This window comes from Opisthocomus hoazin, chromosome 3 (genome assembly GCF_030867145.1).
Source record: "Opisthocomus hoazin isolate bOpiHoa1 chromosome 3, bOpiHoa1.hap1, whole genome shotgun sequence".
In the NCBI taxonomy this organism is placed as follows: Eukaryota; Metazoa; Chordata; class Aves; order Opisthocomiformes; family Opisthocomidae; genus Opisthocomus; species Opisthocomus hoazin.
The window spans coordinates 107834934-107905542 of record NC_134416.1 but is presented as its reverse complement, the minus strand read 5'-3'; the positions used below and the strand labels follow the sequence as shown (position 1 = coordinate 107905542).

Below are 70609 nucleotides of genomic sequence, written 5' to 3'. Positions count from 1 at the left end.
GAGAAACAGGCAGACAGGAAAAAAGGTTAAGAGAAAAGGGATAGAGAGTGATGCAAGGAAGTGCAAAACAGACCAGAAGCTGGAATAGGGAAGGATCGTGATGGCAAGAGAAGATGTTAAACGAGGAGAGCAGATAAAAACTTCTACTTGAGAGGTGGGAAGGAGGAGAAAGCTAAAGAAAAGGCATGAGCAACTGAAAGCAAGCTAAAACGAGGAGGAAAATCACAGCATATTTAATCAGTTATCACTTGAAAGAAACTGATGGCTTCTGGTCTGATTTAGCACATATTCTGTAACGTCCTCAAAGTTCCCAACCAGAAGCGAGGCCCATTCTGTTAGGCACTAGATAGCAGTAAGGACTCATTTTAACACTTTTGCCCCACTGGACTTTTTTGCATGAAATCAACTTCTTTCCACAAGTATCTTCTTTCTGAACATAAATTATAGCTCTAAGTTTACACTTACATTTTCCTTTTCTGAAGATTCATTTTTTTCATCTCAGAAAGGTGGTTAAAAGCATTTACTTTCTTCTAGATTATTTGTTCACTCTCCAACTCTTGTTTTATGGACCCGCCCTCTTATATTAGAAAGTTGTTCTTCTGATCAGTACTGGAATGAGTGATCTCTCTACACAGAAACATAGCGAACCTATCTTGCATCTTTTCTTTCTACAATGGTATCAAGAAGCTGCTGTCAGTATGGGTTCAGTCTGCTTCAGTCCTATAAATTTTGTCTCCATTGCCTGTGGTAGAAGATCAATTTTTTCTTCCTTATTCAGACTAAAAGACTTTTGGAAATCACCAGAAGATTTGTTTGAATGTGGTCTGTCTCAGATACAAAGGTAACATTTTAGAGCTGACTTCAGGACAGAAGACTAAAGGGATAGATCTGAATGATGAAATGAAATTTGGAAGTACTTGGAACATTTCAAGACAACAAACCAAAACCAAATACTTTAAGTTCTGATTGGAATGTACCCAAAACTAGCAAAATGTTTCAGGCAGGAGAAAAGGGTGATAAAGCCTTTGGGAAGTTCCAGCAAAAGCTGAGATTTGATTAAGGCTAATCTTGAAGTTCCCCCACCCACATATGTCACCTGATATTCAAAAATATGCACAGAAAACAGAAACTGTATGGAAGATTTTAGTTTCATTTGCCTTTCCTGGCCTTACTTACAGGACCAAGATGAAATGACAAAGGTTCATCTCACTGGTTCCCTTAGAAAGTAGGAATCTCTTCTGGAAGGCTGCAGCGTAAAGAAAGATGCGTTTCTTAAATGGCTGCCCTTTAAAAGATGAAGCGGCAAAACCTGTTGGTGTTTTACTTAATTTCTGCTTAAAACCCTACAATCACTCAAAAGTGTGGATGTGCAGTTACGCTGTGCAAACATCTCATGAAATATTTTCCTGGCTGCAAGGGTCTTACGATCAGCATAAGCGGATGAAGAAGGCTAAGAGGGAGGAAAGAGCATCATCCCCATTTTCCTGAGGTGCAATTTTTATCATAGTCTTTGGATATGTTTACCCTTTAGACTTCAATAGGTAGACAGATATCAAAGGTAGCTTTACATGAAGACTTCCACTTTCGCAACGTAAATTAGACATTTCAAAGTCTTCAAGTGCTCCAGCTGAGCTGCTGTTGTCTCTGAACTGATCGATACGAAGCTCTGCACTCTAGACCTGCTGAAATGCAGGAAATAACACCAAGTTTTCCGAATCTCGAATCCAGTATCTTCGCTACCACCCTTCCTGCCATCCAATAATAAAGATGGGGTATAAGAACTGGAAAGAGAGCTAAGATCATGGAATTAATCTTCATTTTTAGCTTACAGAAAATATATTTTTAATTAACTGAGTTTAACTCTTTTAGCAAAAGAAAAAATAATGGAAAGCAAAATATTTGTGATACTCTAGAATATTGTGAGTCATCGCAGACCGCAGGAAGAAAAAAATACACAAAATGATGTATGGAAGTAGATATAAAACCAAATACAAAACTCTCCGGATCTCCATCTTAGATCCCTAATGACTGAAAGGAAGGGATGGGCGTAAGAGATTTGATGTGCAAAGAAACTGCAACGTTTAGATACAGTTTGAATATGTAGGTTTGCTAGAGCTGGATAAGCAAAAGATGGCACATAGCAGTGAGACTGAGCTGGAGATGTTTGTGTGGTCTTGATGACGGAGATTGCGGAGAAGATTCTTGGGAGAAAAGCTTGCAGTCTGCGTTGTCTTTAAAGCTGATGGCTAGACACCAGGAGATAATACTGAAACAGGGTATTCACTAGGATGGCAGGGGAAAGGTCCAGGGAAAAAACTGTGAAAGGCTAAGGCGAGCAGGGGAGAGCTACAATAGCTGCATTTTTGTGTGAGATCCCTTAGCAGTAAGTGATATAAGGAAGAAAGAAGTAGAATCATTGAGTCTGCGACGAACTGAGGTTGGACAAGATCTCCGGAGGTCACTTAGTCCAAGCTTCTGCTCAAAACAGGGAGCATGTCACCGTCAGATCAGGTTGCCCAGGCCTTGCCCGGTTGGGTTTTGTTGCACACAGTCTCCCTCGGCACCTGTTCGAGTGCTTACCCACCCTCCCTGCGACCAGGCGTGAAACTCTACAGGACCATGTTGGGTGTTGGAGAATGGTACAACCATTTAGTTTCAAAAGGATGATTTCAGCATTAGGATAAAGTGCCAGAAGTCGTCAGTGAATGAGGTTTCAGGACAGGCAGGTCAAAAGCAATTTTCTTAAGTCCTTGAAGCATGGCACAGAAAGAGTCGAGACTTTTATAAAAAAAACTCCTGTGAGCTCTAGAGATAGGAAAACTGAAGTTTTATTTACATCAGTAGATAGACAGCTAGTTCTTACGTGATTCTGCAGATGTTATCTTTTTCGGTGGCTGACCTGCCCATATTTCTAACCCAGATTTATGTCCCCCTCTGTCTGAAAATTTCATGGCTTAATGGCACCTTTCCTAACATTTAAAATATTCTGGGGAATGAGAGCCAGAATTAAAAAGCAGGATTTAATTCAGGCAGAATGCCTTCAACAGTGGGCCTTCTCTTTAGAGGTTCTTTTTGGCTTTCACAATACCAGATGAAATGCCTCATGGTGCGCAACCATCGCCTAAAACCAAAGTCAATAAAAATGCTGTTGGTTTTGGTGGAAGCAGAATTAGGCTGACACTTTGCGGTTTTGAAAAATTCTGCTCATAGATGACAATTGAAACTACTCAGTACATTAACTGTGATGGAAAAAATGCATAAGTAACAAATATTTGAGACTGAGAGTTACATCTCACAATCTAGTAATGCCGTGTACTTGTGAAGGTGCTGGACCAACGCAGTTTTCTCACCTCTGTGCCACGCACAGAGTGACACCCTGCCCGAGCCAAGGCAGAACTTTATCGTCTTGGGGGGCCACAAAATAACGAAACAACAGCTTGAATGTCACAAGCACACAACAGGCATGCAAAGCACGTAGCAGACTTCCAGCTAAACAGCAACCCGGACGTTTATCCAGCTGGTAAGAAAAACTTATAGTAGAAGTAGTACATTTCGGGTCCTAGGGAGAGACTTGCACCTTGTGTAAGTTCTCGATTACCTGCTGAAGCGCGTTGCAGTTCCCCGCAGGTTTGTGCATCCAGGCTTCACCGCTCAGGTGTCGGTAAAATAGGAGTAGTTGTGTTTTGAGGTCAAACTCCAGCCAAGCTGGTGTTAGGATGCAGCTAAGGTGGGTACCTCAGGAACTGGATAGCTTTGTTCTGGTTCTTAATCTAGAGGTAACTTCAAGGCCTGTCTTTCGTTTCCAAGAAGCGTAGTGCTCCTGACTTTGCTGCTGCCCACATAACTGTCACCGTTTCTCCTGCATTTTTGCTGAAATAGCAACCTTTTCTCTGGTCAGCCACCAAACTAACATCATGACAGCGTGACTGAAAGTTCATTAGAAAGAGATCTTCAAGAGATCTTCTTGTCTTAAAGCCAGGAAGAGCCCAATGCTACTTTAAACATGGCTCTGTTCTGAAGTCACCATGGGAGAATTCCACCTTCTGTAGGAACAGCTGACATCATCACTTGCATTGGTGACCAGAAAAGGGGTTCTCCCATGATTTTATCTCTATCCATTTTGTAGTCGTGGACAGCTAAAGGAGGCAATATTTGAATCAGTTTCAGTGCGAAAAAATTCAGTCTTTTGCAGCAAGAACTTCCACAGCTTGACTCAGTGTATACAGGAGCATTTCCTTTGTTTCACATTATATTCCACTCGGCATGAAAGCAGTGAGTGTGCATAGAAAATATTAAGGGACATAATTTGGTATTCTGGAGAAAAATTTCAAGGAGGAGAAAAGCCATTGTGAGCTCTAGAGATCAGGGTGAATTTACGCTATCATATTACACATGAAAACAAGGACATTTATGATGGGAAATACTGAAGGTGACAGATGAGAAGCCCCATTACTGGAAGCACTTTACAGAGTAGAACTGCCCTTGAGATGTGAAGTCTGGCTGAATTCATAAAGCTGAACAATACCTTTGGTGAGCTCAAGGAGCTGTATAGAAAAGATCCTTACTTTGAGTCAAAGTCGGAGAACACCAGAACCGTTGTGCCTGGTCAGAGGGAACATCCTTTTTGCCCTTTCCCAGTGGTGGCTGACAGCAGAAGCCTAGCAGGGAATTAAAAGGTAAAGATAAAGTGAAACTTTTCCAGAATCTTCCTCTGGCCTTCAGTAATGTGTAGCTCATGGACTTCCACTGCCAAAGGCTTTCCTGTTCAGTGATCCTTTATGGATTTTTCCAGTTGCTTACTGAGCCCGTACACCACCTTCGTACACACACTCTTTTGCAACAAGGATTTCCACCATTTAGCTCAATGCATAAAGGAGCATTTCCTTTGTCCCAGCCTGCTCTGTGCAAGTTTTACCCGATGCCCCTTAGCTCTTGTATTGGAGGAGAGACCAGGGACAGCCATTGCCCATTCACTTTCCCTATGGCACCTACTTCAACAGATCTCTGAACACACCCTTTGGTAGCTACCTCTTCTCCCTGATGGAGTCTTCTGCGTCTGTATCTTACACAGCAGCATGTTCCACACTCGTGTAGGTAATAGATGTACCTGTGAATTATTCTTAAGCTCCAAAGCTTCCAGATGAACAGGTAGTCTGGAAGGAAGGCTTACTGACTTGAGATGTGTTTTCCCCATAGAAAATTCTGATTAATTTTAAATAGTATATTATTTTCATGGAAAACTATGAATTTGGTGGTAAAGGCATTCAAGTTTTAACAATACTCATTCTCATCTCTCTTCATCCCATTTCTTCCCATAAGCTGCTTTAGAAAGTGGATATTTTGGTTTACTTGACAGCCCAACTTTATTTTTATACTGGAAACCAGTTTAGCCAGAAAAAAGTCAGCCACCCCACTGGAAAAAACGTCCAAACCCAAACTTCTCTGCATGATTGCTTTCATTCTCAGTGGCTGAAGCCAAGATTCTTGGAGGTCAGAAATGAAGGTAAAAGGCAGGCTTTCATAAAAAGGGAAGCAAGCAGTCAGTTATAACTAGCGTTTGACCCCCCCAGCCTTCATGTTTTATTCTTCTGCAGTTTGGTCTCTAGAGAACAAAAGATAGTAAGGCTTGGAGCTGCGATTTGGGAGCAGGAAGGGGACGGGGAGGAATGGTGAGAGGAGTGAGGGACAAAGGTTGAGGGGAAGGATAAAAGGGGAATTGGATAAATATGTACTGCAAAAACCGGGTAATCTTGCTTCCACACACGCAGAAAACCTGTGCTTCGGCTGTTGGATTGAGTAATGATTCATCACTGCAACAGAATAAAGAAAACATCTATATTTCCTTCCTCATTCTGGCTTCACCACATGGGCAGAGGAAATCAGCTTCTTGATTTTAAGATGTAGCATCAAAGTTTTCAGTAGAGAATCAAGTATGCGTCGAAGGTGCCAGACTAATAGCACAGAGACCGAAATCCTCTGTGTAACCACAGAAAGGCTCACGGAGGCAGCAGCAATGTAGACTTTCCCAACATCGATATACACCAATCCTTCCTCCCTTCCTGCCTTCCTCCCTTCTTCCTCCCTTCCTCCCTCTCCTCCCTTTCCTCCTTCCCCTCCTTCCTTCCATCCACCCACAGCACTAGAAATGGTTGAGACCTCTCCCATGTCAGCAGCTTGTCAGGGAACTTTCAGCCTTAGGGGCGAGGGATGCAGCTCTGTTGCATTCAGTGCATGTTGCACTAGATGGACCGGAGCTGGCTGGCTGTCACCTTTTGGTTTCCAACAGGACGTAAACTACATCGGGAGTTTTTGAAGACAGAGACACACAGCAGTTTGATTTGACTCAGCAAAATCAACCCCTGTTATGAAAGGTCTATTTCAAATTTCATTTAGGGTCAGAGAGGCACGGAATGTGCAGCATGGACAGGATGTCATAGCTCCTGTCCCCTGGGAGTCGGCGCTTTGCCTTGCTCTGTTTCCTGGCGAACTGCAGAAAACATTATTTCCTCTCACTTCTGTTCTGAAATAATCCCCACTGTCAGAGTCAATAAACCAAAAGAGGTCTCTGTCTTTCAGAGAGCATCGGGCTGCTACTTAGGTTGTCCACCAAAACGTCAAATGGAAATACTTTTCTTCTGTATGACCACTCCTATGGATGTCAGTTATGTAAAGGTGGAGGAGGCTTCAGCGAGGAGAGGACAAAAGAGCCAGTGGAACAACTGCTGTCTCTTTCTTTGCTGTGTGAACTTTTTTTCCCTTGAGCTTCTTGGGATTGATATTTCAGCCAGCATAAGCTATTGCCACCTGGAGTAGCGCCGGCTCTGCTGCTCAGCACACAGAGCACAACTACGTCTTGGGCAAGTCACAGCAGCAACTACCTACCCCAGGGGACATGTACCCCAACACCTACAACATCCATCAGCCCTCCTCCTTCCCACATCCTTGCTGCTAAAGGCTGTTCTTTCAGAAGACACAATACACAAAGCGACGTGTGGAAGTGTTAATTTGTTCATCTCATGTTGCTTCTCTGCTTCCCATACTGAAGAGGCCAACACACTTGATTAATACAGATGCTAACCTTTTGCAGATACATCCGTCATAATCCTGCTGACCCCAAGATGTGGAGTGAAGGAGAATCTGGTGAAGGTGTTGAGATTCATGTGTTGCATTCATGCAGTTCTTCAGGTCTAGCAAATCTGCAGGGTTTTTTTAGCTCTGCCTTTTCAGGCACCCTATCTCTGGAACCACTTCCAGAAAAAGGGATCTTGTGGTCCGGCTGCCCCAGCTCAGTTTTTGAAGCAGTTTTGTTCTGGTAGCTTTTGTCTTTGTTGTTTCTTTCCTACTGTGATATTTTATGTTCAGCCCTGCAGACAACCGGGTGCCGTTAAGCCACAGCCGTCCTATTGTTCCCTGGTGCTTCCAATTTGCATGGAAAATTATTCATGTTAATAACTCTCCATTGTTCATCTCTTATCTTCCTAAGTCACGTCAGAGAGCTACACAATACAAGCCCTGCTGTCAACAGGCTTCTGTATCCTTTATGGCATGAAGTGATTTGCCTTTGGTGAAATCAGATTAATTCAAGGCTTTTAGGGACTTCAGTAAAATCAGCCAGAATTCTTGAGATTGTCTTAATTTCCCCTCAGGCCACGTTGTCCACCTTTGCCTCTGATAGCAGTCTTTGACCCAAAGCTGAGCCTTGTCTCGTTTCAGAGGGACAGCATTCATCGTTCCGCGCAGCGATGGGAGGCGTTCAGCTCACACTGCCAGGGAATGAGACTTTCTCAGCTGAGGTCGAGTTAAGGTATTGATTACAGATATCACTTGAATTCAGCAAACAATATTTGGCTGCCCTTGTGTTTGCTGCAAAGGGGTTTCCCTGTTCCTACAGACAGACAGCATAATTGCTGGTCGCGTGAAGATACTGAGGCTTATAAGTTCATGATAATTTTTCTCCATTTGTATACATAAGACAATGCTCTGGGAAAAAAAATGGTTTTTAACAGTTAGGTTCATGAACATGTTTTCCTAATCTTCAAAAACTGCTGACATGCTCACATTACAAGAAAAAAGTTAATGTGTGATGCGTATAACCCCAGCTACAGAAGTAACACCAATACAAGATGCAATGTCTTATACATAGCTGCAGAAAACTGTAACATGTTTTTAGACTGTAAGGGAGTGCTTTAAAAAACATCAAAGCATCTTTTCAGTTGCTGTTTAAAACCACTCTTGTTTCTCAGTTTTTAAGCACTATCACTCAGCACTGGTTTTTTGCTTCCTAATGTTGATTTGCTTTCAGCTGAGCTTTTGTTTCACAAACTTTGTGAAACACACCTGCTTAAACACTTTGGCAACATGGAGCAAATCTGAAAATGGCTCAGTATCTATTATTTCATAACTGAAACCCAGTCAGGTTTCTTTTGTATTTGAGTATTATATTGTAAGCCACACAGGAAACCTACCTTCATTTCTATAGTGACTTATTCTAGAATATTTGGTCAGATATTATCAACTATACTATATATTAAAATTACTCAGTGTTGGCACCACTCCCAAATACAAACCCATCTACATGCATTATAGCTCTATTCAGATATTAAAAGAGTATAAAATGAGTTTCATTTTCTGCCAGACGACAAATAAAGTAACCATCAAAGCAGGTGAAATAATAATCAAATGAACAAAGACACTGTGAAATTTCCTGAAATGCCTTATCTCTATATTTACAAAAGGATTAGGTCAAGTGAACCTTTTACGACAAATGGTGTTCCTGTTCCTGCTGAAATCAATGCCAAAGCTTCACTGGCAGCATAAGCTTCTCCTCTTGGGCATTAAAAATACAGCCCCCGACTGTGCCTTCGTGGACTTCAGGGTAAATTTGCATTAACCCTACCCAACGCTAAGTAGGGCTCGAGTATTGCGTTGCCTCCAGGTGGGTTTGACTCCTCCTGAACAAAGTACAATTGTTCACAGTGCAGAGACAGAAGTATTCTTGCTCACAGAACCGGGTTCAAAGACAGGAGTTAAGGAAACAAAACTGAGTAAGCAGAACGTTCAGCCTGTGTCATCAGCATTGCCAGATGGATTGCAGTGGAAATATACTGCTTTTTCACAGGTAGTGCTCTGGCAAACTACACAATTTTCTCAGGTTAAGGGGGAAGCTTAGATATAAGGAAGATGAAGAAATATCTGATCTCCTTGCTCCCCACCCTTCTCCCCTTTCCAATTTCCCCCACCATTTGCATAATGGTGTTTTTCAGAAATCTTTTCACAGGATTCCCCAAACCCCAGAAGGCTCATCAAAAAGCCTTAGTTTGAAGGAAGGTCCTTTTTTGGATTAGTAACTGGACAGAGGATGAAAAGCAAAGGTGGGAGCTACTGATCATTTTTCACAATTAAAGGAAGTCGCAAGAGGAAGGCAGGGGAAGGAGACCGTGCCAGGTCCTGCATTGTCCAACACATTCACAAATGGGCTGGAAGAGATGGTGAACAGCCAAGGTGGCCGATGATACAAAGTTGTTTCCAGTAGTCAAAAACAAAAGCTACCTGAGAAAGTAGCACAGGGATCTCGCATTATCAACTGCCTGGGTGGTAAAATGGCAGAGAAAATACAATGCTGATAAATACAAAACAGTGCATATTGGAGAAATAAAGCCCTCATAAATGCAAACAGTTCTGAATGAGCAGTTGTCACTCAAGAAAAAGATCTTGGAGTCACTTTAAGTGTGAACATAAAAACACCAGCTTAACATTCAGACCAGGGACTGGGTGTGCCCTTGGCTCACAGACCTGACCTGCTGGTTGCCAGAAACTGGAAGATATAAAAGGGGAAGAAGCCCTCTTTACTCACCCTGTTTCTCATAGGTGTCCACCACTTGCCACTGTGGAGAAGAGACGCAGAGCTACGTGGATCTTTGCTATGACCTAGAACAGCTGCTCTTACACCTTTGTGTTAAATGAACGTTCTGAGATAGTAGCTCTAACCTGGAGTCACAAAGGAAAGTGAAACTGTAGAGAAGTGTACAGCCTGAGAACCAAAGTCTCAAGCCCCCAGCGTAATAAAGTCCCAGACAAAGGACCAAAGGGTCAGAACAAACAAAACAGCCTCAGAAGAGACCACAAGGAGACCCTTTAACCCTTGACAGGTTAGAAGCTTCCTGGGTGTTGCTGGTGCTTTAGCACAGGGGATGACCAAGACTCCAAAATACCACAAGAAAACATCACAGAAACGCTTGAAGAGCTCAGAGACAGATCTGAGCAACACGTCCTGCAACTGCAGGTGTCTGGAAGGTGCAGGAAGAGTCAGACATCAGCGCAGGGAACAGAGTGCACACAGGGAAGACAGCATCAGCAGTTCCAGTAGTTCTTCCCTTGGAAAGAGACAGTGGTTGAAAAGAAGATCGATGAGCTGTCAACCCAAAAGCAAATGGGACCCATCACAGACTAGTAATTCTTACCTTCTGTGTCAGAACTTTACTGGTGGCTGTGCCTGTTGTTCTGGACAAGGCATATGGGACATTATAATGTCTGGAGATGTCTTTATTTTAATGACCCTGCATTTACACCATGTGCAGTGGAGTACAGGGTTACATATGAATGCCAGATGTTAATCTGTGCTTAACTGGGCCACATCAGTGGAATAGTTTGTCAGCAGTTGATGCTTTGCTCAGCAGACGCAGTGCTCAGCGGGAGGTGTCAGAAGAACGGGGATTTGCAGAAGTGCAGGGAGACGGATGTAGGGGGAAACAGCAGAATTTGAAGTCCTGGCACTGTTACTGCTTCCTGAGCTTGACATGATTCACATCCCCAGAGGTACTAAACAGTACCTGAGAGTAGCTGCAATCATACTGATCCAGGGTGTCTCGGGTGGCCATATACTTAAAAAGAAAACATATTTTTTATTATAACTTGCAGAAAGCAGGCAGGCAAGGCTCACTGAGTCTGCTGCTTAACCTGAGAACAGCGTAGTGGTTTACCCCTGTACACCCGAAGAGGGAGGTTTCTTGCCTTGAAGCGTGCTCTGCGCCCTGCTTCCCACCCACTGAAGTGTCCTGGACCTGCAGAATCCCAAATGCCCTGGAGATGTACTGCCAGGCTTCCTAGGTAACCAGGTCGCTTGGTGGCAGCTTTGGAGGGTCTCTGTTGCCATGGTCAGATAACTGCAACAGGCCAAGACAGCCACACCAAGTGAAAACTCTGCAAGGAAAATCGAATAACTAACTCTGGATGATAATACTGCTGTGTCAAGAGCGAGCCACCAGGGCAAGCAACAGTGCAAGGGCCTCGAGTAACTGAATGTTCTTGGAGAATGTAGTGAATACACTGGAAATGTAAGCGTTTGGACTGTGCTTTTCATAAGTGGTGTTTCAGGGCTACTATCTTAGACTTTGGCCGAGAAAACAAAATATGGAATAGAGAACTGTAGCTTTAGCTGTTTTCAATTTTCCAGACACAGGAAATCTTGAGACGTATCCCATTAAGCAGAAGCTATTGGGAAAACGTCATCCAAACAAAGATCTCGGCCCCGTGTTTTGGCTGGAGGCAGGCTGTGGTTACTGCACACCACAGCCCACGCTGAGCATCACGTGATGGTGGAGGGATGGGGAGCTACCTCCTGGCACCGACCACAGCTGCTGCTGCAGCCGATTCGGAGACTCCTGCTGACTTTGGTGGGTCAGACCCTCATCGCTCTCAGCTGATGGCTGGACATCTCGATGGTCTTCACCAAGTTTCAGCAGGAACTTCAAAACTGGCCTCCTTCTACTCTAAAGAGTTTTCATGGGCTGTATAAGAGAAGTCCAAGGAATATTATGGTCTGTTGGGCTCCTCCATAGGGGTGCTGTGAAGGCTGTGTTCCCCTAGGACGATATGTATAGGAACTGGAAGCAGAGGTTAGATTATTGTAATGTTATTTTGCCGTTTGCGGACACTTTGACGTGTGCCCAGAGAAATGAATACATATCCAGCTTATCAAGGGAACCCATTTGGATATTTTCACTCACACTCAGCAATGGACTATTCTTAGTAACTAATAACATACATGTGCCTTGCAGCATGCTTTTTGATAGCCTTGTTTCTGTTCTTTAGGGACCTAATATTTTACCATATCTCCAAAGAATCCTGGATGAAAAGAAAATATCTTACTCTTTTTATAGCATGGCAGTTTCTCACAGTGAAAAATAAATAGAGCTGCTGCTAGGAGCAATTTCTTTCTTATAGAAGCATTGGAGGTTAAAGTGTCAGGTTGACCTGGTAAATATGTGCAAGTCAAAGCAGTATAAATTAAGGGTTAGAACTGACTGCTATAAATGTTAAAGAAATCACATATTTTTTAACCACCTAGTGAAATTAGAATTTTCAAGGCCTATTATTTTTTCTATCTCTACTTTCTAAATGTTTAAGCCAAGCACCCCACAGCAATCCCAGTATCTGCCCTTCGATTGAAATCCATCGTGAGTTTTTTATGGTGGATTCAGTTTTTTTTTAAAGCCTGAAGTACATGCAAACAAAAGTAGCTGCTGGCAGGTTTAGAGACGCAGAAGTGCAGTAATTTGGTACAGGGTTGCCATGGCAGCTAACCTACATCTAAATTATCCTACACGCTTTCTTCAGCCGCTCTCCAGCGCTGTTCCTCCTGTCTGAATTGTCAGTTCCCTTTTTTCTGAGACCTGCTTTCTGCGAAGCCCTCCTTTGTGCCGCTTTGGCCTCGTCTGCTGGCTCAGCGCTTTCATCCTGGCGTACCCCACGTTCCGTTGATGCCATCCATTACTGGAAGGGGAAGCGAGAGGAGTAGGAGGCAGAAGGAGATGACGGTCTTGCAGCTACTCTGCCTGTTGAGAGCATCTTCTTGAAAGCTGATTTTTGCTGAAGTAAACCACAGTGGCAACTCCCTTCGGTTTCAGGACTTAAAGCTTGCTGCGACATCATTGATTTTGATGAAGTTACTGCAGATTCACAGCGACATAATAAAAGCCAACTTTGGCCCGAAGACAGTGAATTTATCAAATGACGAATGTATTCTGCTCTGTGGATACATGGCAGTAAATCAGGGTGCTATCTCTTCTACCCAGAAAACAGGCTTTGAAATGCTTTAGCAATGTTTATTACCAGGTATAAATACTAAAAGAAAGGGCAATGAGTCCTCCATTTATGAATTTTAAGGTTTCGTTATTTATTTCTGGGGAAACACTTCCTTTCTGTCAAATCACTCTATTTCAGAGGAAAACCTTTCCACTGGCTATTTCTGCCCAGTCATCCTTCTCATCTCCCTTCTTGCCGCCTCTGAGAACTCAGCTGTGATGCCGGTTCAGGGGAACCCAGCCCAGCTCTTATCAGCTCCTGACAGACCATGGATAGCCGACGTGCCTTCTGCCTATGGCTGCATGGGAGCTCAGGGCTTACAGAAAGTGAGATCAGAAGATAAGAAGTAGCGAGTATTTACTCACTTCTTTTTAACATAGTAAACTCAATGTACTGTCAAAGCAGAAGTTTATTTCTAATTTTTTTAAGAAGGTTAAGTTTCGGTATCAGTTTGGTTGGTTGTTAGTGTTCAGGCAATTGCCTAGAAGACGATCGCTGCTGCTGAAGTCTTGGTGTTGTCAAATACTCTTGCGTGCAAAGTCAAGAAGCGGGGATTACTCAGTTTCTCATCCTCATATCACAAAGAAGCAGAAAAATCCCCGGATCTGTAGGATTACAGGCCATGCCCAAGTGATGTCTCTTTCCAGGGATACTGAAAGCTATGAGATTCTGCGAGAGTTTTTTGCTCTTATTTTCTGAGTTCATTTATTCGGTCCAGTCATCTCAGGATTGCTTGCTTTTTCAAATGGATTTTCAAAATATTAAAAACAGTGTAGATGCTAAGCACAAGGAGTAAGATCTTGAGAAGTGACAATGAATAAACACTTTATGATGATTTGGGCTTGCTGCAGACCTGCCCCCGTAAATGCATTATGTGGTAGTTTAATAAACAGCAGCTGAAGAACGAAAACAATCAGTTTTTGGAATAACTGGCAAGAGAGACAGGTCTGGCAGCACTGTCCAGTTCCCCCCTCTAGGCATGCGGGGAGGAAAAGGAGATACTGTACATCATCGTAAAGGTTTAAGAGAGAAGCAGATTTCCTCCCACTGCTTTTTAATCCCGGTACGTTACACTCCCCCACTCTAAGTTTTGCTCTTTCGCTGTAAAAAGCTGCGTGCATGCAATAAAATTCTAATAAGGGAAAGCACCGCAGGCTGAAGTAGGCATCCTGAAGGGAGCCACCAAACTTGAAAATAAAACAGAGAATCACGCTTCCCATTCAGAAGAATGGGAATGTGGGACACTTCCCATTCAAAAGAAGTGTCAGATGACTGAGCTGTATGTACACCTGTATTCCGTCTGTATTGTCCAACGTAACAGAACGATTATGTGTGAATTGCCCATGCACAGTGCTTTTCAGGGCTCTTTGCAAAGATCGGAAATATTGCTATTTGCATTTTACAGAGGGAGAAAAAGAGTTATGGGGAACTGAACTGACGAGCCCAGACTTCCAGCATATTGACCACCAGGCCTTCCAGTTGCCATGGACCTCTCGGCACCAGACAGATCCCTGCAGTTATCAGGTATATTATTTATTGTTTATCCCCTCGTCTCACAAAAAGAAACCACTTGCGGAGCTGCTGACAAGGAATTCTTTCATTTCGGGGGCAGAATGTGTTGAGTAGTTGTTATGGCAAGCTGTGATTCGTACCTTTTGGACCTCAGTCGTATCTTGCACGGCGTGAGAACAAAGTAAATTACATTCTGGAGAGCTTTGCCGATGAAATATTAAAGCCGTTATCTGTGATAAAGCTCACTGCTGTGCTTCTGGGCAGTACAGAGGGGAGAAGTGCAGTACATCGCCAGGCAGCTCTCCTTTCTGGCTTTACAGAGACACCGCTCCGGCGCCGCGGCCCTGCCGTCCCCGGCCGCTCCGATCCCCGCCCCGATCGCCATCCCGGCCCCGCCGCCCGCTCGTCCCCTCAGGAGCGGGGCGAGGCCGGGCCGCCAGGTGGGGCATGGCGGCGGCGCAGGGGCCGCTGGGAGGTGTAGTTCCGGCGGACGGGCGGTGGCGCGGGGGCCGCTGGGAGTTGTAGTTCCGGCGGGCTGGCAGCACGCGGGCGGCGTGGCGGCGCGGACTACAAGCCCCAGGGGGACCCGCGTCCGGCGCCCCCGGGGCTGTAACCATGCTGCGGGGGGGGGAGGTAGTTCCTGGTGGCGCGGCCCCGCGGCTCGCCGCGGAAACCCGCCCCCAGGAGAAAGCCCCGGCCGGGGCGGGGGGAGATGCGCCTCGCCCTTCCCGACAGCGGCAAGCCGCGGCTGTCCTTAATTAGCAATTAGCTCTTCCCCAGTCCCCCCCTCCCGCATCCCCGGCAAGCACTGCCCCATGCGCGCCGGCCCGCCGCCGGCAGCTCCCCCCGCGGTGCCGGTCGCTTAAGCCATGGGGAATGGGATGAACAAGGTAACGCCGCTCGTCGCCGCTCCGCCGTGTCCCCCCCCCCCCCCCCCCCGGCTTCCCTCACAGGGGGGTGTCGGTCTCTCACCCCCCCCCCCCCCCGCCTTCCCTCACGGGGGTGGCGGGCGCTGCCCGGGCCGGGGGGGTCGGTCCCTCACACCCCCCCCCTCCACCCTTCCCTCACAGGGGGGTGGCGGGCGCTGCCCGGGCCGGGAGTGTCGGTCTCTCACACCCCTCCATCCCGCCTTCCCTCACAGGGGTGGCGGGCGCTGCCCGGGCCGGGGGGGTCGGTCACTCACACCCCCCCCTCCACCCTTCCCTCACAGGGGTGGCGGGCGCGGCCCGGGCCGGGGTGGGGGGGACGGGGAAGCGGCGGGTCCCGGTGGAGATGGCAGCGAGGGGGGGAGGCGGATCTGCTCAGCGAGGGGTGCTGGCCGCTTTCGGGGGCGGTGGGGGCTCGTCGTGAGCGCCGTTTCCCCTGGCGTGTGGCGGTGGTGGTCAAGGGGCGGCTGTGACTTTTCTCGGTGTCTCCAGCTCTGCTTCAGACCCAGGTTTGAAGGCGCGGTGGTAACCGGCCTTTTATACACAGCTTGCTGTGAGGAACAGCGGTTGAGTCATCTCTGCTGTCTGACGTCCTGCTTCGGGAGTAGCTGCGCCGCGAGTGTGGCCTCGACGACGCGGAGGAGAGCTCACAGAGTCACAGCATGGTGGGGGTTGGCAGGGCCCTCTGTGGGTCACCCAGCCCAACCCCCTGCCCAAGCAGGGTCACCCAGAGCAGGCTGCACAGCACCGCGTCCAGGCGGGGCTGGAATATCTCCAGAGAAGGAGACTCCACAGCCTCCCTGGGCAGCCTGGGCCAGGGCTCCGTCACCCTCAGAGGGAAGAAGTTCTTCCTCGGGTTCAGCTGGAGCTTCCTCTGCTCCAGTTTGTGCCCGTTGCCCCTTGTCCTGTCACTGGGCACCACTGGAAAGAGTCTGGCCCCGTCCTCCTGACCCCCACCCTGCAGATATTTATAAACATTTATTAGGTCCCCTCTCAGCCTTCTCTTCTTCAGGCTGAACAAGCCCAGCTCCCTCAGCCTTTCCTCATAGGAGAGATGCTCCAGCTGGAAACAGCTGTTTGCAGGTTGTCCAGGTCTGACGTCCTTTCCCCTGGAAGTCAGGTTGATGAACGCCCAGAGTTCTTGTTGTGCCACCTGGGAGCTGAAGCCTTTTCATCCTAACGATGGAGATGCTGAAACAGAAACTTGAGGCAGGGGAAAGACCCGGCCGGTTAGTCCAACCGAGTTAGTGGGTGGGAGGTAGAACCTCCCTTGGTCCTTCTCTCCATGTTTCTTTCAAAATCTGGGAATAACATTGTGATGTGTAGCCACTCCTTGCAGCCTTGCAGGTACCTCCTGGGAATGGCCAGTTAGGAGGAAGCACATCTGGGGAGACTTCTTTCAGACTTCTGGTGTGTTTGTAATATTTTTCTGGGAATGTTTGAAACCGTCAAAATGTTCAGAGGGGCAGGATATGGGACGCTGAAGTTGCAGTATTGGGGGAGGGGGAAGGACAGTTCTCGACCCTTTGAAGCTTAGCACTGTGTGTCTGGATTACATCTCGCTAAGGTACTGCATGGGCAGGAATTGGAAATCTGTGACTCCGGGCAACTTGGTCATTTTAATTCCGTTAAGCGTTGCCCTGACACGTGCCAACCAGAGCTTTCGGGACAAGCACAGCACTGCTTTGATTTTTCTCCTCCCTTATTGTGGCTGCATCCAAGAGGATGAAATGTTCAGCAGCTTGGGAGGCTCTGGCTCCTTTCAGGAGGCTACAGTCACGTTGGGTACTGGCCGTCGGGGTTCATTTCTGTAGGGATCCTGGATGGAGGTCTGGTACTTGCCACCTTCAGAATGTGCCCCTGGATTGTCTGTTCCTTTTGAGCCTGTGAGTCGGCGAACGCTGGAGGAGCAAGGGGAGGCGTGGAGTCAGCGACACGGACGTTGGGGGGGTATTTGCTTGACTCAGTGTAGCCTATCGATACAAATTGCCTTCGTTTCCAGCTGAAGTGTCTTTTCTGTGGTAGAGCTGTGTGCAGACAGCAGGAGAAAATAAGCAGCTTACCCGATGGTGGATTATTTCGTTTGGTGGAATCTCTTTGTACTGATGCCAGGGGAAGAGGATTAGTGGTGACCTGCCATGGGTACGGTAAGGAAAAGCTCCAGAGATTGCTACAGCTGCTGTGGCTGCTCTTGGGTGCTGAGCCTTTCTCGGTGGCATGGTCCCCTCCTATTTTTCTGTCACATGATATTGATGTCTTTGGGGGCAAATAGCGGTCGCACCTGACTTTATGTGGCCGTTAGTGCTGATCAAAGGCTGGAGGCCTGGCATTCTTTTTAGGTGGGGTTTGTCTTTTGTTGCCAGTTTACTTTCTAAAATTAGCTGTGCTTATTTTTTTCTTTAAGCCCACCCAAGCCTCCTGACTTTTCCCAAATTAAACTGAAAGCGTTGGCTCATAAATACCCTTCTTATTCTGCTCAGAGAAGGAGAATTGGCTGATGAGCATGCATTGACTTAGCTACTATTAATTTTCAGTGATTTACTTTTTTTTTAGATCTTTCAAGTACAGGATGAGTAATAGGGTCTGACTTAGGAAATTGTCTGGGTGGCCTGATTTGTCTTCACGCTTAAAGTCTTAACTTTGACTTGTATTCAAAGTTCAAGGTGAAGTCTGTGGTTGAAAATTACCAAGATGTTTTCCAGGAGCTGAGATGGTGACGAGAGATTGTAGTAGTTAGATCTGGTCATCTGTGAACAGGATATGCTTAGCGAAGAGTTTTTCCTGGGTTTTTGTTCGTCCTGTTACAGTTAGCAGACCGTTATTCATGCAGACTCTTCTGAAGGGGCAAGTTGAGTGTTATCTCCACAAAAGAGACAGATCAGCCCTGTTCCGTTGTAGGAGTTGACTCGTAAGAAATGTAAATCAGCGTGGATAGTTACAACCGGTGCAACCAGTTCCATGGAACCGGTGGCGAATCCCTCTCCCTGACCCGTGCCGCTGGACGAGGTGGGCTTGTCTGCTCCTCCTACGGCGCCTGATGAGCCCGATGAACTTCCCCGGCGCGCTCACCAGTCCCGGCGCACGTCGCAGCAGCGTTGGGCGAGGAGTTAGAGGCTTTGTTATAAGCGTGTGTCTCTGTAGGGAACAGCGGCAAAGGAGCCCTTTAAGCCATTTTCCAGAGAGGGCTGATGAGAAGCGTGAGCAACTGGAGGAACTGTCGCCCATTGCAGGGCTCTGCCTTTGTGCAAGGTGGAGAACGCGAGCCGCTCTCTTGCGAGGTACGAATGAAGACGGGCGTTGGTGTCCTTGTCGCTTGGTTGCGCGTTCTTCTACATCCGTTATTCAGTCCGCGGTCATTTTCTCAATGTTTCGGATGATATGAAGAGCCTACTGTTTTTATTCATAAAGCAGTGGTTGAAAGGTTCACAAAAACAACCACCTTATTTTTCTTCTCTTCTGACTCCCACCCTGCTGTCTCACACGCCCCTAGCAGCCATCGGCCTTCATTTTGTGCGGCCCGGAGTTGCAGTTGCTGAAGGCAGTGTGAGATGACACAGCTGAAAGTTCCCAGCCATGTCTAGCGCCGAAGTATTAGTCAGCACGGCATGAAGATTCACTTCTTTCCAGGTAGCTTTCACCCATAGTAGTGTTTCTTGCTTCTAGAATGACTAGGACAAGAGGGGTAACATCTGTCCTTCGTTGCACGGTGTCCTAATTTCCTATCTGGCATGCAGTGTTGCTTCATGATGCACAAGTGCAAACTTCTGGATTTTTTCTCCTTTGCCAACAACAATCTAAGAAGCCTCATTTTTGCAACCCCCCAGCACTTCTTGATATCTTTAATTTATAATGTCTAACCTTAATGACTCTGACTGAAAGTTAAGCTTTTATCCTCTCTCAAGAGCACATGTTTGATGCAGAAAGAATATCCTGGAGTCTAAAATGCTGTAGTCTACAGTAGTGGTGGTGTGATTTGAGATTTGTGCTGCAGATAGGGAATATCAGACAGCTATTTAAAAATATCACAAAGGCTTTTTTCACTTTTTTCAATTTTTTAAGCTTAAGTAGAGGGAGCTGTCTGGAGGGGATCTGGTTAGCGAAATTTGTTCATAACTGGATGTTCTTTTGCGTTATGGCACGTTTTTTGTTTGCAGAACTTGGCCCTTAGCGATGGTCCTTGGGCGCTTCGCTCTCTGGAGCAGCTGCCGGCTTCTGATTCCTAGCTTGGGGCGGCGGCCTTCGAGCTGCACCTCCAGCAGAGTCATCAAGGGCGTTTAAAATGGTGAATCGGTCCGTGAAACCAGGAGACTTGTGCAGGCGGGAAGGGACAGCGGAATGTTGTAAGGGTTCTTTTCCCTGCTCGGTACCCTGGCACTGGAAGCTGCCCTGCTGTTTTTTATTGTCTTCGTGGGAATGTCAAATTTGTACAAACGAAGAGGGAAGGAAAGGGGAGAAAGCTGCCTGAGCTTATCCGTGCAAAACTTACTGCCTGTTTGTGCCAGACTGAAGAACCATTTTCTTGTCAAGCAGCCCTTAATCACAGAATCACAGAATAGTAGGGGTTGGAAGGGACCTCTGTGGGTCACCCAGCCCAACCCCCTGCCCAAGCAGGGTCACCCAGAGCAGGCTGCACAGGACCTTGTCCAGGCGGGTCTGGAATATCTCCAGAGAAGGAGACTCCACAACCTCCCTGGGCAGCCTGGGCCAGGGCTCCGTCACCCTCAGAGGGAAGAAGTTCTTCCTCATGTTCAGACGGAACTTCCTCTTCTTCAGTTTGTGCCCGTTGCCCCTTGTCCTGTCACTGGGCACCACTAGAAAGAGTCTGGCCCCGTCCTCCTGACACCCACCCTGCAGATATTTGTAGGCATTTATAAGGTCCCCTCGCAGCCTTCTCTTCTTCAGGCTGAACAAGCCCAGCTCCCTCAGCCTTTCCTCATAGGAGAGATGTTCCAGACCCCTCATCATCCTCGTAGCCCTCCGCTGGACTCTCTCCAGTAGCTCCTCATCTTCCTTGAACTGGGGAGCCCAGAACTGGACACAGTACTCCAGATGGGGCCTCACCAGGGCAGTGTAGAGGGGAAGGAGAACCTCCCTCGTCCTGCTGGCCACACTCTTCTTGATGCACCCCAGGATCCCATTGGCTTTCTTGGCAGCCAGGGCACACTGCTGGCAATAATCTGTAAGCAGTTTGGGGTACAGCGAGGGTCCTGGAGAAGCGATCTTTCAGCGCTGGTGGCAGAATTGAGCCCGGTGGTTAGAGCTGACAGGACGCGGCAGGGAGAGAGAGATCGCCCCGCGGAGCTGCGAAGAGGGATGCCTGCACGAGCCGAAGCTGCAGGGCGCGAGAAGTGCTGCGGCCTTTCTGTTCTCTGCGAGGCTGGGTAAACAGCAGCGAACACACGGCTTTTATCGGACGAGAGCCCGCCCTGGAGCTGAGGCAGGTCAGAAGCTATTTTGTAAGCCCTTCTGCCGGCCTGCTAAACTTTAAGTAGTAAGCTGCCTTTCAGCAGGGCGGCTGTGGCGAGGCGGAGGGCGATAATCCCCGGTGAAAAGTCCTGCGTGGCTTTTGGAACTTCGCGGCTGCGGACGAAGCGAGGTGGGTGGAGATTTCCCTTTAAATAGCTGTGCCCGAGAGACTGTTGCTGCTGTTGTGGTGACGCTTGGGTGTTGCTAAGGCTTTAGGAAGTCGGCGCTGATATATCTGTACTGGCGGGATGTTCGGCATGCACGGAAGAAAAAACGGATCGGGTGGTTTCGCCAGCACGGTTCTGGTCCCTTCAAGGGGTGTGGGCGTGGGTCAGAGGCTTCAGGTGGCAGAGAACAGAATTCCTGGCCAGCAAACGTGTGTTTGGTCTGCCTGGGGGTTTTGCACGTCGTTGCTGCTGTTCCCAAGTTGGGAGGGTTATGAGAGGGTGGGAGGGGTAGCGCTGCGGTGTCCCCGGCCTCTCGGTGCTGCGTCCCCGGGCTGCGCAGGCTGACCTTCAGGCACCCCGTGTAAAGCAAGCCCTGTAACCGAGACCTGGGCAGGCTGCTGGGAGCGCTGGGGTGAGTGGGAAGATCTGGGAGAGAAACGCGCAACTGGAGGACTTCCATCAGTTCCCTTTCCGTGTGAACCTTCCTTTCAGCCTGGAGAAGAGAAGGCTGCGAGGGGACCTAATAAATGCTTATAAATATCTGCAGGGTGGGTGTCAGGAGGACGGGGCCAGACTCTTTCCAGTGGTGCCCAGTGACAGGACAAGGGGCAACGGGCACAAACTGGAGCAGAGGAAGCTCCAGCTGAACCCGAGGAAGAACTTCTTCCCTCTGAGGGTGCCGGAGCCCTGGCCCAGGCTGCCCAGGGAGGCTGTGGAGTCTCCTTCTCTGGAGATATTCCAGCCCCACCTGGACGCGGTGCTGTGTAGCCTGCTCTGGGTGACCCTGCTTGGGCAGGGGGTTGGGCTGGGTGACCCACAGAGGTCCCTGCCAACCCCCACCATTCTGTGATGATTCTGTGATTCTGTGGACGCGCTGCTCGTTGTTGGCGGCGAGCTCCTCTGCGGTGCCGCAGCCCTGGCGCGCGCGGCTCTGCGCTGCACGAGCCTGGCAGGACGCCCTTTTGCCGCGCTTTGTCCAGCTGGCTTGGCAACTTCAGGCAAATCACCTGCTCTGTACGAAGTTTCATCATGAGTGAGGCGAGGGGAACGCTCATCCTGCTGCGGGGGGCAGGGGGAGGGGTGCCCTGCGAGGCCTGCTGCGTGTTGGGAAACCGCTTTTGCTGGCCTTGGAGAGCCTCCATGGTGGGAGAGCCCGCGTGACGAACACCACCGGCTGCTGGCGAAGGCTCTGCAGGCGCAGTGCACCTCCAGCTCTGTAGTTTGAGGGGGCTGCAGAGAGGCACAAAGCGCTGGCAGCGCTTTTTACGTTGCTCTTGACAATAGTCTGCCCAAGTAGTATGTTCCATCCTGTATGCAAATTGAACTTTGTCAAATTGTCTTACCACAAGATATCTATATTTGATACTATATTTCTTTCTCACAGATTCTGCCTGGCTTGTTCATTGGCAACTTTAAAGGTAAGATTAGTTTTTATCGTTATCTCTAGGATTACTTAGCAGGGGTCTTAAGGTGTGGTTTCACAGGCCTGCGGGATTCTCTGACATCTCTGCAGCTTCTTTAACCCCATCTTGCTTGGTTTCTGGATTCACCTGGTAGCACGTAGAGAAGAACTCGCTTGCTCTCTCATCCGTGCGCGGTGCTGCAAGCACTTTAAGAAGAACGAACGCTGTCTCCTCGCAGCATGCTTCAGCTGGATTTCCTAAACGTTGGCCTGCCTGAAACAATTGCTGTGCTTGGCAGGCAAGCCTGTGAGCCGGGCAGATTCTTTGCAAGGCTTATTTCAAGCCCTCCTTATAAGTAAAGGCTTAGTATGTGCCTCCCGCTCATTGCTTTCATTATTTTGGTTATCTAGAGCAGCTGCTGAAGAGTTCTGTTGTCACTGCTGGCGAGACCGGTAGGTCTGCAGATTGCTGTCTGACCACTGAGACTCGTGCTGTCCGTGTCGCAGATGTAAGGATGTAAGATTGTCTGGATTTTTTTTTCTTTTTGCATGAGGCTTATTTTTTTTTTGTGTACAGAAAGACAGAACTATATTTAGAAAACAGAGGAAACTTCATGTGGGCAGCCAAATAAATGACCTGTTCTCAAAGCACTCTGTTAGCAGCAGTTCCAGCTGACTGTCCCTACTCAGAAGTAAACCGGTTGTGCCTGTACAGTCGTTTTGGTACACGTAGACCCTGTGTGGCACCTCCCCTCTGCCTCATGCCCACCCTTCCTCCCCCCCTCAACCTGCAAATTCAGTGGTTTTTGCCTGATTTAGCTGCCTCTGGACCTGCTGACCCGTGTTGCTGGTCCAGTGCTTGCTCCCCCGTGGGAAGTGGTGCCGGTCACCTGGAGTGGCAGCCCGGAGGTATGTGTGGAGTTAAAAGCTGCCTTTGCCACAAACACAAGTACAACAGCTAGTGTGTGAGAGGGAGTTACTCATGCCATGGGGAGGAAAATGAGAGGATGGAGGTGAGCTTATACTGGTGGAATTAGGTAATGAAAGGAGAAAAAAGAAGGCAGGCAGGAAAAAAGGAAAATAAGGAGGAGAGGATAGTTTTGAAAATCCTTTGGACAGACCACTGCCTGGGCCAGTGACAAAACTAACTAACTTGGTCACAGCCATGTTGCTTCCTCTTTTTGTTGTCTTTTTTTTCTTTCCTGTCAAGTAATTTCAGAGAGGGGTGGATGGGAGGATGTTTGATAGGTTTCGAGCTGTCTGTCAGGATGGTCCCAGGGAACGTGGCTCTCAGGCTGTCCCTCTGGCTGTGGCTGTCCTGCTGGTAAGCCCTTGACAATCCGCCCAGGGGAGTGAAACTCAGCCAGAGCATCTGTTTCTTGGTGCAGTTGTGTTTTCAGCTGATGAACGGTGTGACCAGCTGAGGGGAGTTGGCCGAGGTTGCGGAGTGAGTCAGCATCTCTGCTGCCAGCGCCCGCGACCCTCTCGCTGCTGCTGCTCTGGCCGCTCGGCTGCGTGCCTTGCAAATGGTCCTTAAGCAGCACATCCACCTGGAGTAGAGGCGTGCACGTGAAGGTGTGTGAGCGGGCAGCGTTGCTGGGGATCCAGCTGAAAAAAAGCAGCGGCTGAAATGCTTCAGCTGCCTCCAGAAAAGAGAGTAAGGATGGGTTGGCTTTAATCTCTGTGTTACACAATCTGGTTTTTAAATTGACTAAAAATACAAACAAAATATTTGTTTGTTTATTGCTGTGACCTTTGCTCACGCTGCATTTAATCATGATGTGCTACCATCATGAGTATCTGTTGTTATAATCTCAAATTAGCCACGGTGCGTGGAGAGGAAGAGAGAAGTTTGGTGTTACAGTACGTTGTAGACAGTTGCTTGCTCACCCCTTCCCCTTCCCTCCAGTGGGATGGGGAGGAGAAATGGACAAAAGGGGAAACTTGTGGATTGAGATAAGGGCAGTTTAGTAAGGTGACAAAGGAAATACTAATACTAGTAATGATAATAACAAAGATGATAGTCAATATGCAGAACAAACTATATACATTTTTCCTCACCATCCGACGATGGATTTGCAGCCCTACCCCCCACAAGAAAGTTCGAAGTCCTGGCCGTGAGAGCATTCAGACTCACAGAAATGAGAGGGAAGGATAGCTTCCTCCCCCTGGCCAACCCCCATTTGTAAGCTGAGCATGACACTTATGGTATGGAATATTTCCACTGGCCACCTTGGCTGGCTGCCTGGCTGTGCTCCCTCCCAGCTCCCGCACGCCTGCTCACTGTCTGAATATGAGAAGCTGGGAAAAAGTCCTGGATTTCATAGCAACAACTGAAATCATCAGTGTTATCAACATTCTTCTGGTACTAAATACAAAACACAGCAGCTACTGGAAGGAAAACTAGATCTGTCCAGCTGGACATTATCCACCCCGTATTCTGTACCATTGAGATCAGGTTACTCAGGTCCCACACTTTCCAATAAATCACCATCGCTTTTCCTGTCTTTTGATACATAAACAGATACCATTCCCTTAATCCGTGGATCATCCCTCAAAACTGTCCGATGAGCTCGTTTAGCCCCTGACTTTGGGCTCCATCTGCCACACCAGCCTCAGGGCAGGAGAGGTGGTGTGACGTCCCCTCAGTCGGCAGAGCAGGATCAGGCCGCGGTGCAGTGCGGCGAGAAGGCGTTGCTGGGCACAGCAGGGGGGTGGTGGGTAACGTTGGGTTGTCACCTGCGGTGTCTGGAGCTCGCAGCCGGTGTATCTGGCGTGGTCTGTGTCCATGGTCTGGGAGCTGAGGATGTCAGTCTTGATGAAGTTGCTGCATGCTATTTGCTGAAGTCAGTTCTCATTCTATCACCGCTGCATCTTGCTTGGTTTCATCGAAGTTAATTTTTCATTAGTCTGGGTGCTTCTTACTGTAATGCCTTTGATATAACATACAGCAACTAATAGAAGTGGTGACACACAGTGTTACATAGCAGTTAGCATCATGTGGTTCAAATTATTGGCTATTCTCACCCAAAATCAAATCCCTGTGAGGTACGTGTCGGACTTCCCCATCCTTATGGATCACCCACCAAGTGCACCCAGGTCCTTGAGCAGAAGTGATCCCATGGATGGGTTTGCCTTTGCAAACAGGAGTAACCCGGACTGTTTTCCCTAGCATATTCTTCGTGTGCACTACAGGGACTGTATTCCCTTCTACAGTACGTAACAGTTTGTGACTGGGCAGGGCCGGCTGGGTTGGTGGATCCCCTGATGTTAACTAACCAGGTGGCCTTTGCTAAAGGAGTATCCCAATGTTTGAAGGTCCCACTCCCCGTTGCTCTCAGAGTAGGTTTTCACAGTCCGTTGTGTCATTTGGTTTTCCTGGAGGCTGGTGCGTGGTAGGGGATGTGATACACCCACTCAAGGCCGAGTTCTTTAGCCCAGGTGTCCGTGAGGTCGTTTGGGAGATGAGTCCCGCTGTCTGAATCTGTTCTTTCTAGGGTGCCATGTCGCCACAGGACTTGCTTTTCAAGGCCCAGGATGGTGTTCCGGGCAGCGGCGTGGGGGCATGGATTAGGTTTCCAGCCACCTGGTGTTTGTGTCCACCATGGTGAGCACACGGTGCTTGCCCTGGCAGGTTGGTGGGAGTGTGGTATCAATTTTCCAGGCCCCCTTGTGTTTATATTTCAGCCATCATCTTCCATGCCAGAGAGGCTTTACTCGCTTGGTTTGCTGGACTGCGGCACGTGTTTCACGTTCATGGATAACCTGTGCGATAACGTCCATGGTCAGGTCAGCAGTACAAAAGCTAACTTTTGTGATCCTTTTTCTGCGTCCCCTGCCCCTCAGCACTCCCCCTGCCTTGCTGCTTAAGAGCCACTGCAACGAGCTCTCTGTGCAGCGAGCTCATCCCGTTTAGGAACAGGTTGCTGGTTGATCACCGGTGTATTTTTCTGGAGGAGTTTGGTTACCGTGGTCCTGGGGCATGTTCTGATTTGTGGCACTTTTTCAGAAAGCGGCTAATGAACTTTGGGACTGCTGTGAAGGGGATCGTTGACGGAGACATACTCAGCAGCACTCACGGTTGGCACTGGGTAGAGCATCCTGACCTGGGCAGCTGGAATGTCTCAGTACTTTTAAAGACATGGGTTTACAAAATGATTTCCTGTAATGCGCTTTTGAGCCGTCTCCTGTTTCCTCAGCTTGAGCCCGATAGCCTGAGTTGGATAAAGCTGCATCTGGTCGGTAAGAGGAGTAACTGCACGCCCGGCGCGGTGCATCTCGCCCGGGCGCGGGGCTGAGGCGGCGTGGCACCCTCTGGGTCTCTGCGCGGGGGGCAGAGAGGAGGGAGCTGCTCCAGAAGGTGGGTCGGGGGAGTCATCGCTCTGAGCTGCCCCGTGGAGCAGAGCCTCCCCTCCTTTCTCTGGTGACTCTTCAGGGAGCTCAGGCAGGCTGGGTTTCTGTACCTAGCTGGTGGAAGCACCATTCTGTGTGCACTCCCGTCTCCCTGCCGCGTGGGAGACCTCTGGGGACGCGGACGGACTGGGAAGAGCCGCGGTTGTTCCGGATGGGTGCCTTCCTCCTGAGAGAAAGCAGGTGTTAGAGGGTCTGAAACGCTGTAGCCCTGGAGGGCCGTTGCCTGGGGAAGGCATTCAGCGATTGTTCCGGCTGGGGGATTGTTATTCGATATTCACCAATATTTCTACTTTCTGTACAGCGTTTCTTACTGTCTTTTTAGACCTGATCAACTTAAAAACAGTCCATGACAGAGGAAGTGCAAACTCCTCCTTGTTTGACTGGGAGCTGAGGCGCAGGAAAAACTTGTAAAATAAATCTGTGGCAGAAGTGGGAGTTAAGCTTGCTGCTACTGGTTTGTGTACTGCTGCACAAACCTTTAGGGACACAGAATGAGACGGGGTGTTGTATCCACCTTAGGGGCTTTAGGGTAGAAAGTCTGTCGTCCTGATTATGGAAAGCACTGAAGTACCTGCTGAAATCCCACAAAGCCCACACAACCTGAGTGTGTTCTCTGGAAAACCCTCCTGAAAAAGGCATGTGCTGAAGTGCTTGTTATCTTGTAAGATCAATAAGCACAATTCTACTCATCAGTAGTAGCACATTAAAGCTGTGGTAAGTTCCTGAGTATATTTGAGATTACACAGCTAGAGGGCAGAAAAATTCAAGAAGAACCACCGATGTCCATACAAAATACCAAGACTGAGTTTGGTCTGAAAGCCCAGAAGGAAACAGAGCTCTCGGACTTCTTCAGTGAAAATTAATGGGGAGTTTTTTCTTTGCAAGCTGAAGGGTGGGAGGCTGGAAGAGAAAAATGAGGGAAGGGAAAGAAGATGTTAACTCTTCTTCCTGCCTCTCGTTTTGGGGGGAATTTTGTTCCAGTTGTACCTCACAGATGAAATTCAGTCCTCTCAGAAGTCAAAGAATTTGTTGTGGGATTACATGCCCACGTGTCTTCTGCACTGGAAACGTGATGTCCTTCAAAAGGCACCTGTGCTCACGATGAAAATAGGTGCTTTGTTCCTGAAGAGACTGATACAACACGGCTTTTTAGCCTTTGCACAAATAGAGAAAATACGACGACTTCTGATACAAGGTTCTAAACGAGTGCTTGTCTGGTTCCAAACCGAAAGGTGTAGTGGTAGCGAGCACCAGAGACTCAAGGGTGTTTCTACCTTGAATATTAAAGAGCTTGTGTCCTTCCTTGCTTTTAATCATATTTGGAAGATTCAAGTTTTTCCAATGGAATATTTGGGGTTTTTTTGATTTGAAGGGGAAAGCCATAATATGAGGTCTAATTCCCCCCAAAGAGTCCAGCGTTGCTGTGGATGAGCTGGAGAGTCTTGGGAAAGTTTCTGCGCTTCCCATTACGAAGTGTGTAACCAGGCAGTGCCCACCAAGTGGTTCTGCTGTGTTCTAGATCCAATTAACTCCTGCTATCAGCTGCATAAATTTTGGAGGGGGAAAAGTTCCCTTTTCTAAGGCTTTATTCCAGGTGCTGAGGACAGGAGAGGATGAAGATACCATGCGCTTTTTCAGGTTCATCTTTTGAAGGAAGACATTTTATAGGTACTCTCATTAAACAGAGTACTGGACCCTTTTCCCTGCCTTTCTCACTCCCCCAAAAGGTCCTTCTGAGAGGCTGGGACAAAAGATGTGTTAAAACAGGAGACGTGGAGGCTTTGTTCATGTGCTTAGTTTCTGTGTGTGTCTGTGTGAGTGTGGATCACTGGGCTCTGGAGCAAAGCTCTCCTGACGGGAGCCCATTTGAAGGGGTAACTCTTGTTGCTCTGAACCACTGGAGAGGAGGTTCTCCTTTAGGTGCCTATCTCTAGTTCTCTCCAAAGCAGAAAATAAAGTGTAGAAAAAAAAGTTTCTTCATTTAAAAGAAGTAAATAAATCTGGTGATGGTGAAACTGTAGGCTCGATACATCTGCAGAGTGAGACTTAATACTGTTGTACGTACTGGGCTGACTTGCGTGCTCTAAGCACTTACCTTCATTTTGTACACATAACCTAAAATTTTGTGCTGAAAACTTGATACTTACTAGCTTACTGTGTTACAGGAGCATGTCTGTCTTTTCAGACTAACAACGAAGTCTGAAATGTGGGCTTTGGAGGAGGAAGAAGGGAGGATGTCTTTAGTATGGGATAGCTGGCTAATAGGAAGAAAGGTGGCAAAATGAAAATGAACTTAAACTAATCTCGCTTATTTTGTGGAGACGTTTAATCTTCTAAATTCACAGGTGAGTTGCAGTTAAATGGTGCAGATCCAGGCCCATCTCACTGTAATGCTTTTTTTTCCCCTGTTCTTGTCAGGATGCTTCTGTATTTTGTTGGTAGCAGCAGAGGTAGAGAAGACTTTATAGCCTTTTCTTCCCATCTAACGCCACAAAGGGAGAAATCTTTATTCCTCACCTTGCATGTCTGTAAACACTGAAGTAAGAGAGAATGGTTGTGTGTACATTTGAGACTTCGTCACCCCAGTATCGGAGTCCTTCAATCTTAGTAGTCTTAGTCTGTGTCTTAGTAGGAGTGGTTGGACCAGTATCATCTCCCTTTTGCATGTGAGGGGTGGAAGCATGATATGCTGGGTGACTTGCTCCCCAGCCACACAGTAAGGCTTCCCAGAGCTGCAGGGTAACAAATTCTGGCACCCCCAGCCCATTTTGATGACTTTGCCATTGATTTTGTAATTGGTGTTTGCAGCTTTCTGCATAGGAGTAGGGGTTAAGCTAGGAGTCATAGGATGAAACTGAGGGAAGAGAAGCTAAATATGGGTGTGGGAGGGAGAGAGGAGGACTTCTCCAGCGTGAATTGTGTCCTGTTGTGTGAGGAGAGAGATTCCTGAAGGCTTAACTCAGAAGTCCACATCAGCTGAGAAGTGTTTCACTGTATGGCACAGCAGATTAGGCAACCTACTGTGGAGAATACCACCAGGTATTGAGGCACCCTTTAAGGATGCACAAGATGGACTCTGGTGGGCTGCTCTCGTCTTCAAGTTTAGAAATAGGGAGTTTTGCGCTGTGATTTCAGAGTGGGAGCCTGCCTGTGGCTGTACAGCACTGTGCTGCAGTAAAGACGTTAGAACTGCTGTGGTAGCAGTGATTTCTCTGGCTTTTGGTGGTCCTTTACATTACCCATTAATTTTTCTGTAATTTAGGGTATGAGACTGAGTGATGGAACATCTCATTTGTGCTGCTATTTAAGTAGCTTTGTCTGTAGAGACTTATGGCAGGTGCCAGGGGAACCAGGGGAATTTCCCCTCTGTCAACTGTTTAAAGTTTAGATCCAGATGATACAGTCATTGGGTGGGAAACTTTTTCTCCTCTAGTTTTGTGATTTAAATGGTTGTTTCCTAAATATATTGAGGACCTGCTGGTTACCCTGCGGCGTAGGTCTGGGACACCCATTTCCAGCTTGTTTCTAGGAATATCTGGAATCTCACTGTCTTACTGTATAGTTTTGATTTGTTGAAATTCCTTTAGACTAAGTCCTTGGTTAACTGAAGAACTAAAACCTTTCAGTCCTTTTGAGTTGTACTGTGTCTGTTAGGCCTTTCAGACTGGTTCAAAGCAGTCAACTTGTAATTTGGATCATATCTCCTTGCACAGCTGCTTGCCTTGTGTGGCAAGCCATTTCTTACCACGTGGGTTGTCCTGATAATTAGAGGTTGGGGTCTGGTTGTGCTGGGTATATATTAACACTGTAGGTTCCAGCCAGCAGTCTCTGAAATCTGCCTTTAGCCTCTGGAGAACAGAAAGCAGTGATTTTTAGGGACGCTTAGGCTGGCTTCTGGGCTTCCGAACCTTTGCCTGCTTAGGTGATCTCTGAGGAATCACAGAATGACAGCATGGTCAGGCTTAGAAGGGACCTCTGGGGGTCACCCAGCCCAACCCCCTGCCCAAGCAGGGTCACCCAGAGCAGGCTGCACAGGACCTTGTCCAGGCGGGGCTGGAATATCTCCAGAGAAGGAGACTCCACAGCCCCTCTGGGCAGCCTGGGTCAGGGCTCCGTCACCCTCAGAGGGAAGAAGTTCTTCCTTGGGTTCAGCTGGAGCTTCCTCTGCTTCAGTTTGTGCCCGTTGCCCCTTGTCCTGTCGCTGGGCACCACTGGAAAGAGTCTGGCCCCATCCTCCTGACCCCCACCCTGCAGATATTTATAAGCATTTATAAGGTCCACCCCAGAATCAAGACTGTCCTATAAACTGTTAATAAATCTGAAGGTCTGGTGGATTAGAAGACCTCTCCTGGCAGACATCAGTGTTTCTTCTTTGAAGTGCTCACTCTGAGACTTTTAGGAAATTTGAATTGTTCTGTGAAGCTAGGCCTTAATTCTGTTTCAGACTGAATTTATGTTAATTCTCTCCTGAAGGATTAGGCACCTGTGCTGATCGTGCAGGCTTGACCAGTAGCAAGTGAAATCAATGCAGTTTTGACTCTTCTCTCTATTTTATTAGCCTTGGAGAAGCTTTCATAATTGGATTAAGTTTAAATTTTATTGCCTGTTATTGTGCTCACATGGATCTTCTCTATGGGGCAGTATAATTAAATGTCCAATTCCTCTTTGTGGTGTAAAAAAGGCATCGAAACTTTATCGTAGGGTGGAATAAGATGAAGCAAGAGATGTTAATTGAACTCTTGCACGTACATAAAGACTGTACAGGTGATGCTATTGTTATTTTTGTACCTAGAGAGAGCCGGTTTGAAACCTTTGTGGTCAGTGCTCTTTTTCTGTGTGCAGCCAGGCTGCTGTGAGCAGCTTGTATGGGCAGATTTGGAAGGCAGGTGTTCGCATCACGAAACCACTGCTGCAATTGCCATGGTGTGCTGTGCCATCCTCCTGCGAAAAGGTCAAAAGTAAATGGACGCAAACTAACTTTTTTTACCTGTATTAGTGGTTCTGCAAGGTCATTTTCTGGCATGCTAATGGTTTAGAATGGGAGAAGTTGCTCACTGATGACAGATAATCTATTTTACCTTATTTCTTATAGAAAAAAACCCTATGCTTTCGCAATATCTAGCATCAAATTTTCAGTGGCCCCAGTTTGCTTTCCAGGTTTGAGTGTTTGAAAGCCCTTTGTTACAGGTCTAGGAACCACCTTTTCACAAGTGCAGCTCCTTGCTGTAGCATTTTGCTTTTTCATACATTTGATGTCTGTATCGTCTCTCTCTCTCTCCAGACTTAAAATGATGGTATGTATTGGCTAAATGCATATTTTTCCCTGCTAGTCCACAGGAAGGAAGGATCTAATTCTTGTTTTTAATACCTCAATTTGGGTGATACAGTAGGCTTCACTTCTCGGAGCTGGATATCACAAGGTCTATCTCCTTAGTGAAAATATATCTCCTGAAGGGACATTTGTGGGTAGAGAGGAGGTAGGCTATTTCTTGTACAGCTCTGACTGCTTGTTCAGATGGCCATCACCTGCACACAGGCGTACACAGACTTACATCTCAGATGCAAAATACGTGAAACTTCTGACTCAAGAACACATTCCTGAGTCACTTAAGCTTGTTCTTTATATAGTATATAATTTGTTTTGGAGTTAGAGGTGTGTCTTCCCGTTACCCACTCTGGTGATGGTGCTCTAGAACAGCTGCATTTGGGGTTTTGCTTTACTTCATGAAGCTTCAAAAAGAAATGTACCAATGATAAGTGATTTTCAGCATGCACAAGGGGGAGTGGGCTATTTCAAGAGATTAAAGAAATTCTCTTGCTTTTTTCCCTTTGTCACAGATGCCCGAGATGTAGAGCAATTGAGTAAGAATAACATTACGCACATTCTTTCAATCCACGACAGTGCCCGCCCTATGCTCGAGGTAAGAGGTGGGGGGGACTCCATGGTAAATCCTTACTTTCCAGCTGACCGTTATAGTCACCTTGGGGTCAGTTTCTTGTCTGGTGCAACTGCTGTTTTGAGGCTGATTTTCTAGTGGAAGTGTTTGACAGCTGTAGGTTTGGGATCCAGTCACAGATTTTGTTGTTACTGCTGTTTTAACAACAAGAAAAACGGAGAGACAATTACAGTGTCAATCAATATAACACAATAATGGGATTGTGTTATTAATTTCATCGTAAAGGTAAGTTTCCTGCTGTGTGGAGTTCAAGCATCACATACCCAACGACATTCCTTCTCCCCCTTCCCCGCTACCAGCCCTCCTTTGTACTTGAATCTTTATAGCAAATGGTTGTGTAAGAGGTTTGCAGTCCTTTTTCTGTGTAAAATAGCCTTATTTAGGCTTGGGGTGTGGGAGGAAACAGTGCTCCCTCATCTAATACATCTGATATAGCAGAGCATCTGTAGGTCTCCAGCGCTTTAACACGAAGTATTATTCCCCATTTTACTGAATGAAGAGCTGAAATGTCTTGACTTGCTGTGTCATCTTGAGTAGGGAAAGAGCTGGGATCAGGCTTCGAGTCTCCTGTGCTGAGCTATAGTGCTTTCTTCTTTATGCCAGTTTACACTGGAAGGAGGGAAGTTTGGCTGGACTTTACTACACCTTAAGATCCCGCTATTTGATATATGTTGGGAACTCTTGTCCCCTTAAACTTGTTTGTTCTTTTACTGCATTCCACCTTTCATGAAATATGGCAAAATAGTGGGTAGGGCAGTTGCTGATGTTGCCCCTCAGGTGCTGCTGGGAATCTCTGCTTTTCATTCTCTTCATGTAAAAAGTCTTTATTGAATTCAGTCTTTAAACTACAGAATTTCCCTCTCTCCCAGGAAAGTAGGGTGAACAAAAGGGGTCTCTAGTATGTCACGATTAAAACCAAGATCAAGTTAATGGTGAGTTCAGGGTTGACCTTGAACTGAGAAGTGTGCTGAAGCAGAGCTTGAGCTGTTGGACTTTATTGTACTGTCCGTTTGGCTTCTGTTGTGCCTGATGCTTGCTGAGTCTGAAACATACTGAATTTCAAGCCTGCCCTTGGCTGAAGGGAGAAGCAGTTGTACTGTGTAAGGGAGATGTAATGTTTCCTTTAGCGTTCTGTTTGCTGCAATGAATAGAAGCTTGCTTTGTTTTTTCATCCTGATTAGAAAAGTAGGAAGACTAATTATGGCACAGATCAGCTGCAGCCTCAGGCCAGTGTTTCTTGTGGTGGTGGTAGTTTTGGCAGCCCACACGCCACCTCCTTGCTTGTGGTGGTGCATCTGTTTGTGGGGCTGCAGGGTAAATAGATCTGAGAGCTTTTGTGGGTTAACTATAACCAAGTCACCATTTGTTCTTCTAGCTACCCCCACAAAAGACAAGAAGGATTATATTTACCCAGATCTGTTCAAATCTGGTTTGCAGTAGTGTCTCAGAAGTTACAATGGTGTGGGAACAGTAGTGGCTGGTTGAGGATGGTCTTGCTTTATTTACCCCTGCATCTAAAAGAAATGTTTCTCCCACTATGCCTTCCATTTTCTCAGCATCCACTATACTCTTTTATGTGCTGGTGATCTGGGAAACAACTGTTAAAAGTTTTCTCCTGATTATTAATTACTTTGTCATTCATGGTCTTACTGCGTTGCTTGTTCACAAATAAATGCTCAGTTTAGGAACAAGGGCCTAGAAAACATCTGTTAGGTTATGTTACTTCCGTTGTTATTTACACAAGCTGTAAACAAACCTCCTTAGAACCGGGCCAAGATGTATCCACACTGCGCTTGGGCCTTGTTCTGAAGTCCACTGAGGTCAAATGGGGATTCTAGAATTTATTTTCCCGAAGCTGCGTCAAGGGAGGTTTAGACTGGGTATTGGGAAAAGTTCCTTTACTGACAGAGTGGTCAGGCATTGGAACGGGCTGCCCAGAGAAGTGGTGGAGTCACCGTCCCTGGAGGGGTTCAAAACATGTGTAGATGTGGCACTGTGGGATATGGTTTATTAGACGTGGTGGTCTTGGGGTGACGGTTGGGCTTGATGATCTTAGAGGTCTTTTCCAACCTATGATTCTATGATCTCCCTCTTCCCCTTTCCAAGAGTGAAATCTGGGAGAGAAAGTAAGGGCTTACGTTCATGTTCAGAAATCTGTCTGATGTTATTCAGACCTTTAAACATGGAATTGCAGTGGTATGAGAAGCTTTGTTTTCCTAAGATTCCCTGTTTTCTGTGCGTGTATTTATGTGAATGTTGATCAACTGTACAGAGCTGCCTTTTCTTGGACTGCAGTAGTTGCGCTTGTCTTTTACTAACAGTATTTTATCTCAAGTATTTCCTAGTCAACCTATAGGAAATGCTACAAATTTTTCATTAAACAAAGCTTTCTGTGCAAGCCATGGAAGGTAAGTGGGTTTGGATATCAAAAACCCAACAGTGCTGTAGTAACACGTTGTCAAAGAGAATTTGGCCTTTTTTGGCTGTCTGTGGAACAAATGAATATGGATGCATGCCTTAGCTCTCAAAGAGGTGGCAAATTACCTATGCCTTGCTTGTCATATTTTGAAGTTTCAGTAATGACTGTTTTGATGCAAGAATACTTCTGATACAGTACTCACAGCTGATAGCGGTGGGCAGAGAATGAGAATTGCTAACTTGGCTTCACTGTCTGTACTCATGAATGCAATACTCAAGAAATAAATGCAAGCATCAGTGTATGTGCCGAACACCAACTTGCTGCAGATTGTAAAATTATTTTCCATTTTAGCAACTTACAGCATTGCCCCTCTCTGGGATGTTACAGACCATTTTTACTTGATTGTGTTTAAAGTATTCACGGTACCTTTTAAAAAGTATGCTTTCCTCTGTGCTTTGTGTACTGCAGTATTTGGATAGCTTACCAACTTACTAGAAAATGATTGAAGAGTTTCACAAAAAAATATGTGTTGTATCGGTTTGGGTTTCATAGTGTGTGCCTGTTGAGAAGTAACCTAAAAAAAGAGAACGTTTTGTTACTGAAATTCGGTTTCAGATGTTATCTCAGTGATGATTTAGAGACCGTCATGGATGTCTGGGTGGCTCATAATCAAATTTTGGCCCTAGGAAGTTATTGCATACTTTCATGCTGGAATAACTGGGAAAAGTAGGTTTAAAAATCAATTGGATTCTAAGACTTTTTATACTTTTAGAGATTGACAGCCTGCGTTAAGTACAAGACAGAAATGTTTTGTAAGGCTTCAAGTGATTTAGACTGCAAGGAATTTGCCAAAATCTGGCCTGAACTGTATTGCAAAATTGCCTCTTAGTTCTTTTTGTATAAACTGTTTCAAGGAAATCTGTCCTCTAATAAAACCGAGCCTGAAATGAATTTATATTTAGAGAGCATCCTAAGGCTATTACTCCAATGAAGTACACCATTGTTATACAGGATCATAACCACTTAGGTAAGCATTTTGTAGTTTAAAGATGCACATTTATAACTCCATCAGAAAAAAACTACAGGTAGCTGGTGGCATGTCCAAGAGAAAGGACCGCGTGCCACGTGGAACGAGGTTTGTTGTTGCAGATGCACAGAAGTCACCCCCGAGTAAGAGCAGTGTCCGACAGCACCGTGTGTGTTCCCGCAGAGGCATGGAGGTGATAGCCCTGGTGAATCAAGTTGGCTCCTCCAGAGCACGTTGGACAGCTGCTCATGTAACACTCACAGATGTTTTATAAATCCACACAAAAGCCATACACAGAGAAGAATAATTAGGTTTCTTGCCACCTGCTTTGTAATCTGTTTCTCAGCTAGTTCAGGTTTTAAAATCTCTGTGCAGAATGTGAGAGATGCTGAAAGGCAGATGAGGAAGCAGATATCTCTCTGTGCTTTAAGTAATAGCATACCTGGCAGTGACTTTGTCAGAGCTCTTGGTACAACTCGCTTTGTAACGCTAGGACAAATAGCTACTGGGGCTGGAGACCAGAAGGTCTGACTGTTGTGATACTCGTATATCCCTACCAAGCTGGTGCTGTTGGTCAGAACCCACAGAGAAGGTGGAAGCGCTTTTAGCTAATCCTGAGCAATTCCTCCCCCTGTTACTTCAAAGGATGCCAGCTGGGTGTTACTCTGCTGCGTTAGATCTGGAGTCTGGCAAGTTTTGTGCCGGTTGACCTCAGTGAAGGAGGTAAAGGCAAATCTTGTTTATCTGGCCTACAAGAATCTGGTTGCAGGTCAATCGAAGCGAAGAGTGTTTCTCTGTGGATTTTCCAGGTGTCTGACCCGGTTCTGGGGGATGTTACGTGGAGACGAACGTGGGCCCAGACCAGAGAGGATGTTGGTGTGGGTTGTACAGCTGCTTGATAACAGCTGCATCCCATTCTAGGAAGTGTGTGCTGTGGTGGACAGTTATGTCCAAGCAGCTGAACTTCCAGCATCCTTAATCCTCCCTCTTGCCCTTCCCTCCCTGTCCTGCCCAACCGCATACATGCCCGGACCCTCGCTTAGATACTGCCAAAAGCAAGAATGCTTCCTCCAGTGCCCCGGGCAGCACGAGTGCTGGGGGAGGAAGGGGTGCTGGAAGGTCCTCTGGTCGGACAGTCATTCCGGCCCTGTCCCAGAGAGATGCCATCCACAGAGAGAGGCAGGGATGGTCTGATGACAGCCCGTGGGTCCCCGTGCGGAGGACCCACCTTGGAGAGCAGTGGGATGTGCACTGCAGATGAACGACGTCGCGCAGATTCAGACTGGAAGTAAGCAAGGCTTCAGCCCTGGGGGTAAGTAATTGCTGGAATACGTTGCCAGAGGCAGCAGTGGATTTTCTTACATGCTCCATTTCTGTGTGGAATTTGACTGGAGTAAGGCTGGGTTACAGAGGTCTCTGAGCTTTGCATTCTGCAGTCCTTGGTCTGCCCAAGATGCTCTGAGGTGCCGCTCGTGGTGACTGCTGTGTGCGCTGCAGACGCCTGTCCGGCAGCTCAGAAATGGACTGAAGCCGCCAGCATCTCTCACACGCCCCGCCACACGTCGGTGTGTTACTAGTCACTTTGCTGTTCCTCTTCACCTGCACCAGGGGTTTGATCTGGTAAAGGTGTGAATCCTGTTCCCGGTCGCCCGTGGTTGTGGAGTCCTTTGGCGTTAATTTATTTATTTATAGCGTTATCGTTGGCAGACTGACCACTGCTGCATCGCAGCAAGCTCTGTGCGCTGCTCTCAGCTCAGAGACGTCGCAGCGGTCACAGTGACGCGGATCTTCATCAGCTCGAGTTCACCTGGGCGTTCCCGCACCGCCCGCTGCCACAAGAGCTTTCCCTTGGTCCCTGCGTTGATGAGAGACTGCACGGAGGAGGCGTTCGCGTGTGCGCTGCTTCTGTGCGCGTGTCGCTTTTCCTCCTTCGTTTTCTGTCGCTACGGAATGCTTGTTTTGTTTTTACTTTTAGTGTGGAATTTTTTTCAGATGAGGAAAGAGTATATCAGTACAGGTGATAGTTTCGGTTAAAGTCATTTTGGATGAAGAGTAAGTGAAATCCCAATGAGACATGCCCAGTTTGGGGGGTTGGGGCTGTTGTCGTCTCTCTCTGCTCGGTACCAACGCTGTCGGAAGTTTGAGGCATCTCCGTGTCCCGTGAGGAGCCGGTCTGTGTCCCTGTGGTACTCGTGTACCAGATGGTTCTGTTTCCAGTCTTACTATTTACAGGGCTTCTTCTCCAAACAAAAAGAGTGATCTTAAAGCACTATATGGAATTTTTTGAATGTTGCAATAATGTCTTCTGGTTGCTGAGAAAATACTCTGTGATGCCTGCAAAGCATTTTCTCTTCTTTTTCTCTAAGTTTCTTGAAATATTAGCTTTATAGGTTATGGTTTTTTCCCCCCTCATTCTGCATAGTTAAGTAGAGCACTTGCAGAGGACAGTTATTCTTTTTTTCTTTGTACTCTGATGCCATTAATAATGTCATCTTAATCTGGTACATGCTATCTCTAGAGCAGTGGTCTTCCTCCCCTTTTCCCTGAATTGATGACTACCTAAAGAAGTGTGGATATGGTAGGTGGGTGGAGGGCTGGGGGAGGTAGAGAAGAGCTAATTGCTGACTGAGCATCTTTTTTGTCCAGTTTGTTAGCTTGTGCAGCCAGCACAACAGGCCTGGTCATCTTATAAAGAATTTTAGATTTATTTTTTTTTTTCCTTGCAAATTTTAAAATTTTAATCAGAGTAGAAATAGGGTTTCAAATACTCAGTATCTGAGAAGCTGAACTGGAAGGATAGAGCGCAGTTAAAAAAAATCTGCGCTGATATTTTAGAACAATCTTTCAGACTCCCTGAGTAAAGAGTCAAATGCATTAATAGCATGCAGGCAACAATAAGATGCTGTAACTGGAGCAGAATCAGTAAGTGTGAGGAATAGGAGTTGTAGAAAAATAAGGACGCTACGGAGGAGCTGTATAACTTCTCTGCACCAGTGTTATCTCCGCTGAATGCTCTGATATACCTGTTTTATAAGGTGTTAAGGATGAGAAAGTTACAGCTGAGGAAATCACAGGAGGAAGTGCTGCATCAAGTTTATGAATTAAAAAAAAAAAAAAGCATATGACTGGCTGGTGTATCCAGGCCTCTGGAGGAGGGCGACGAGCTGAAGGACAGAACGCCTGACAGAACCTGAGAAACGTGTCGCAGGTCGCGTGGCCGCAGCCTGCGGACCTAGTGCAGGGACCGCCTTCGTATCGGCTGGAATCTCGGGTCGCGTTGTTGAAGCCTGGCTGGATGTTGTAAATCTGAATGCAGTTGTAGCTAGGCAGGATGGTCTTGCCTGTTTACAGGTGGTCTTTAGACTGTACATGTGCAGATTTTTAGAAAAGGAAAGCAAACTAAGCTATAGAGGAACTGAACTGGCAGCTCGGGCACAATGCATAGTTTGTGGGTAGTATTTTTGCAGGTATTTTGTTTTTTGCTATAGAAACCTATCATATCTGCCGCCAGCACTGAATGTGATGAAGTTTACTATGGAGGAGCTTATGCTGAGGCTTTGAAGGGGAATAGCCTCATCTCTTTTTAGTTTTCTTTTTCTTGCTTTCTCTCACTAGTTTGTGGAAACGGCTTTCTTTCTCTCAGGGTTGCACATTCTGGACTGACTTCATCTGGGGGTTGTGTGTGTATAACAGGGATTACCCTGTGCTAAAACAAAAGAAAAAAATCCCGTGTCGTGCCCCCAGCTCCCCCAGCTGAGAACTCTGGGAGTGCCGAAAGCTGCCTTAGTGCTTTCGGCTTTGGAAGGAAGGAATACCCTCACGCAGACACCAGTCCAGAAAACTTGTGTCTGTGCTCAAAAGCAGATCACTGCTCCACACGAAATAACTAAATAGGGAAATACTGGGAAGCCAGTGAGCCCTGCTTTTTTTTTTTTTTTAATAAAAAGCCTGTGCTAATTCTGGACAGATGCTGCTCAGCAAGCGAGAACCACCAGTCTATTAGAACTGTGTGGCAGTGTTGGACAGCATACAGAAGGCTCAAGCCGTAGGAGGCCGTTCATATATGAAAATTGCATCGTAATGACACGGTGAGAGAAGTCCCTGCTGGGTATGGCTGGGCAGCACGTACTCTGCACAGACTCTGCTGCCTTTGGTATCCAGCCCAAAGGCTTGTGGGGACTGTTAAAGAGGGAGATGTCACAACAACCTGCAGAATCAGGATTGCTGATATCGTATCACAGGGTCATTGCTGTCATGTAAAGATCAGCTCTTCAAATTATTAATTTAGTCAAGTCAGACTGTTGCATCTATAGCAGTAAGCGCTTGTATCACCAGTGCTGGAAGCTGCCAGTTTTCAGCCTTTGTGCTGTCATCAAGAGGAAGCGTACAAGCGCTGCTTCTAAGAAAAATCTGAACTTTCTTCTATGATGTTTCACTGCCTTTTCATGGTAAGGGTTTCCCCTCATGAGATGTTTCAGAAGACCATGCTGAGCAAGATAGCTACCATTTTTCTTTCAGGTGTGGCGGCACCAGAAGATTCTCTCTAGTTTGAAGTAGTGCCCTGTCTGGCGTTGGCTCTGCTGGTGAAGTTGGGAGCTCTGACTAATTTTTCAAAAATGACTTTGGTAGCCAACTAAGAAGCCTCCAAGAGGTTTCCACAAAGCGGGTTTTAAAGCCTGTCAGGCCAGGCCTTCGTCACGAGGTGCCCTTGGCGGGGGCTGCTGTGGGGATGTGTGCAGTGAGTTTGCTGTTTGGATTGCTCGGCACGCGGTGTCGGGGGGAGCACGGCAGGGAGGAGAGGATGGGGACCCTTTGAAGCTCCCAGAGCGGAGCTGTTTGCACGGGGGGTGTTTAGGCCGGTAAATGCCTGGTGTTTCTCATCGCTTGGATAGAGCGTTGAGCAGAACAGAGCAGATGCTCTGACCCGTTCTGCGCTGAGGAGATGATGTGGAGAGCACATGAATCCATGTTTGTACCGTGAGCATATTCCAGCGGTGTCGCCGTCGTGTTCCAGCATTCCCTGAAGGACAGAGGCCGGTGGGATGTACTGGTTTGTTGCGGTACTCGGAGTTCCCCTCCAGGGTTCAGGGACCCAGCGTGGTAGGTAGTGCTCAGGAGTTGGGTATGCCCTGACATGCCTCGGGGCTCGACTACGTCATCTGGTCAAGGCAGACTAACAAAGTCCTTCCTCTGCATGCAGTATGCAGTCCTGTAAATATTCTTGGTGTGTCCTAAAGGAGGGAAACCACCATTTGGTATAAACTCATTAGTGTTTTCTTCCACTGTGCATTCCTTCAGAGGAGACGGGTTAGAACTGGAATTTAGGGTTAGAATTAGAAATAAGATGTGCAGCTCTGTGCAAGTAAAGTAAAATCCCTAGCTCTTCGATATTTCCCTCTTAAATTTGGAAAGGTGATACAGAGGAGAGATGGGGAAGGAGGGCTTTAGCAGACACTTGATGGTTGTGGTTGGCACATTCCAGCCTTAACGATACGGACTTTTCAGAAGTGTCAGAGACTCCTTCCTAAGAAAACCATGAACAAGCGTTGCAAAAAACCCCCATGACTCGTAAAAACTGTTGTATTATTAAAGATAACACAAACCAGATGTATAAGTTTTATTGCAGGAGCATCCCGCTTTCTGTTGTTCATATTCTTCATGTAATTTCAATTTCATTTATACTATTTTTCAAAACCAAACCCGAGTGTGTTGTTCAGTGAAGTCAATTAGTGGTTGTTTTTTGCTGGAATGCAAATGTATTTTCTGAGTCATTAATAAAATCGGCACCAATGGTGATTGCTACAGAAAGTAACTGAAAGGCCAAACAAACGGTTGAACGGTTTTCAGTTTAGCGGGTTCAGTTCGGTGCATTGCTGGACAAAACCCTTCAGAAGCTCTTGTTGGTTTGGCTTGAGGAAGCTTTGTGCCGGCTGTTTCCCACTTTAGCTTTTTTGCTGAAATGCCCCTAAACAAAAATAAGTCCTCCTGCCCTCATCTGTTGGTGTGACGACTCAAATTAACACATGGTTTTTGACTAACCTGAAAGAACTTGCCAGGTGCTGGAGGTTTGCTATTTGCATCTGGGTTCACAAATTTAAGTTGAGGGGTTTAGGTTTAAAAAAAATTTCTTGGAAGTCGTTGATGGTATCTTTACATAAATTTAAATAAAGAGGTTTAATGCCAAAAATACAATCCTGTTCTTTTTAACCTTCTTTTTTTTTTTTTTCCCCACAATCCCTTAGCTGCAGCCCCTGCCCTTGGAGAACAGAAATTTTGTAATTTGAGGTTCTTTCCCCCTCTCCTTGCCTTTTAACGTCTGAAGTTCTAGATTCAGATTTCCAGTGCTACTAGAACCTCAGAAATGTTGTATAAACAGCAGTGGTGGGGACAATGTTCTGAAGAACATCTGTAAAAGATGTTACTTGGAAACCCCACTGAACATGAAGTAATGAGTAGCATTGTCAGTCGTTTCTCTTACTCTCATGCATGCTGTTTTGCTAGAGAACCCAGTTTTATATAAAAATCACTGGACAGTTTTCCTTCACGGATAAACTGTATGTTAGTATGATTTAGGGTGTAATCAAACTGAGCATCATTCTTAATGGCTTCAGAACATCTTTGATCATTACACCCATATAACTGCTGCCTTCATCTCACCGTGCTGTTCTTTGCACCTTACCCTGTTCGGAGTCGAAATTATTCTTGTAATTATGCGATTTAATTTGTGCATGCTCTTTAGAGAGCCTATTCTCAGTCGTTGACCCGTTATCTGACATGTAGCACTTACAGCTGTGTCATTTTGCTACTGCAAAATTCTGCATGTCCTACTAAAAAAACCCAAATGCCAGTTTTTACAAGTTTAGTTAAAATGAAGCTGGCATTTTTAAAATAGATTATAGGTGAGTAGAATAGAAACAGAGCGTTCCTTAAGAAGCTGGACCGTTAGGTTTGCCGAGCACTTCATGAAATACTGGGTTTAGTAACAAAAATTTAATTATCTTTTTTAAAAGCTAATGATATTATGAAGGTGTTGTTCTATAGTCTTGCTGACTTTTCCAAATGTGAGATTACTCTTCAGTTTCCAATCTTAACAGATCGACCTCTAAAATCATTAGAAACTTGAAAATGACTGCAATTCCGTGAATACCTTATTAACTGTTTACAAAACCTCTGCAGATAGATGTGCCCGCCTAACCCTTTTTCTTTTCAATACCTCAATATTCACTGCAGCAGAACTGACTTAGTTCTAGAATCTGTGATGAAATTGTGCGAGTGTTGTCGTTGTTTCTCAAATAACAGTGAATTTTAGAAATTTTACTTAACTCTCGCTTGTTTCAACTTTGCCAATCTTGAAATCGGAATACTTGCTCTAGTTTTGTTAGCTCTCACTGTATCGGTTTAACTGTAGCATTTAGTTTCAGGGCCTAAGAGAGACAGAAATCTAGTTTTGGTGGTTACTCTGCTGAAACAGAAAACAGAAAAGTATATTATATTTTATTTTACTGATTTTTTTTGAGGTAATCCTAACAGGTGAACTACACCAAAAGAAATGGGAACGCTGCTTTTATTTGATGCGGGTATCAGTTGGGATCACGGTGTGAACAATAAGAAGTTTGGAGAAGCGTGCATGTGGGATGATGGTAGGGCGTTTGGTGGTGAAGGGCATTGATGGAGAAAGGAAAGTGAGCAATGATTTAAAAATCACAAGTCGAACGTAGCAGTGAATCGAGATGAGCAGAGGAAAGATGTGCTCAGCATCTCATTGACCTAGGAGCTTGGGTTTGAACACATTCCGTATGTATGGAGTGTTTTATTAACTGAGAACTTACATAACTTATGTTTAATTAGAAAGGCTGGATTGATCTGTGGAGAGATAAGGCATGACTTCAACAGCTGTCAGCTGAAGAAATGTTTGAATAACAATATATTAGAAGCAGTATTCAACAAATAAAGTGGATGTACTAGTTCATGTAGGATTTAAAACAATATTTCTCTCTTCATCAGTTTTTGTAATTGGAAGCTCTTGGCTTTGCTTTGAACAAAGACCATGTTTTGGGAGGAGTTAGCTACTTTGTGCCACCTGATTCAGCAGGTGTGTAGGTGAAAGCGGTGCAATAGCTGTTTTGAGTTGTTCTGTCCTTCCATGGAGTAATTTGAGAGAATTGTCATTCCTAGGGAGCAAAACAGAGTGAATTTAAAAATAAATAAAATTGACTTCCATAAGGTTGACATCAAATTTGTATTTTGTTTTTCCATCTTTATTAATATGCAATTTTGGTTCAACTTTGGCTATTGCATTTGCAACCAGATTCAAGTTTGTTTAATGGAACTGCAAACTAGATACTGATTTGGACCTTGTTGAATTTTTTTGCTAGGAGCTGGCCTGCTTGCCCCTACAACACTCTTGCTTCAGCTTGCTCTGTTTTAGTCAGTGTTGTAGGGACTGTTGCCTTATTACATCTTATGCTTTGCAGTTTCAGAGTGGCAAGCAAGCTGCTAGGTAGTAAGAGAGTGATGTCTGTCTCTCTGGCGTGCTAGTACCCCATCTGAAATGGTGTAGGTACTTATTGTTCGGTTGGCATAAACTGTTCTGCTTTGAGAGGTCCCTTTGGGACAGTTCTTAGATATTATCTGCAGGGTATGTGCACAGGAAGGACAGCAGTGTCTTGGGGCACAAATATACAAATAATATTATGATCCTGGGTAGTTTTTTTTGAAAAACAGTCACAGACAGCAGGGTTCAGTAATTAAGTATTGCCAATATGTTTTTATCAGTGTCTATCCAGCATATGTGAGGAAATGTTGGTTCCAGCACTCAGCAGATGAGTATCTATCTACACAGAAAATCCCTTGAAGTCTCATTTATGAATACCTGCCCCATACAATCTTGTGTCATTTTTGTATTTCAGGTATCCAGTTCTGATGAATGATATTTGATCCTATTATCATCATTGTTATTTCAACCAAGAGAAACAAAACTTGACGGTAGGGTGGGATCCCGAGGAGTTACCAACTCTGGCCAAACTGTGTTTGGGTCAAAGTCACTGAGAGTTTCACTGTTGATTTTTGTGGGAGTCAGGTTAGGTCACTGTACAGTACTTCTGAAATCCCACCTCTGACTATTTCTGAGTTGAGTGTGTGATTATTTCCTCCCAGGGAGGAGTCCATCACCACAGCCTTCCAAAAACACCGTACAAGTGACATGCATCGGTCAAAATACCGAATTCCAGTAACTTTAACCATCTCCTGTCTGAGAAGCTGTATGAACGAGGCCAACAGGCTGATGCTGAGCATTTGCAAGCACGGTAGTGAAAAGAGTGCTGTGGGCTTCACTGGAGGCTGTGAGCGCTGAAGACCTCCAGGATCGGGCTCTGGATGAGCCACTCGGTACCATGTGCGGTCTCTCAGGCCAGTTTCATGCTCGCTTGCGGTAGCGGGAACAAGCCAGCCATGACAAAAAAAGAACATTGTGGGTCTTAAACTGGTGCTGGTGCTACTTCTGCTTTTAAAGTGAACACGATCTGAAAGCCCCTCTGCACTCAGCCTGTGAAGAGCCCTCAGCATGTGCCACAGCCCGTGAAATCCGTGGGACAGCTTGCGTCAGTGCGTGCTGGAGGAGCGAACCTGCTGGCATACGGTGCGCTCCGGAGCCGACCCATCTCCTGCCTGCAGTCTTCTCCCTTTTTTTTCCCCTGGTGGTGCAGAGTTAGGGCATGGAGTTGTCTAGAGGTGCGGGGGAAAGAATAGCGTGTAAATTTACTTTCAGGTCACAGGGCCTCCTGCTACTGGAGTGACTCACTTGAAGTGATACTGGTGTCCGAGATAAGCCACTCGGATGCGTCATACAAGATGCTTATTATCGTAATTAATCTGTCACAATATAATTGCCATCCTTGGCTCAGCAGCCTATCAATGTGTGTATTACTGCCACGTCGTCTTTCTCAATGAGCGTATCTGCGCAAGCCGGCGTGGATCAGCTTATGGCTGCGGAGCCGTCCTGGTGTCCCACTTGAGGCATCCCTTCTCCTGGTGCAAGGCAGGAGAGGCTGTTTTGTTGGTGCCGTTGCCTCCAGCACCAAGCTGCTTTGGTTTGCAAGCTGACTTCGTTCTCATTCTGTCTCCTCAGCTGCATTTTGCCACGTAGCACTCACGCAAAATGCCACATGCTGTCACTGGCTCGGTGTTGTCCTGATGGTGCCTTCTCCCTCCTCGCTGCCACGTCTCCATCTCCATGCTTAGGACAGAGCCTTCGCCGCCCTGACTCTGCCGTCCCCAAACCAGAAGGCCACCGACGGCAGCGACTCTCCGCCGGCTGTGGCACGCTGGGGACGGCCTGTCAGAGCGAGGAAGTCTGGTAAAGCATGGAGGGGACAGGGCGGGCTCTCAGCTCTGCGTGGCTGTGAAGATGCTGGCTGAAGGGGTTCTGGTGGGCTCAGAAAATGGCTGGTGGTGAAGAGATGGGTTTGAGGTCCCACCGCATCCTTTCTGCCATAGTGGTGAGGTTCATGCGTCTTGCAGAGGATTAGGGTGATGGTGTGTCATGGTGCCGGGGGTCAGGACCTTGTATAAAAGGGATTGCTCTTTGGTGTAAGATGGCAAGTGAAGTAACAAAGTGTGTGTCGGGGAAATTAAAGAGGGGTTTCTGAGCTAGCAAAGCAAAGGTGGTGTTGGAGAAGATGCTGCCTCAGGTAGCTATCACAGTTGAGCAATGAAAACTCCCCAAAATTCCTCCCCGCCCGCCCCAGCTGTCAGATGAAATGCCTGGTAGATGCATGTTGTGTTCCACCTCATTGGCAAAGGATCTCTGATAGACAAATGTGTGACTTTCCATGTGTGTTGTTGAACGTGCAGGACTCTTACAGGCGTTTGCATTGTTACAGAAAGATAAACTAAGGTGCATTTTGTGGTGGACCTTTTGCTCTGAATCCTTGTCTTTACAAGTATCTGAAAAATTCATAACTCTCCATCTGAAAGAAGTCAAAAGACTTCCAGTGAATGATTTGGTTTTTGTGTGTCTGAGCTGCAACCTACAAGTTATATTCTTGGAAGTCCTATTTGAGAAGTTAGCTAAATATGCTTTCAGAAGCGTTCTTTTTCTTAACAGTTATAGGAGCAAAATAGGCTTTGAAAATAAAATGACAGTTAAAACGAGCGTTGGCAATGCAAAGCAGTAGTGTATGATTATAGTGTTGTTTTAAATATACCCAGTAACATTTTTAATGCATCAGCAATGGTTATCTAACTTCCCTAACTGATCTTGTAACTTATTATGGTAGCTGACTAAGTAAGTGGGGCTAACTTTGTGGAAGAAAAGTATGAGTTTTACAGTGGACCTTCTTGAAGTTTACGAAAAATAAAAACAAAACCTACGCCACAAACATATTTCTTATCTGAAATGCATTTTGTTTGGTTTATCAACCAGGTAAAGAAAAACGATTGCATGGGATCAAAAGAAATTGCTTATGACAATTTTAGGTTGTAGCATCTGTTCAGAGAAGGGGAAGGGCAGGAGAAAATGCAACTTAGTTTTACTAGAAATGTAAGAAGAGTGAGATTTTGAAAAAGACCTTTACACCTTTTTAGTAAAGATCCTTCTATTTTAAAAAGCTTGCTGGTGGGCCTTGGGATAAGCATGAGTAAGCTGTGTGCTGGTATCTTGGCAACAAAGCAGATGTGAAAACAGTGTTTTAAAATCTGGCTGCAGAGAGACGATCTCTTCATGCTGTGCCTTCCCCAAATTCAGTAAAACTGCACCAGCCTAGAGCGGGACTTGCGCAGTGGTAGATAAATATGTTTAACTTGGATATTTTCTTCTCACCCCTTTTTGCTTCTTTACACAGGGACTGAAGTATCTGTGCATTCCTGCTGCTGACTCACCCTCGCAGAACTTGTAAGTGTTCTTTAAAAATAAATCACAAAAGCCCAGAAATCCCTCAGTGTGGTGATGCCTGTATTACAGTGAGCTGAAAGGCCTGATTCTGATCACTCACAAGTATTACACAAATGTGGGTTTTAATCTGTTAAGAAAACACAGGAACACTTTATTCCCCTTTCGTTCAGACCCTGCTTTTTGTGTGTGAGGGTTTGTAGGAGGGTCAGTATGTAAACACTTCTTCATTTGTGGTCTTAAACTTGAGGAATTCCTTAATGACCCTGCTCCTAATGTAGCCCCAGTTTATTCTAGCCATTTTTTTTGTAAATCTTTTTGCTTGGCTGTTCTTTTTTTGTTAGCACTATCTCCAGCCACTAACAAGAATAATATATTTGAAAGAGGGCTGAAGCCTGCTGCCTCGAGGGTTGAAATAAATTCTTCACAGGGGACCTTCAAGATAATGTCCCAGTGTGCAAACTGCCCCTGCGACTATCTGCTCTGGAATTCCTGAGCCTGCCTTAGAAGGCCCCGCTGCTCTTAGTAGTAGGCACGGCGGGAGTTTCTGCGCTGCGGTGCCTCCTGCCTTGAGGATATGTGTACTGAAACCAGGGTGTCCCGGCCTCGCTCTGTCTCATCTCTGCTAACGTTCCTGAAACGCTGATTGACTCGCCCTTGGGCTTAATGATTTGAACCCTTGAGCACAGCGAGTCTTGATTCCGAAGAGAAATCAAAACACGTTTTGCAAGAGAACTTGGATGGTGACCAACTCTTTCTTCTCCAGCTCAGTGTTTGTGCTGGGGAGAGGTGAGGGGGGTTTCAGCCACATCCTGCTACCACGTTCTGTAGAGGAACAAGTAGCTGAGAGAGGCCTGGTGGGTACGGAAGGAAACGCAGCGCTGCTTTTCTCTCGCATCACAGCAATATTCCGGCTCACGCTTTCGGGGGATATTTTTAGAAGATGTGTTTCTGGTACCCTAGAAAGATTCCAGCATGGCATTTCATGTGTGGTGATTTGCCTTTTCATTCTGCATTTCTGTCATGATTTTAGGGGAAGGGGGGGAAAAAAAAAAATCACCACACACACAACCCATCCCCCCCAACCCACAACAAAAACCACCCCAAACCCCTAAATTTCAAGATGGGTCTGTAACGAGAAGGCAGACAGCTAACTGCCCTTGTCATGGACAACTTTTGTGACCTTAATACTTAAAATAAATAAAAACAAATAGATTTTTTAACAATGATTTTGGGAAGAAAAAAAAAAGGAGATTAGAGGGAAACATTCAAATGTTGTCATATTAATTGTTTGTCGGTGTGCTGAGATCTGTGTAGCATTTCTGAAAACGTTTTGCAAATCTGCTTCCTTTGTTAATAGAGATCTGGGTCAGTTGGGAATGGAAATAGAAAGGACAGCATTTGTGATGAATGTTAATCAGTGTACAGTTCGGCCCCTCCCTCACTGCTAAATATGGAGGAGTTACACTGAAAAACCACCTCCAGCACTTGAGCTGTCTGGCGCAGCACCAAAGCTCTGAGAGCTTCAGTAAGAAGATACAACATTTGCATGAGTATTGTTTCTGTCACGCTGCGGGCATCTAAAATACTTGCTTTGGTATCAGGTGGTTGCAAGCAAACGTCATTATTTCTAATACTGATACATTTTATCACTTAAAATAAAACTTGATGAGTAACCGATTTTTCTTTTTTGCTTTATGCAGTCCAGATCTTCATGCAAAATCAAATCGTGATGCTCACAAATAGCAGTGTTTCTTGTTTTGCACACGCTGTCCTCTGAGAGCAAGAGGAAGCTGCCTTTGTGCGGGCTGTGAGGATCGAGCGCAGCCGTAGCTAGGAGCGGTTAGCTGTGCTGCCCGTGGCCTCTGCAGACCGAGGGGCAGCTGGGCAGCAGGAAAGGGAACGGGTCCCTCTGCAGCACCTTTGCCTGTCTACCCTCTGCTTTCAGAACAGGGATTCTGGTGGTGTCGGGGGGGGTGACATGCTGTGACAGCGTCCTGGTGTCTGGGCAGATTGGTAGGGTCCAACTGAAAGCCTTTACCCACTGAATTTTGGGACTGTGAGCTCTTAATTCACTTCAGCTCCGTTTTTTTGTGAGGGAAACTTCTGTTTTCTGATGTGTGTAATGCACATTTGCTCCTAGTGAGCTTGCCTAGCGGAGCTCCCAGCCTCGGAGGAGTGAATGCCAGGGAAATACGGCCGGCGTTCCCCTGTTAGCGTGTGGGTGTTCGTTAAGGTGGCTCAGAAGCTTGCTCCGACTTCCACGCTCTGCCCCTACTGAGCATGAGAATCAGGCAGTTGCTTTTGAGACTCGAGGTGCTTCTTAGATGTTAAATGAGTGTTTTTTCTGGACTGTGAGTTCTCAAATTTTACCTTGGGCTATTAACTTCTCTAGGAATGTCATCTCCTGTAGAACCTATTACTAAAAAGTTACTTCTATAGAAAGAAAATCTTCCCTTCCTGTCCTGTTCCAGCTAATTGTTGTGGGCTCCATGTTTCTAAGGAGCTAACCTTCGACGGTCAGGCTGTTTGTGGTGATAATACAGAAGCCAGATAACCTATTAAGAAAATAAATTTAGGTGGATATTTGTTGCATTTACATTGCCAAAGGAAAGAAAGATCAAGATGCTTCTTCCTATCTGTTTTGGATGCTTTCTTTTTAACCTTTAGAATATTTGTAGAAGTCCAGCTAGCAACAAATGAATGTGTAGATTTGGTGTTATAACTCTGCCCTCAGCCTAGTTTTGGATTATCCACTTTGCTCACGCGTAAGTTTAGGTAACTTTTACAACATGCTGGTAGGGGCACTGTACTGGTTCTTCCTGTGGTGTTTTCCCACTGTGAAGATGATACAGTTCAAGACCCAGCTTTAACCTGGGAGATGTAAAAGCCAGATATCATGTAATAAATTGTCTTGAAGTAACTGCTCAGTCCAACAAATAGGCTGCAAATCAACGCATTTGTCAAGTGCTTTCCTGTTACAGATGATAATCAACTGTGCTGTGGTTAGTGTAAGACCTGCCATTCTTCTTTGTGTCTGTGGCACTTTCCACATAGCTGGCTGGTCCTCAGTCTTAGTTTTCATGTAAATATGGTTTGTACCATAACTTTGAAAGTTAGTTTAGACAACTGTGTCTGCTGGAGCCAGCAGAGAGCTCCATACCATAGGGTTGTGGAGGAATACATTTCTCCTTTTCTCTGACTCAGGGTGAGGAGGGGCCATGGTTCTACAAAGCAGCCCTAATTCTAAGCTTGGCTATTTCTCTTCCGATTTTCATGAATGCCTGTAAATGCTTACACTTCATGGTGTGTCAGCAGACTGAGTGTCAGCAACAAGGAAGAGCGAATAAAACTGAGTGAATGGAGTTCACTGCTAGCTATATTTAGTGCCTTGCAAAGGTGTTATGTTCATTTGCAGATATTTTTCAAACCAAAGCATTGAAGTGTTTAACCAAAACTCGTGCTAGACCACTGAACTGAATTCACTGGTGCTTGGAGCTGCACTGTTGGCCAGATTTTCTAGAGAGAAAGAGAAGAGATGGGTGTATGAGAAGGTTGGGATGTTGTTGATCCAGCCCTAACCAAGTTTCATCTGACTGAATCCGTTCAGTCTCAGATAAGGGCTCCTTCACTGTGCAATGGCAACGTCTCTTGCATACACAGCCCAGCTTCTCATTTGTCCTCTGAGTTCATTTATGTGGAGCTGCTCGTGCCCCCCAGGCGGACCGAAGCACCATGATTTGTTAGAAGTCAGGCAGCGAAAATGTTCTGGAGTGGCAGTCTGAGTAGAAATGCCTTCACAAGGCTTTGTCCCTCTTCTTCACTCACCCCACATACTTAATCAGTTTCTTGAGAAACATAAAATCCTGAGTTGATGCGCCATCCTAAAGCTTGGGATTGCATCGTGCCTTGAGGTTTTCCAGATATGTCACTACAGTCGTCTCCAGCTGTGTTTCTCCACGTTGTATCCAGTGATGCGAGACTGCCTCGGAGAGGGAGTCCTGGGCTTTGGGGTCCCTCTTTTTGGATGTTTCAGCCTAGACATCATTGCCTTTGTAAGTTCCACAGGCACTGCCACTCTGTTGCATCACTGTTGTCCTCCTCCAGGTCTGGAGTGTTTATAGTATCAGCAGCTGCACTGCTGGGCAGGAAGGGAAGCTTCCTTTGATGTGGGTATTCCTGATTTTTGTGTGGCTTCTGGTGCTGGGCTGAGGTTTTTTCTTCTTTACCCTTGTGGTATAATATTCACCCTGAGAGGGGAAACATCTTGAATACAGGACGTTGTGTTTCATGGGTGTTGAGCGCAGGGTGCTTTCAGGTTGTCTTTGCCTGCTGTAGATGACCCTGCTTGGGCAGGGGGTTGGGCTGGGTGACCCACAGAGGTCCCGACCATGCTGTGACTCTGTGAATAAGCCTGCTGTTGACTGCCTCTTAAGCAGCTCTTTCCTTTGTGCCCCTGTTGCAAGCATTGCTACTGCCTGCGAGCTTAAATTGCAAGAGCACCCAAGGGCCACAGCGAGCTCCAGCTCTGTTGAACGAAGAGGTGCTGCTCACACATGCAATAAACTGCGGGCTCCTCCGAAGGCTTTGCAGTCTGAAAGGCAGAGGTGGGCTGAGCAACTTGGGGCTGGGATGCAAAGAGGTGATGCTGCAGGGTTATGGAGATAGCTGCCCAGTGACGTTCCTTCAGACTTGCCCCACTTCACGTGAAGAGGCCTGTGTAAAGGATATTGAGAATGCAGACCTTAGGGTTTGAAAAGGGAGTCTTTATCTGCTCCACATTCTCTCCCCCACTGCTTTGAAGAGTTAGGCTGTAGGCAGGGGCTGGCTGAGACGCTGAATGAGGGCAGGCAGAAGGGGTGCCGCAGCCGAGGGGAGGAGGCTGGAAGGAGCCGAGGCAGCCAGGCCTTGAGCTGAGAATTTTTTCATAGCAGGGACAAAAGGGAGAGGTATCATGTTGCAAAGAAAGTCATAACGTTTAGATGTGTCCTAGTACTTGGTCTGAAGGAGGAGGTGAAGTCCAAGTGAAGCGTGTGGGTAGCGGATGGCTCTTGGTGAGAGGCCGTGCACCTTGGGAGCTGCTCGCGTAGCCCTGCGGAGTTTCAGCTGGCATCCTCGCACACGCACGGACACGTGAGGCCAAGTTGCTAGTTTAAAGAGGAGAAAACACAAACTGAAATACGGACTTGACAGTCATGAGAATAAAGCCTTTGTTAATGTTTGTCACGCTGTAGTGCTGAAGATACCAGTTTCTTCTTCAGGTTGAGTGGAGAAGACTGTGCCAGTGAGTTCTGAGTTTCATTGGCAGACGCTAACTTTTACCTTGCAAGACCTGTATTCAGTTCTAAATTCTAGAAACACCATTAAGTGAGCTTTCAGATGCATTTCTCTCTTTCTAAGTAGTGATTTTACTAAATAGAGCACTTTCTTTATTCCCCTTCTGTTTTCAGGGCAAGGCATTTCAGAGAGAGCATCAAATTTATCCACGAGTGCCGGCTTACAGGTGAAGGCTGCCTGGTTCATTGGTAGGTATTACCACTTGCTAAAAAAATATTCTGAAGGGTTTCTCTGCCTTGATTTGGATGTTCGTAATTTTAATGATAAGTGTGTTCATATCCAGTTTATTGCAAAATCCTCTTGAAAACGCCCCCTTTATTTTGAAGACCCCCAGAAGTTTCACAAATACTGTTAAAGCCTCATGCTAGGACTTTTGAGTCGCTGGGGTGGGCAGCTGCCTGGAGATGAAAGGAGCCCAAGAAATTCTTGTTGAGCTTCTCTTCTTATCAGACTTTTTTGTAGGATTGACTTGGCTGGAGATGTATTGACTAGAGACATATTATTTATTTCCCATTATTTTAATCACTGTATTTCTGAAGATGATTTCCATAATCCTGGTAATTTGATCAGTTTCTATAACAGCTATTTTGGTGACTTCACAGTTGTTAAAAAAATTTTCCTCTGAACAGAAATTGGTTTTTTTTTTCCTCTTTTTTCTTTAAACTGCTGAAGCATTCAAATGTTGCATTTGTTAATAGCAAGTCTCTGATTGGAGAGATGCTCCTGGGACTGTAGAAAACAGCAAAGGAAATCCCACCCTGGGTTTTTTCTTGCTTTCTGCTATTGGTTGTAGTCTTTGAGCTGTATGTCCAAGTGGCACATCTGAGTCTATATCTGGAATCAGAGTCATCTCATGATTTACACACTGGACTTGTACACAGGCCGTGAGCGTAAATCCTCAGCTCATGGTAGGGCTGTGCAGGAGTCATTTGGTCAGTCTCCATGTATGTAAAACAAGTATAATGAGTCAGAATTCTGACAGATTTTTAAAATGCGTATTTAAATTTGTGAAGCATTTCAAAAGCATAAAATGTTCTTGAAATGCCAAGTGAAAGAGCCTGGTACAAATGTAACTCAGACACATTCTTTATACACACAGTAGTAATAGTTGGGAGTTTTTTGTCTAGTGCTGTCAAAGCAGTAACAGTGAATGATTCTTACTTTATCCCAGTGTTTCACGTGGGGAAACTGAAGTCCTGAGAGTTGAAGTTGCACAGTGCAGGGATGCCAGAAAGAGGAGAACAACTCGAGCAGCCAGACATACGTACTGTAACGGTTCAGTTAAAGTTCATTTCGGCCCCATGAAGTCGAAGCCTTTATTTGTGGGGGAGAGGGAATGGTCTTCGTTCACTGCTCTGATCAATATAAGCAGAAGAAAGTGGGCGACTTATTTCTAGCTTATTAAAAATCAAGTCTAACTTGGAACATGTGCATTGTCCCCTGCTTTTGTGAGGACTTGAAACTTATTTCTTCCTTCCCAGTCTCATATGAATTACCACTCAGAACCCACTTTCTTGATCTTGTCATAGATTTGTTCTGATACATTTAAAAAAGCAGCACCAAACCCCTTTAACTCAAATACTGTAATATTTCTTCCTCGTGGCAAGCAACATAGCAGTCTGCTGCGATGGTGCGAAGTGATGCTTTTAACTGTGATGGATGAAGTACAGCACCACTTCAATTTGTTGCACCTCCTTTCTCGTGCAGCCTTGCAGGTGTCTCCCGGAGTGTAACGTTGGTGGTTGCCTACATCATGACCATCACAGACTTTGGCTGGGAAGATGCGCTGTCTGTCGTCCGTGCAGCCAGATCCTGTGCCAATCCTAACATGGGCTTCCAGAGGCAGCTACAGGACTTTGAAAAACATGATGTCGATCAGGTAAATGAGCTGCAAAACACAACCCCAGGTCAGATCGTGGGCTGCTTCTCATCATTTTGTGGCCTGGGTGGTTTATCTGACTCCCTGTTTTTACTCGGAGGGAGTGGCTTCTTGGCCAAGCCTGCTCCACTGGGAAGGTGTGGGTAGAACTGAAGGTATCAGGGAGTGCTGGATGGGAGAAGAGACGAAGCACGACATCTGAACACCTCCTGCCCAGCTGTGCTCTCAACCCAGTGATCGCTTCATGCGTGCTAAGACACAAGACAAGACTGATGCCTTTAGAGGGGCCAGAACTAACGAGTGAGTTGCTCAGAATGCAGCAGAAAGGACCAACCTATAAGTACCAGCTGCACAAAAGTAGTGGGCTTCCCCCCAACACGTTCATTTGGAATAGTAAGCAGGAAAAGAAATCAGAAGTCTTTGCTATCCAGGAGTTGAACTAGGTTCTCATTATGACTTATGTGTCGTGTTCTCCCCGCCTTCTGTGGCTTAGACTTAATAGATTTTCTGATGTGCAGAACAGTCTCAAATCTGACCATTTTTTTCTTCTTAGCCTTTGAAGGCTTTGTAGGACGAGGAGAATTGGAACAGTAAGACTGCAGAGTGGTTTTCATAAAGCAAAAATTAGTTTCTTACCCCTAAAAAGAACCATCCCACGCAAAAGACCGGCTCCCCGTGGGTGATGGGTGACTTCCACTTATGTTAACAACCTCCTCTGGCCGTCCCCTCCTTTTTCCATTGCTCAGCAGGTTGCTGTTCTCTGGGCTTCTGTGCCTCTTCTGCTGATTAAAAATCACAACAACAACAGAGGCAAACCAAAATCAGAAAGCAAAATATATGAGGCAAAGGATGTTGGGTTTTTTATTCCATCCCTGTCATTCTGCTGCAGAAAGCTCAGAGTTTAGAAATTACCATTTGTTTTGCATGGTGCAGTTTGCAACTGTAAATATTTGCGTTTTTTTAATATTTAACTGAATGTTTCCTGGATCGTTTGGAACTGGTGTAAATGGTAGAGTAACTGATTTTTAAGAGACAAAAGTCAGAAGGGGACTTTCCAGACTTGTCTCCTTCCTCTCTTACAGTCATTTCTACTCTAATTGGTCTGGGCTAACAGCAATGACAATTAAGGCTATATGCAAATAGCCTGATAAAGACAGTAACGTCTCTCTTTTTTCATCCACCATGGACGGTGCATTCTGCCCTTTTTCACTGAGGGGGAGGCAGTAGGTTGCAAAAAGAAATGCCCACCTGTAGTCACTGACTGGGCTGTAGTTTCCTACTGTCTCTTACCAGCAACCACATCCTTAGCAGGTGTCTGTTTACACACCTGGTTTCAGTGGAATAATGCCATCTGCCAAGGGTGTGAACTTTTTTCTGATTTCAGCAGCATGGGTGTTTGGCTGTGCCAATATAGGGTGGTATCCTGTGGGGTTTCTGGAACGGGGTCCCTTAGAGCTGCGTCTTACAGGGAGGGGTTTAGTCACTAGGGTCACAGCGTGCTCTGCACCAATTCCAGACTTCTGCACGGTAGCCTGAGGCTGCAGATCTGACTCAGGACCTTACGATCTTTTAGGAATGGGGGGGAGTAACTACGTTGAGGTCTTGTATCCCAACGTTCTAATAAATGGTCTGAAGGATAAAGCTATCCAGAAAAAAGCCATGAAAGTTGAGACTTGAAAATGATCATAGGAATATCAACCCCACTGGGACGGAGCAGCTGGAGTCTGCGTCTACTTGCTTCTTCTGCAGAAAAGAGCAACAAGGATGTCAGGACTCAAATTCTTCAACTGGCAAAGAAGTGACAGAGAAAGATGTGATCGAGGTCTATAAAGTTGAGCAGAATAGATAAAGTGAACAAGTGTGATTTCCACTCTTCCCTGTGATGTGAGACGGAGCTATCACTGGGCAGGTCTGGACCAAGGACAAGGAGGGGGTTTTATACGATAGGCGCTTATGATGGAGCTTGTTGGCATTCAGATATCTTGTGGTAAAAATGTGTGGATTCAGAGAGTGACCTCATGGCAGAAAAATTCATTTGTTGCTGTCAAACACAAAGATACTGCCTCAGCCTCTGAAAGTACCTGAGCTGGCAATTGCTGGAAGCTGAGGAAATGAGCGGGGAAAAGGTCCCAGCATTATTGCCCTGCCACTGCCTGATTCTTTCTGGAGCATTTACTTCTGGCTGCTCTCATACTGCGATGCAGAGCTGGACCCAGTACATCTGTTGCCAGGTACCATATTCAGTCATTCGTGTTGGTAACATATAGGGTCCTATTCCATAGCTTTTAAAGCTTCTGGTCTTTGTAGAAGATACCTTTCCTGCTATCTACAGTACAGTTTTTACTACTGTAGATAGTTTACTGTAGGCAGTACTGTAGTGTTTGTGGGCTCAGGGTGAAAAACCCATATGAGTGGTTCACTTTCTGATCTTCAGCCTTCTTGCAGCCTGTTGTGACTTGGGCAAGTTGGCTTCTACGCTTATTCACCTCATTGTATATGCACCAGGAGGAGGAGGGTGCTTAGAAGTCCAGGATGTCCTTGCTCTGTATTACTCCAGTCGGCCAAGCTGTTAGGCAAGTAGGGGACGTCAGGGATCTCGGTGATTTCAAATGTGTGCGCCTGTGGGTTCTGTGCTGGTGTGGAAGGACATGCGATATTTGGAGTGCTTTTCTTTAAACTGCTTGTGTTCTTAAAGGCTCTTGAAATTCTGTAGGGCAGGAGGGAGTATTACTTCTGTGTTAATCTCATGTTTCACCGTGTTGTATCTGTATGTTCAATTTCTGCAGTTCAGGCAGTGGCTGAAAGAAGAATATGGGGAAAACTCTTCTCAGGATCTCCAAGAAGCCAAAAATCTTCTGAGCAAATACAAAGAGCAGGCAGAATTGCAGCAGAACACTGGGGGAAGACAGTGGAATAACAACTTCTCGTCTGTGCCATCCCTCTCATACAGCAACTACACAACAGAGACCTAATTGTAGGAGGCTGATTTTTTTTTTCTACCTTTGAAAAACATCTTGCCATAATTTCCATCCCATCTTGAAGACTCTCAGCAGTAGTCATGCAAACAGTTGATTTGTAGAAAGCTTCTTGATGAAAATACTACATTATGTGTGTGTGTATGAGTGTGTTTGACACAGTTTTACAATTTGGGCAGGGTCAAGCTCTCTGTGTGCCCAGAGACGTGATCCAGTTGCTGTGGCTGAGCCAGTTGGTCAGCCAGCCACAGCCAGGATCCCCTGATGCCCACACTGCCTGGCATTTGCTGTGAGGTTAGCTCAACCCCTTCTGTCGAAGGCTGGCAAAGGGCTCCGAGAGGTGAAGTCTGGTGATTCAAGCTGTGGCAGTTTGACATCTCTGCGCTATTAGTGTGGCAAAGGTGTTACTGCATCTGAAGAAGGGAACTCAGGTCTGCGTCTCTGCTGCTCCTGTTCACAGTCCGTTGGCAAGCAGCACCGTGGAGGTGGGCCTGAACTCGAATGCTAGGCTGCGAACTGGAGCAGGTGAGATACGGGTGCACGTACCTTCCAACCAACAGTAGCATCTAGGAGAGAAGTGGGGCAGACAGCTCTGAGTAATCACATCTCCACCCGCCACCGTTGTGCTTGCTCCAGTGCACGTGAGACGGAGCCGTCGGTAGAACTGCCGCAGAGCGAGAGCACCGCGACTGTTGCTGCAGCTCAGCTGATGTGCAGTGGTTTAAGCCGTGGTCCCCCGATTGTGCATCAGGTCTCCCAACAAAAGCTTCTCTGGAGAGGGGTTTTTCAGGTCTCCGGTGCCGCTGGGCTTCATGCCCCGTGGAACACGTGCCTCTTCAACACACGCCCCGGCGCACACCATGACGTCTCCCAAGAGCGGGCTCGGCGCGAGTGCGAGCGCCCGTTTCTTTGCTTGTGCTGTGGTTTGCTCTTCGACTTCAGCTACCTCAAAAATGCTGTTCTTGTCATGGTGGTTGTGAATGCAACCTTGAAAATTGCCTTGTGTGATCTTAATCTGACACTGAGTGAAGTAAGTGTGTGTGCGTGCAAGGGCATGCGTGTGCATGTTTATCTCACCGATGTCTGTATTTGAGAAGTTTGTTGTTTTCTTTTAAAACAACCCGTATTTGTCACTGGTTTGAAAAATTGAGTTGTCTGAATTCAACTTTCTGCCATTTTAAGACCACTATATATTTTGCTGTGATTAGATTTGTAGGATGCATTTGTAAAATCTATTTTAAACTAGGTTAAATCGAGGGGCCATACTCTGCTTTTGGTAACCTTGTGTGTTCCTGGAACGGAGCCATTGCCTGACTCAAGTGTAGTCTGTTTCTAAGAGCATAACTTCAGATATGTCACCAGGGATGCTGGGCAGCATATTGAGGTCCGGTGGTGTAATGGTGGGTGGCACTGATGCCAAGATCAGGATTTCTTGTCTTTGACTTGGAGGATGGAAGGCCTATTTCTCTTTAAAATTCCATAAAATAAAAAAAATACCTCCCAAATGGCCAGGATAGAAAAACAACGCCAAACCCTTCATTTGAGCAAGGCTTTTGGGGTCAAGTAAGCTCTGGCTGTTAAAGACCTGTTGTTAAACATCTTCAAAAATGTATGTTATGGCTTGTGAAATATGGATCTTGCCTATCAGTGATTGCCAAAAAGGGAACGGGGTGGAACCGGCCTGTTTCATCAGAGTCCGAGCCTGCATCAGGGCTCTCGTTGCACCGAGTGCTTTGGGTGTGCTGAGCACAGCGAGGGCAGGAGAGCTGTGCTCTGTTGCACTAAGGGGTTGCTGTTGGCTTTGGGAAAAGTGCTGGAATTTACTTTTTTTTTTTCAGGCTTTTAGCCAAATGAACCACTACCTATTTGGGATATCCAGCAACTGCCCCGTGTTTGCCTGCGAACAGAAGTATTTGGCTCTTCTCAGAGATGTTGATCTGCCAGTAACTGGCTGTTCTGGAGCTCCAGCACAGCGGTGCCCGCGGTGGCAGCCCCCTCTGAGAGCGGACGTGGAAACAGGAGAACGCTTTCCTCGGTTCAGGGTCTGAGACGTGTTCAGGAGCTGGTCCGTTTGTGCAGCGCTCTGCTCGTAAATGGGGTATGAAGTGCTGCTCCAGCCCCTCTGCGAAGGGTGGCTGTGCCAGAGCCGTTCTGCCCGGGCTCTGGCTGGTAGCCACGGCCAGCTGTACGGACTCCAGAACGTTCCTGGCACGCTGGTCCTTGCGGCACTAACCCTGGGAGCGCAGGCGAGTTGGCAGCTCCTTGTTCTGACAAATGCAGAACGGGAGACGCCTGTTAACGTTGGTGCGTCCGAGATTATTCTGTACTGGATTTCTTTTTTAATACTTTGGTTATGCCCAAAGAGTCAAGTCCCAGAAACAGCATTTTTTTTTAGCTCTGAATTTGGCTTTAGGGCCATATAGCCACATCAGTGTGCATTATGCTGCCACTGGAAAGCAGATACAGGGTACAGCGAGAAGGCGGGGAGGGGGGAAGGTGCGGGGTGTGCCGTATGTCAGCGAGTGGAAGTGCTTCTCTCTTTTACAAAGACAGAAGATGTGTTTTCTTGCTGTTACATCTTTTTTAGTGGGCTGTATGTACTGCATGCCACATTTAAGAGTGGTAAAAGAGCAACAAGCAGTCTAAGAAAACTTGAATTTGGTTTGCCCGCGTAGGGAGTAAAATGGTAGCATTTACTCCTTTGTTACCACAAGGTGCAGAAGCGAGTAGCTACAGTTCTCACCTTCGGCCTTCTAGAAAGGGAGAGGAGCCAACGCAGGCTGAGAAGGCGACACGATTTGTCTTCCAGCCAGCCTTTCAGTGGCGGCTCGTAGGACTTCCCAGCTGTCTGGAACGTGACTAGATCCCAGTGCTCCTCGTAGTCGCTGGCCTTTATAGTGTAGGCAGTGCGTTCAGTTAGTTTGGTTTTGTACTTCAAAACGTTGCTCTCATTTTGATGTTCACTGGAAAACGTATAAAGTTTATAACACCTTACTGGATCTCCAGATTTGAAATGTATAATCGGGGTTTTTTTGAGTAAACTTGATATCCACATGTGATTATAAGCAAATGTTTCGTGTTACACAATGTAGGTAAATGGGTAAATGCATTAGTATTTATCACCCTGATTTTTAACCTGGAAAGAGTTGCTTCCTTACACTTTGTGGCTGAGTGGGAAGATATGGCAGGTCATATCTCTGTTTTTAAAAAAGGACAGTAATAACCTTGGTTGCTATAATGGCCACTGCCTATAAAGAAGTCAGTGAAAAATTATAGTAATTACTTCAGCTCGTTTAAAAACTCTAAACCTGGTAAGCTTCTTGATTCTCTGTCTTCCTCTTCCTGGGCATCTTGGCGAAGCCTTGATTGCTTTTTCCAAATGTTTGTATTTAATACGGTCTACAATTTTTTATAAATAAAAGTAAATGTTAACACCTGATGTGCTTGTGTATTTCTTGACATCAGTGATAATGTCTGGAAGGCTTCTACTCACTGTTTGTATCCCTACAGGTACAGTAAGAGTACAAGACTAACTCATTTGGGTTTTTAGATTACTTTTTTCTCCTGCACACAAGACTTCTTGAGACTTCCTTTCTCTTCCCCGAGTTCTTCCAGGTGAGTTCAGGAATCTGCACCGCAAACATCTCTCTGGACAGTCCCACAAGAGGATGCTGCCTGTTGCTCTCTTGCTTACTGTTGTTGGCCCATCATGGCGACAGGGTATGTGGTGAATCCAGATTTTTTTATCCTTTGAAACACCTTCTTTTCCGTAGCACGCTGCTTCAGGGCTTAACGAGCTGCGAAACTTAGCTGGTCTACACACTGCCGAGGCTCCAGGCTCAACAGTGGCTTGTCAGAGGAAGCTGATGTAAGTGGCAGACGATGATTCTTGGCGGGGGGGGAAATGTAAAATCTTACAGTGCAAGGGGGTGAAAAGCCCGATTTAAATTCCCACAGATAACGCACTGAATTTCTCTGCTGCTAAGAGGGTAATTCTGGCGTTCAAACAATCAAAGAAAAAGCCCAAAACAAAAACCCCACCAGCCTGAAAGTGTGATCAGTCATGCCTAAACAGCCAGATCTGAGGGCCACTTCAGGCGCTGCTGGAGGCTGAGCTGTTCCTGCGGTGGGACGCAGGACGCGTCGCGCAGGCCAAGTTAGATGCCGAGGCACAGTGCGTTTGGGGTCTTCTCTTTTTGCCCCCTCCTCCCTCTCCCGGCACTTGTTGGCTTATAGACTGCTGGGAATGTGTGGATGTTTCCAAAGGGATGTCAGGGATTCCACTAATTAATAATATCCTCCCCTAGAATAAAGTTAATGTGTCTGTAGGTAGCTTTGAATGTGCTAGGTGCACCTTGCTCAGAATATATTTCAGTTCATCGTTGGTGGAAGTGGGGTGGCTCTGGTTTTATTAATGTGTGTTTCAGTCCTCTTCCTCTCTTTCTGTGAAAAGACTTTAAAATGCGATGCAGCCTGCTATGTGAAGCTTCAGTTAGTCGTGAAATTGCCTCCTTTCTCCTCTCTGTTATCCATAGATACGTGCTATAGCATTGATGAGACAGAAAACACTTTTAAAATATTAATCCCTTCTGAACTAGGAAAATCTCTTAGTTTTAGAGGCAGCTTCCCCCTACCCCCAAAGCAAAACAGCAGTTTCCAAACGAAAAATGCACTCCTGCTTTGTCCTCCTTTTGACCGCTTGGCACCTCTGAAAGGCAATTTTTATCCAAATCACGGGTGAAAATCGTGCTGCGACCACGGTGCCGTGCTGCTGTCCCCAGCCGGGTATGGCGTTGCGTTCGAGGTTGTGAGAAAGCTCCTGAGAGGTGGAGGTTGGGCTTTGCCAGCAATGACGAGAGTCCTCCCACCTCCTCAAGAAGATTGCACTGGTGGAGGTGGAACGATGATGGTTTCTAGAAAATATTAGACAGCATGAGGAAGGTGATCTCGCGCTGCGCAGTGTTTCTGTAGAAGCCCCTGGAGACACGAAGCGTGCGACAGGAACAGCTATTTTCACGCTTGGCTCTCAGCAGAGCTTTAAATGTGGCTCTCGTTTTCCATGCGGCCCAGCTCCTCTGTGTTTAACCCTTTCATTGCCCCGTTCAGCTGCTGTCCAGCCTCTGCCCTCGCCAAGGGAACGGGTTCTTTGTCGATGTTTGAATGTCTGCCTTGCTCTGGTGAATTATGCAAACTTCGGTTTACCAAAAGCGAGTAGCATGTGAGTAGCAAGATGATTTCCTGTAGTTTCCATGTAGTTTCCAGTGTAACTATTAGGAGTAGGCATCTAATTAAGTGTGAGCAGGAGGTGCCTTTTTGCCTGCATAGCTCCGTCCTTGTAGGAGATTCAGTTCTGCTCGTGTGAGCCGAACGCATCTGCGGTAAACTGGGAGTAAAATTCGTTTGTGAGCAGTCTCAAAAAATGGGATTTTCAGCCAGACCCGCACCCGGTTTCCATTTCGGTGGAGGCAATGATGGATGCACAGGTTTGTGCTCTCCGTTAGTCACCGGGCTGTGAACCAGGGGGTCAGAACCACGACGTCCAGGCTAGCTGCTTGCTTGCTTGGCCGCCTGTTCACACAGGCACTGGCGAAGCCGAGCTCTGGGTCTGGGCAGGTCATTTCCAAATGGAGCCTCTGAAAGTCAGAGCTCCGATTCCCCTTCTTGGCTTCTTTCTCTGAAAGCAAGTGAGTTTTTATTTAATTTGTCAGATGCAGAAGATGGGGTTTTTGTTACAATTCCCTGAATCTCTTCCCTTCTCCACTCCTTCCCCCCCCCCCCCCCCTTTTTTTTTTCTTTTTTTTTGTGTGTGTGTGGTTTTGGGTTCTTTTTAAATGGCTGGTATTTATCCCAGAACTCCGAGTCGGGAGAAGTGAGTGCCGGTGTGGGGCTAGCAGACAATTTATTGCCTGTAAATGTGTATTAATGAAAAAAGCTTATGTTATAAGGTTGCTGATTTAATTGATTGTGTTAACAAATGCAACTCCACTGCTTGTGCATCTGTTGCAGTGGTGGTGGTGGTTTGCCAAGCCTGCCGTGACTTCTGTGGCTGCTGTCGTCTGTGGCAGGCTGGCTCCGGTACAGCGCTGGATGATGTTTTGGGAAAGTAACACCGATCCGTGACAGTGCTGAACCTGACAGCTGTGAAATCAGAAGGAGATATTTGACTTTTATTTGTGTGCCAAAAAGCAGCGATCGTCGGTGGACCAGCATCACATGCAGGTTCCTGATTACAAACGGCCTTTGGCTCAGTTCTCTCTGTTCCTCACTTTCTAAGGCAAGGTGGGACTCTGCATTCCTCGCTTCTTCAGGCAAGGTGGGGCTTTGTTGGAAGTTTGTAAGAAGTTAGGGGAAAACTTGGCCCTGTGTTTAGAGAAAAGCGTGTGTTTGAGATGTCAAGAATCATGGCTGTGTTTGTGCAGCTCACCGCGTATTTTCACAAGGATCGCATTTTGGACGTCTTTGCAGGTGAGTCTGCAGCATGTAAGTTCCCAGCAAAATGGCTTACGTGATCCCCGAATGTCTCAAAAGAAGAAGAAATGGAAAAAAAAAAATAATAAGCCAAACCTGAGTGCTATGAAATTCGATTTTTCAAATTCTTGGATTTTAGACATGAGATTCTTCTGTGCTTAGGTAGCTTATTTACTCGATAATGCCTGGTGTGCAGTGAGGTTCCTGCCAGCCCCGACAAAGATCTCCGCTCCTCTGGAAGACGGGGTATGCCACGCGACAGCGCGCGTCCTCTGAGTAGAGCCCTGCTTGTGCAGCCGTCTGCAGCCCGGGCCCGCCTGCGAGACGCGGCCGGTGCCTCTGCCGCGCACAAGTGAGCTGGTTGGGCTCCTGCCAGAAAAAAATGACTCTTCTGTTGGAGAATACTGAAAACCCTTCGTATTTCTGCAAACCTTGCAGGCTGTGCAAGGTCACCTCTATCGTTTCTCAGCTGAGTAAGGCTGACTTTCAAGTTAACCATGAGTAAGAAGTTTAGGGGAGGAATGAGAAAAGGTTTGTCCTGATACAAAACCCATTGGGATGTATTATAGTAATGTCCTAATTCCCTGCGAGCGTACTCTGGACTTTGCTGTCACCGGAAGGATCTTCTATCCTCCCCCTCTTCCTTCACCCTATTTTCTTTTCGAGGGGCTTGTGGCGTGTTTCGAGTTGACCGTCCTTTCGCCAGGGTGGAGAGAGTCCAGCACAGGGCTGCGAGGATGAGGAGGGGACTGGAGCATCTCTCCTACGAGGAGAGGCTGAGGGAGCTGGGCTTGTTCAGCCTGGAGAAGAGAAGGCTGAGAGGGGACCTTATAAATGCTCATAAATGTCTGCAGGGTGGGGGTCAAGAGGATGAGGCCAAACTCTTTCCAGTGGTGCCCAGAGACAGGACAAGGGGCAACGGGCACAAACTGAAGCAGAGGAAGCTCCAGCTGAACCCGAGGAAGAACTTCTTCCCTCTGAGGGTGACGGAGCCCTGGCCCAGGCTGCCCAGAGGGGCTGTGGAGTCTCCTTCTGTGGAGATATTCCAGACCCGCCTGGACAAGGTCCTGTGCAGCTTGCTGTGGGTGACCCTGCTTCGGCAGGAGGGTTGGACTAGATGACCCACAGAGGTCCCTTCCAACCCCTACCATTCTGTGATTCTGTCACCTTACTCGAGCTGGTTGCACTGGAGGGAACATTTGCCTTGCAAGATCTCACATATTTCTAGCCGGGCTTTTCTCCCGTAGAATTGCACATCCCTGATATGCACATCCATGTCCAATATGGCACAGAAAGGGTTACAAGAGCACCTGCGATGCAGTAGGACAGGCTGGGAAGTTCAACAATCCTTTTGGACTCCAAAGTCTGGTGGTTTGGGCTGATCAAGGAGGTGTTCTGAGAGACGGCCACGTTTGTCCAGTGCATAAAATGCCGGGCTGAGAAGCAGCTGGGCTTCTGCTCCCAGATCTCCCCCGATCTGCTGTGTGACCAGGCGAGCTGCTTCCGTTCTGGTGTGCTTCATTTTCCTGACAAAACAAGGGAGAAAGAAGCGTCACAGCTTTCCACGGTAGGGCTCTGCAGGGCGCCCAGCGCGAAGCACCGCGTCGGCGTTGGGTGCGTGGTGTTAGATGGGGTCTCGGCTCCCCATCAGAGGGGTGCAAAAACACCTTTGGAACGGAGGGATTCGGAAGCGGGGCAAGGAGCTGTGGTGGCTTCTGGCTCATCCTTAACACCTCCGTCCACCTGCCCAGGTGGAAGTGCTGTGCTGCCCAGGATGGTGGTTGGGTGCTGATGGGAACTGGGAAAAATCAAGGTCTGACCCCCCAGGTATCGGTTGCTGGATTTCAATATGAATTACATAAAATGCAGATGCCGTTGTTTCCACGTGGAAAAAGATGGAGCGAAGCAGAAGAGGTCCACGGCAATTCTGGTTACGACTGCCCCAGGCAAAATTCATCCCATGGGTGCATCTGTTGAACACCAAACCTCTGGTAAAAATTGAATGCTGGGGAGATGTAACGTGCCTGTGATGTCAAGAATGATGGAGGGGCAAGCGGAGAAGGAATAACATAAGGAAAAAATCAAAGCTTTGGAATATCTGAAGGTAGTGGGGTAAGGACCTGCGATACGTGTGCTCTGTTCCGTGCACTCCAGGGAAAAATCTGCAGGAGCAAAAAAAAGAAAGAGGAAATCTCTGCTGTTTCCTATACTTTGGGTATCTGGTTACAACGCTAGAGAAAAGTTAGGTCCTGATTTTCCTCTAGGCTTGTTCTGGAAAGAAAGTGCATATGGAGAATACATCTAATCAAAGCTGTTCTGGCAGACGAGAACTGGAGGAGGAACAGAATTAGTGCCTCCTGGGCCGAGCTGCTGCTCCTACTTTTGGACCACTTCATGGGAGATGCGAATTTGATTCATTTCCAGAGCTGGCTTGGAAACTCCAGGCAGCAGAGGAAGGGACTCCCCCTTCGCTTGGCTCTTTTAATCTGGACGCCTTGCAGGGGCGTGAAATGCAGTCAGCGCTGCCTCTCGGGGACCCGGGGCGAAGGTCAGCGCGGGGGGACTGACCCTCCGCTCCTCGCGTTGAGGGGGGTGGGACCCTTGGTGCCTTGAAACACCTGGAGCTTCAGGTGGCTTCGGGGAACCGGCACCTGCCGTTGGCACCTTGGTTAAAAAAGAAAGCTCCAGTTAACTTCAAACCAGAGCAGATCCAGACTGTGTGTCAGAGAAGACTCCATCTTTCTACTGATGGCCAAGGTCTCTCTGATCTCCAGCGCTAAGCTGGGTGTTTAGGACTGGTTTTGTCCCTCCAGGCCTCCCTCCAAGGCTGGATGAAGATGGTTGCTGAACTCCACGTTGTTCACTCGTTCAACAAAGTCAAGCAGTTTCATCCACTTTTAATCTGAAGCACGGGTGGTTAGAAACGAATAGATGATTTACCTAGCTGCAGATAACCCATGCGAGGAACCGGGCTGCGGAAATAGCCGAGGTTAGAGCAGGGAGAGCATGGTTTGGGGAGTGCTCTGAGGTGAATTTGCCAGCTCTGATGGGAAACAATAACGGGGAGGAAGAGACAGTAACCAGTGAATCGATCCGCGCGGCTCGCTTAAAAATACCTCCTTTTTTGTGGCTTTGGTTACAAGAATGCTTTGTGGGCTGCAGAAGAAAGGCATTAGTAGTTGTTTTAAACAAGCCATATTCTAATTTCACGTTTCGTGAAGTCCCGTGAACCTCTGAGCAAGAGAACTTCCACCCCGGTGCGTGTCAGGGGAGAGGGAGGGCAAAGGGGCAGCGGATATTTTCAGCGAGCAGTTGCAGTCAAAGCAAGCCGGAGCTCGACTGCGGTTAAGGAGCACGTTTGCTCAAGAAGGGGCAGGATGAGACACTAGAAACCCCAGCTCAACAGAAGCTACCAAAATGGTGCCTGAAAGAAATATTTGATAACGAAGTTGCATGTAATGAGCATCTTCTCCTGAGAAACCGCAGCAAACGCGGTCATGCCTCCATCACCTCGAGTAAAACCCATACAGCAACGAGAATGGCCTGCCTGAGTAAAAAAAGTCGTAGCAGTCAGAAAAAGGAAGACCTCTGTTACGATATCATGACCTTCCCTTCCACCTGTCAGTAGTAGTAAGGTGGAGGAAGATTTTATGAAGATTACATTCAGAGGAGGGGTAATTTATTTATTTAAACATGACTACTGATGGTGTATAGCCCAATCTTAAGGTTTCAAAAGAACTTCCAGCAAGGTGCTGTGTTTAAAGAGCCTCCTGGCATCCGATGGTTTGAACAATAAACTTTACAGTTGTCTGACTTCTGCAGATGTCCGCTGTGATCATCTCTGAAAGTAAAACACGAAAGGTAGCGGAAAAGTTCGCAGTCCTTGTGTGACGTTGGGTTGTCGTCAAATTTCTCTTTTTCCTTGGCCTTCTAGAGCTTTGCGCCGACGATTCCCAGTTTCTGTCGCTGTTGGTGTGTTGGACGGTCACAGTCCACACTTGTCAAGACCCAGAAGGCGAACAGTCGTAACGGGTAACCTGATCTTAGCGGGGTTTGTAGTGGCCAGGCTCGGTGAAGGTAAGAGAAAAGCATAACGATGTTTTTAGAGGAAAGCCAAGCAGGGCTTTGGTTTTGGTGTGTTGGTTTCCTGCTGCTTTATCGCAAGGGGAAAGCTCTACAAGCAAACAGCGGCACCTGTGGGAGTTGGAAAGAAAATTTGGGGCAACTTTCAGGAACTGCGTTAGTGAGAAAGACATGGTGAGGTAGAACCAAATTTTTCTTCTGGAGTTTGAGAGGGCAGATATTAAGATGGCTAACATTGCGTGCAAACAGAAAGACAGAAAGGAGAAGGACTCTTCTTCAAGAGTCACATTGACTGTTGTATCCCAACGCACCGAAAAACCCCACAATGAAAACCCGATGACTGACCACGCTGATGGTTTTCGCCCGGAGCGTGTGGACGAACGCTCTGCTCGTGCAGCGCGCCTGGCAGAGCCACGGCTGCCGTGCCACTGTGACACTGCCAGCAAAGGGTGGGAGCAGAAGGAGATGGCACGACTGCACTGCCAGAGAACATTTGGACTTGCAGATGTAGGCTCCACGAGCCCATGCTGACATCCGATGCTCACCTGAGCGGTGGGAAGCTAGCCCCAGCTTTCCGCTCTTCGTACTGGTGTTTTGTGCTTTGAAGTCCTGCCTACGTGGAGGGGTGAAAGGAAGTCAACAAACGAAGCTGGAGATGATGTTGCAGGTGGAGAACCTCTGTCCCTTGGCTCTGAGGAGCTTGATTAAAGCATGCACTAAGTTGAGTAATTTTTCTGAGTTCCACAGGTATAATACAGTTCCTTTTTTGTGCTGTTTAGTGGCACCAGCAGTTATCCTCACCCTGAGGCACTGGAGGCACCTACGCTTGTTGTCCATCCTGCGCACCGTAGCTGCTTCAGGCATTCATAAACCGAAGATGGAGGCAACTCTCTGCTTCTTCTGTGCCACTCTTATCGCTTCTCCACGCTGGAACACCCTGTCCTGCCCTACGGACCTTCCTTGCACGGCCTCTGTGCTTTGGAAATGTGAGTTAATACTGTAAAGTGTAAATTTATAGATCGTGAGCTCCCCAAAGGATCCTTTCAACCTCTGGCAAGCGTCAAAATTATGGGAACTTGGTTCAAGGGGACCTTTGAGGAAAGAGGAAAGAATTGGTCCCAAGCAGAGCTGGACCAGCCCTTGTACTACGGGTTCCCAAATGCGCCTCGGGCAGCAATAAAGCTGTGCTTAAGTTCCCTCTCCCTGACAGACATTCTTTTTTTTTTCCCCAATGAGAAAAAATTAAAAACCACCTTGTACTGCTGCTTCTCCAACAATATGGTGTGGTCCTCGTTCGCCTTACAAAAGCTAAGCACCGGTCCTGAGCAGGCAGTGGAGCCCAAGCGACGCCTCGAAGCCTCGACAGGGAGGTTGTGGAGTCTCCTTTTCTGGAGATATTCAAGAGATATTCAAGAGATATTCAAGAGATATTCAAGAGATATTCAAGAGATATTCAAGAGATATTCAAGAGATATTCAAGAGATATTCAAGAGATATTCAAGAGATATTCAAGAGATATTCAAGAGATATTCAAGACCCGCCTGGACAAGGTCCTCTACAACCTACTGTAGGTGACCCTGCTTGGGCAGGGGGTTGGGCTGGGTGACC

The 70609-nt window shown here is 46.7% G+C and overlaps 1 protein-coding gene across 7 annotated transcripts; it reads left to right on the top strand.

Annotated features, from left to right (window-relative positions):
• The first annotated feature begins 15250 nt into the window (after window positions 1-15250).
• On the top strand, window positions 15251-61889 carry DUSP22 (dual specificity phosphatase 22). Of its 7 annotated transcripts, XM_075417188.1 has the most exons (10): window positions 15251-15485; window positions 18663-18799; window positions 19012-19148; window positions 19676-19861; window positions 22539-22572; window positions 32808-32890; window positions 48213-48262; window positions 53710-53784; window positions 55304-55475; window positions 60289-61889. In XM_075417188.1, the coding sequence occupies exons 6-10, from the start codon at window positions 32882-32884 to the stop codon at window positions 60496-60498; spliced, it is 516 nt and encodes a 171-aa protein (XP_075273303.1). In that variant the 5' UTR covers window positions 15251-15485; window positions 18663-18799; window positions 19012-19148; window positions 19676-19861; window positions 22539-22572; window positions 32808-32881; the 3' UTR covers window positions 60499-61889. The 7 variants fall into 7 exon arrangements, with proteins under 7 accessions (XP_075273303.1, XP_075273302.1, XP_075273304.1 ...); XM_075417187.1 differs by lacking the exon at window positions 32808-32890 and having other exon boundaries at window positions 19015-19148; XM_075417189.1 differs by lacking the exon at window positions 19676-19861.
• The last annotated feature ends 8720 nt before the right edge of the window (window positions 61890-70609 follow it).

Bases quoted from the DNA above. Each gene is read 5' to 3' on its own strand.
- DUSP22 (XM_075417183.1), top strand. From the start codon at position 15,465: ATGGGGAATGGGATGAACAAG. The intron at 32,891-48,212 runs GTAAGAGGTGGG...TTCTTTACACAG, and splicing joins GTGCCCGCCCTATGCTCGAG to GGACTGAAGTATCTGTGCAT. The intron at 53,785-55,303 runs GTAGGTATTACC...TTTCTCGTGCAG, and splicing joins GAAGGCTGCCTGGTTCATTG to CCTTGCAGGTGTCTCCCGGA.